Below are 50,604 nucleotides of genomic sequence, written 5' to 3' on the forward strand. Positions count from 1 at the left end.
TTCGGTGGAACCTGCTCCACTTTCTAATTGGACTCCTCCTCTCTGCCGTGCCCTCTAATTACCGCTCCCCGGTATCTGACTGCATCTCTCTCTCTCTCTCTCTCTCACACACACACACACACACACACACACAGAGAGAGAGAGAGAGAGAGAGAGAGAGAGAGAGGGAGAGAGAGAGGGAGGGAGGGAGAGAGTGTAATTGATTGCCTTCCAGTCAGCAATAACTTGTTACTGGTGGTCAATCGCTGCTGCTTTCTGTGCATCACCGTCCACCGGATGGGTTCGGTGCGCGCCTCGTCGTGCGTCACCCTGGACAAGTGGCTCGGAGACGCGGTGGGTCTCTAAGTGGGATTCAGAAGTGTCCCTGCAGCCTGCAGCTCGGCGGCCGACATGCGGCTGCAGAGGCACCTGTAATCCGGACGGCGGATTATTATCTTCCCTCTGCTGTTGTTTCTCTCTCTGTGCAGTTTCCCCTCAGCCTGCCAGCTTTCAATCGCTCTTGTATAAATTACAAAGAGCCAGGAAGTCACCCGCTGTGCCGCCATGACCTCTAAGGACGACTCCAAATGCCCAGCGGTGCTGGAGGAGCGGAGGCGCAGTCCGCTGGATCAGCTCCCGCCGCCGGCCAACTCCAACAAGCCGCTGACGCCGTTCAGCATCGAGGACATCCTCAACAAGCCGTCCGTGAGAAGGAGCTACTCCCTGAGCGGCGGAGCGGCGCAGCTCCTCTCTCCCAGAGAGAAGCTTGCCTCGGCGGGTCACAGCCTGTCCGGCCGGCCGCTGCTCGGTCAGACCTCCCCGCTCTGCGCGCTGGAGGAGCTGGCCAGCAAAACCTTCAAGGGCCTGGAGGTCAGCGTGCTGCAGGCGGCCGAGGGTAAAACACTTCTCACTGCTCCGTCCTGTTGTTATGAGAATTATAAGCAGGAGGCCTGTTTTCTGTTCTGAGAACTGATTTTAAAATAAAATCTAAAGAGAGCGCTGACTTTATGATTGACACGTGCGCGTAAATTTTAATTTAGCCTAGATATAGTTTTTATTATTAATCAGATTTGATTCGGGAAGAATTCTGCTACTTGATTTGTTAAAAAAATAAATAAATTTGGGGTTAAATAAATTTTTTAGGTTTATTAGCTATTCATTTAGTGAAACACTAAATACATTTGTAAGGTTAGCCTGGTACATTATGGTATTTAAATGTGTACAATTAAAATAAAACGACAAAACCATATTTTTATACAAATGAAAACAACCTTTTAATCTAAATCAATTTTCAAATGTAATTTTCAGTTTAGTTTTATGAGGCTAAAAGACAAAATCCACAATTTTAATGGATGTTCACTGATATGTAGTTGTGGAAATGTGTAACAGGATCATGTAATTTAAGGAAGTCCACGTTTTATAGGCTGAATAAAAAATAAATAACAATTATCATGAAGGAAATGGTGAGGAAGTGTATCTGTGGATAAATCAAGAAATGTGTTCACAGAGTTCAGAATATTGACGAGAAATATTTCAGCTGGGCTGAATAAAATCTGATTCTGCTCTGAAGTGTTTTGGTGGCTCATGGTTTCTGGACGCAGGTGTTAAAGGTCTGTTTGTTTTCATCTCATTTTTGCACGTTTTATGACCCACTTCGTTTCCTTCTTTTAGGCCGAGACGGTCTGACGCTCTTCGGTCAGAGGAACACTCCTAAGAAGCGGCGGAAATCCCGCACGGCGTTCACCAACCACCAAATCTACGAGCTGGAGAAGCGCTTTCTGTACCAGAAGTACCTGAGCCCGGCGGACCGGGACCAGATCGCCCAGCAGCTCGGTCTGACCAACGCGCAGGTCATCACCTGGTTTCAGAACCGGCGCGCCAAGCTCAAGCGGGACCTGGAGGAGATGAAAGCGGACGTGGAGTCCGCCAAGGCCGCGGGCACGGTGGCCTATGAGAAGCTCTCCAAGCTGGCCGAGCTGGAGAAGTGTGCGGCGGAGGGTATGGGCGGGGGGCCGGTGTCCAAGCCAGACCGCCACACCGAGCCCGACCCGGTCTCATCCACGACCCCGCACGACACCAACGCAGAGAGCCTCGACTCCAGCAGGCCGCACATGTCGCCTTCTTCCCCCGCGTCCTCGCGGTACACAGACCGGCTGAGCAGCAAATTCTGCTCGGAGGATGAAGATGAGGAGATTGACGTGGATGACTAACGTCAGGTGTGAAGTGCCAAACAACGCGATGTTTGCGGACAAGAAACTGTGGCTTTATACGAGGATGTCAGCCTTCAAACTGTTCACAGACAGAGAGGTGTGACACGTCCACAGAGGAAACACACACAGACACACACGGGTCAGCTGCTCATCTGGTTCAGAAGGCTTCAACAAATCATTTTTATAAACTCGAGCCGAGTGTTTTTGATATTATATTTGTTCTGATGATAATCACACAAGAAATTGTGTCATAGCTTGTAATAAATCACGATTTAATATATTTATAATGCTTTGTACACCCTTTAAGTGCCTTTACTATATACAGAACGCAGACAAGTGTACAAACTGTAGCCTAATGTAAACTAAACCGATGTAAAATAAAAAGATCTTTTCAAATATTCAGTCTTTAGCACATTTTATAAATCAATGAATCCGGTCTCTTCATAAGTCACTTCCTGTGTGGGAGTCTGTGTGTGTTTTAACAGATTCATTACAACAGCGAGTTGCTTTCTGACCTCCTGCGTGTATTTTCATTTTGCTCTGTGAGAAGCACAATCTGGAGCAGGAGTGTGTGTGTGTGTGTGTGTGTGTGTGTGTGTGTGTGTGTGTGTGTGTGTGTGTGTGTGTGTGTGTGTGTGTGTGTTCCCCCCGGGGGCCGCCGCTCTCCAGCAGCGAGTAATACTGAGACAAGTGTGTCTCCCCGCTGCACCGTGCGGCGGCTCGCGGCGCACAAAGGAGCGGCCGGAGGAGCGCGTTTCAGCGGCCATATGGTTTCAGGATTCTCCTCTCAATCACGAGTCACTGCGATGAATTCACTTAACCCGTCTATTCAGCAACGCGGCCTCCTGTTTTGTCACACATAATGCGGACATGTTTGTCGGTCTGCGGGCCCGCTGCGTTAAAACGCGGCCATGAATGTTAATGGAGTTTGGTGTAAGTCTGAGCCTTGGAATAATTGACTAGAAGAAGAAAGAGCTCTCAGTCACACACTTCATCTGTTGTCCGTCAGCTACCTGTGGCAGTCTGCAGCTGTCTGCAGCTGTCTGCACCTGATTCTGCAATAAATAAATAAAAAAAAAAAATGCCTAGTGTAAATAGGCCTGTGCTCAATAGATTTAAATAAAAACAAAAACGAAAATTGCAATTACACTTTGGAATATTTTTCTGACAGACGTTTTGTGGCCATGACCAAAAATCCACACGTTTCTCATTTTTGCAGAACTCTCTCTGTATTCTAAGGTCCATTTTTTTCCGGAGCTCTTAACGGCATCTCATGGTCTTCAACATTCAGCCAGATGGTGAATTCCCACCATGATGTTCTCTTTCTAGTTCTCTTTAATATTTCAATGAAAGATAAGATGAAACTACAGCTTAAACGACAACAATAATAAATGATGATAATGATACTAATTTTGTAATAAATAATTACCAAACCGTATAAACAGGTCTACACACATTCATGTCAGTGGGCATCTTATGTTTTTATTTTCTTTTTTGACAAATATGTGTCACTTATAAAGTCAAGTTGAGCTCATAAATAAAGAGAAGACAGAAAACTATCAGTTCCTCCACAGGAATGTTTCCTCCCTCAGAGGACGTGATCTTCTTTATTTAATCTCCCGCCGTGCTCTCGTGCAGACGACTAGACAAATACAATATGAAGAGATTGTGTGTGATGAGGACGAGGACAGAGTGTTGTAGCTTTTCAATAATAAGTGGGGATCAGACTTCTGGAAAACATGCTTTTCTTTAAGGGGGAGACCTGAGCCAAACACACACACACACACACACACACACGGAGAGAGAGAGAGAGAGAGAGAGAGAGAGAGAGAGAGAGAGAGAGAGAGAGAGAGAGAGAAGGAGAGAAGAATCATTTATTCAATCTGCCGGAAAATTGAAGTTTGATGCATGTCCCCTGCTTAAACAACTGGAGACCTGACCCCCCCCCCCCCCCCCCCCCCCCTCCTGCTGGCCATCTAAACAACTGGCCGCTGCCATCTGTGACCCGCCAAACAATGACAAATGTATTTATACACATTACAGTATTCATTAGCATTATTATATACTGAAATAAAAGCATGCAGCTTTATTATTATTGTTTATTTATTTATTTATTAACAGCAGTAAGAGTATAATAAAGTATTAAATTCAAATAATGTCAATTTTTTTTTTTATTTTATTTTAGCTTTTAACTCAGGTCTATTTTTTATTTTAATCATAAGAGCATCATTGTTTTGTTTGTTTAGAATATAATTTATTACAATAATATAATAATATAGGCCTAGTATGGGACAATTACAATTACATATGTATTGTTTTGTTTTGCAGTGCACACACACACACACACACACACACACACACACACACACACACATATATATATATATATATATGATCTCCTTTGACATTCTCCAATAGAGATCATTATTAAGATAATTGTTTTACAAGTGTATATGTATATATATATATATATATATATATATATATACATATATATTTGTGTGCGTGTGTATGTGTATATGTATAATAAATTGTTGATTATCATTGATATTACAGCCTAATATTATTATTGTAATTATAACACACACTGCTTTGAGCAGTTATATCTAATAATCAGTGAACACAGTCCGTCCAGTCATGGTGACTCTGTCCTCTTCATTCAGGACAGTGGGCTGTCCAGCAGACCGCTCTGCAGTGCAGGGCTGAGCAGTGCTACACATTGTGTTGTGCAGTGCAGTGCTGGTTGTTCTGTTCTGTACCGACTCTGCTGCAGCTCTGCTGGAGGAGCAGTGTGTGTTAAGCAGGCGTCTGTGTTTCTGTGTGTTAGGACAGAGCTGAAGAAATGAGCTGCCTCTGCCGCAGGGCACAGCTTGATTGATCACTAAATGGGGCTGATTTGAAAGTTTTAGTTATAACGTGCCTGTAGAGCCCCTTAACACTTCAAACTTCAATTTTACGGGCTATTGAACTAAGCGTGTCCCTGACAAAATTGATATATGTATTAATTTACTTTAAGCGGTGATTAATTACTATCCACAAAGAGAATTATCCCAGCCTTTCACCCTCCCCCCTCTGAATTTGCATATTAATCAAATTCTAGTTGATAATTCAGATGGAGGAATGGATTTAGCAGTGCTGGAAGGCATAACTCTCTCTCTCTCTGTTTGCACACACACACACAGTCCCTCGCCCTCCCTCCCTGGGGCCTGAGCCCTCTCTCTCCCTGGCTGCTAAGCTGCTTGTCGAGTGTATTAAAATCAGAGATGCAGAACGAGCTCGGCTGGCTATTTGGTGAAAACAGAAATTGCCTGTCCACTTTTATGATGTGTTCATGCTGAGCAGGCTCTTCTTAATGTGGCCTGTCAGAGTGCCCTGGGATTTACAGAGGGCAGGCCGGGAGCTATGTGTGTGTGTGTGTGTGTGTGTGTGTGTGTGTGTGTGTACATGTGTTTGCGTGTGTGTGTTGATTAGGCCTGTGTTTGTACAGTATTGTGCGGTGGTGGTCACTTGTGTGTAAAGCCAAGTGTATTGATGAATGGAAGTGAACATACTGTAGGTTAACAGAATTATATGAATGTGTTGATGCAAGCAGAACGCCTCTCGTGCTGCGGTTTAATGAGAAAAATATAAATGCAAACACATGCAGTGCATTTACAGGGAAGGTGAACCCACTGAAGCCCAATGTTCACGATTGTTGGCTGAACTGTTGAGGAATAATGTAATATCAATATAAAGTTTGTATTTGCATGTCCTGGGGTCATATCACCCATTAGCACATCTTTAATCCACTTAAATGTACTTTAACATAAAAGTGGCTGAGTGTTTAAACATAAGCCAACATAGCCAAGGGTTGTTTGGATGTTTTGTGTTTTTTATTATACTGATTCAGTTTATAACTTAGAGTCTAGGAAGCTGTGTCATGTGTGTCATCAAACCACAATGTAAAGAAAATGAAGAGGAAATCAAGAAATGGTGACAGTGTAAACAAAACCTCCACATCTGTGAATCAAAGATGAAAAACTTGAGATTAATGAAGGTAAATGACGTGACAACGAGAAGATGGACAATCATATTAAAATCCTAGAATAACTTATTTGCCTATGCTCTGCTAGAAGATCAGCTGAGGCAGTGCTACTCTGAAATATAGCTTTACCCAAGAGCCTGTGTCAACCAATCATCAACCAATCATCAACCAATCATCAACCAATCATCAAGCTTCACACAGTCATATGACACGAATTCCAGCTTAAGAAATAACACACACCTAACCAAAACAAAACGGCTGCAGGTCAGGAGATGGTCACATGAATCAATCTCGTCATTTATAACTTTTGGAGGGAAACGACAGATGATATATTTTGTCTTGATACTGAACATTTGTGAACTTGTTGCTTTTTAAAATGTTCTTTTCTCTCAGGAAAATTTGCATTTACAACAAAAATCTTGTGACGTGAGTATTTAGACCTTTAACTCTCAGAAGCAGGCAAGAATTGTTTGACACAGTTGTAGAAGAGTAAAACCTCTGAGGGAGGAGGGTGATCAGGAGCACTCGACTTTAATACCAGAGGCTGCTTTTCACATCAGGCTGGTTCTCATAGGTTGGTTTCATATCAGTAACCCTGTAGTTTTTGTGCCTTGAGCGGAGCTTTTAAGAATGAACTGTCAGTTCAGCTTTTATGTCAACATGGATGAGAAGTCCCTGTTGAGAATAATGGAAAATTTGAACGCAAGTGAGCAAATTTCATCTGTTGATGAAGATTCTATGATACAGCCGAAAGCTCCGGTACAAGCAATCGAACCTGACCAAAAGCTAAAGGACTGGAGTCTTTTCCCATGAGACTGAAGATTTTTTCATATAAATTGTCAATTAAACAAATGTCAGTACAGATATGTGTCAATCACTAGACGTTTAAATATTCAGAAATGTTTTTTTTTTGCCCCTTATTCCAAAAAACAACAATGCTCCTATTAAACTGTTTACATGGCAAATGAAAAGGAATATTCCATTAATATTCCCATTTGCATGCAGCTGTGCAGACTGTGATTAACAGCAATTAAAATCTCTATGTGGTGATGTTTGTGCACATTTAAAAACCTGTTTATATCCAAGTCTTTCAAAATGTGAAATAATAGATGTTTTTCTCCTTCTATCGGTCGTCCTAACTGTTGTCTATTTGGTGTACAATGCTGACTACAAACAGGCAAGAGAGTTTGTGTCCCAAACTGCTGTAAAGACCCAAACTGAGATGCACATACTGAATGTGCTGGATATGAAACCAAAGAAAGCTCCTAAAACCTGAATAATATCGACATATTCCACACGTCTTAATCAGAAAATGTTAAATTCAGGCCTGATTCAGAATACAATAAGCTGTTTACAGCAAAACAGTGTGAGTGGGCATGTAAATGTAGTGAATGAGAGCCAATCAGATCTTCTTATGGATTTCAACACTTCAAATAAAACGTGAAAAAGTGTAAAATATGTGACTTTTAAAAGCATGATTCCAGAAATGCAGCTAAAAAGGCTGCTTTTCTTTGCTCCTGAAAAAGTCGAAATTTTGGAGAGAGTTTTTATCCTAACAATAGTCGCTGTCACAATTACAGACTCCATCACTTCCTTGTGTGTGTGTGTGTGTGTGTGTGTGTGTGTGTGTGTTGTGTGTGTGTGTGTGTATGTGTGAGCGTGTGTGTGTGTGTGTGTGTGTGTGTGTGTGCACTACAGACGTCTTTCATTCTCTGCCTGTGGAGCAGCCACTGAATCATCAGCAGCAGCTGTTGCTGAGCTTACAGAGGGACTGAGGAGTCAGGACTCTCAGTATAGCTCAGGATGGCAGCGTCAGTGTTCAGGGTTAGAGTTTAGACTATTTTCTGGCATTGCTGCCTTTATTTGATCACTGTGTAGAGACAGAGAGGAAACATGTGGAGAGAGAGAGAGAGTACCACAGACCAACCAGCCCATCATCAACAAGGAGCCTGGTGCAGTCGAGGTCACAGCCCCAGTGTTTCATCTCTAAGAGACGCACTGACGTCTCAGTGGAGGAGGGAAGAGAGGCTGTTCCTGAATTCTCCTTGGGGAGGAAGTAATGGGCTGTTTGTGGGGTGAGTTGCTTCAGGCGCCAATAAGACATGAAGAACAGTCCAGTTTGAGTAACACATCTGTGAAATTAAAAACTTATCACATGCAGAAACACAGCAGAGCGGATAGTAATACTCTGAGACAGGGTTTTACAAACTGTGTTACAGTGTTCATGACCAGGAATGTGAGCTCGAACGTATGTGTTTAGCCATCGCAGCGTGTCGCCACAGGATTTCACTGCAAAAGTAGAGCCGGGCCGAGCACTGGCCAGCTGCACTGATGGACGGATCGCAGTGGAATACAAGATCAACAGATGGATCAGCAGTAATGCAAGCATTGAACCAGGCTGTGGTGGTTCAGAGGACGCTCTCAATTTACCGGCCAGTATAAATAGAGCAGAGCTTTGGCAGGTCGTGCTCACCCCTCTAAGGATGAAGACCTCAGACATCCAGAGGGAGCACTGAGTATGACCGTGCATCAAACAGAGCCAGTTGAGGCAACTCAAAGATGGAGACCCTGAGTATAGAAGCAGAAACAAAGCATTGGTGCTTTTTTCACAACTGCTGTTTGATGGCGTTGCAACAGTGCTGCCGCCATTTTGGACTGAAAATGCCGATGGGAACAGCACAGAACCTACAGACAACAAGAGAGCAATGACCGATGGCGTAACTTCATCACTCAGTCAGTCATTCACTCACTCAGTCAGACACATTTGTGCTTATAGTACTGACCTCTCTGTTGCAGTCCGGCCAAGAAAAGTATATATACCACACACACACACACACACACACACACACACACACACCCCGCCTCTCTCGCTCTCTCATCCCACCTCTTGTACTCAGCTGATTTCAGGTGTTTTCGGTAACCAATCAGATCTCGCCACAATCTCAATCAGCCAATCATGTTGTTGCTGTCAAACTTTAAAATCTGTTCTTCCTTCTCTTCTTCGTCACTTCAGTACAGTCTTCATATCCTGCACCAGGTCCAGATCTTCAGAGTCCACATCACATCCAGATCTCCATCCTCCATTCATCCCATCACCACCAGTGTCTAGACCCTGGGGGGGTTTCTGTATTTCTCACAGCCTCACCCCCTCTCACATATGATGACATCACCAGGAGGTCTAATCACCAAAGACTCTCTTGCTTTGCACATGGCAATGAAAGTTTCAGAATGACGTCTCTCCTGATTGAAATATGCTTCAGCACATGAGCGAGGCCATAACTGAGTCAGCTTTACTTCATACACAGTATTTCCATCACTAGTGACTTTGGTCCAGACTGAATATCTCAATAACTATTACATTGACTAAGGTAAAATTAAGAGACATCCCCCACCCTCTGTTGTGACCCATAGGTGAATCAAACACAACCATGGGTAATAATCAGCTCCTACACGTAAGACGACCTGTGGTCTTGTTTTTTTATGGGAGGACGGTCTTGTCATGGAGGTTCTGGAGTATATCAGTAATATATATAAATAAAACGCATATTTTCAGAGGAACACAGACGCTACCTCAGGTTCATCTTCTTCAGCAGAATCTTTGAGTTCTGTGTCCTCCCATTCGACACATTGCTCGCTCCTCACACGCTCACAAGTTGTATTGATGCAGTGCTGGGACCCTTGCGTCAGGAAGGTCTTCCCTTCCTCAGTTACCAAGATGACTGGCAGTTGTGTGTACGTTTGGAGGCGCAGCAGCAATATGACCCAGCTCCTGCAGCACTTAGAGCACCAAGGCCTGAGCAGGCTCCATCCCTCACAGTCCACAGAGTTCCTGGACATGTGTTTGTATGCCAGAGCTTTTAAGACTTGCTTGTCCCAGTCCTGTTTGGGGAGATTTAGTCACTGTTCACATTGCTCCTCTAAACATGCGCCCAGTGCAGCGCTGCCTCCAGAGCCTTGGACTCTGTCGTCAGAGAAACCTGCAAGCCAGAGTGTTGGTGACACACGGACTATGTGTAGCTCTCCCTTGTTGGGAGCAGCCAGCCGGCTAAGCATGGGGCAATGCACTGTGGGGAGTGTTCACTGACAGATGGTGTCATCCGATGCCTCCCTGGCAGGATGGTGAGCTGTTCATGAGGGCCAAAGCATCAGTGATCAGTGGCACGGGCCCTGGTTTCCACAGCACATCAATCTTCTGGAATTACATCCTATCTACTTTGCTCTTCTGACCACCACCTGCTGGTGATAACGGACAGTACAGTAGCAGCAGCATATATGGGCTGCTCTCGCCTTTGCAGATCGGCTTCAACGGCATGGGAGTGGGTACATGCACAGTCCCTGAAGGCAATGCATGTGCCTGGACAGGCGAAGTCTGCTCTCCAGGAGGGGGCCTCACCTGGAGAATGGAGGCTGCATCCTGAGATCTGCTTTGGTACAACCATAGCCTGTCTGTTCGCCTCTTTTTCTAGAGGGGCGCAGATGCAATGGCACACCAGTGGCCACAGGACACCCCTGGGAGCTCCCTGTTTGATTGGACTTCCTGTCTTGGTGTGTTGGGGTCAAAGTTATGGTTTTTATGCATGCATGAGTGTTTTACCTTTGTGCTTTTATTCTTTTAATAAGTTCTTAGAGTGACATTGTTACGGACTTTTGCATGCAGTAGTGTTTTATCACGGACACTGAATCCCCAGGCTGTTTATGAGCAACAGGTGTGGAGTGCAGGTGAGCAAGGTGGAGGCAGCAGAGCAAACAAAAGACTCAGAGAGGAAGCACGACCGGAGAGCAACATCCACCCCAGAGGAGACGACAATCCTGAGACAAACTGGCTGCAACACTTTGTGCCCATCAGGCTCTTTTTTCATGCCTTTCCCCACTGACAGGGCTGAGGCTCTAACATGTGGTTGCCCCAGTCTGTGGTTAGCACTCTGCAGCTAAAGCATCATATTCCTGCTCGTAGGCTTAATCCCTTCCACCCCTGAGATTTGTACAGTAGCCTCTTGGTCGACTGTGTCCAGCTTCATCAGGTTGCACTGCATGGAGGTGTCAGCCAGCATGCTGGGCTCAAGGCAACAGGGCACTGCCTGACATAACATGCCTGTAACATTGTAATGCCAGTAATATTGATTAATGTACGTGGATACGCAAGGGACATTTTCAACCAGGAATAAATTCTAAATTGCTGATATAATACTGTTTAAAATGTGACTAGTGATGCCTCATTGTTACGTCTGTGTCACAAAATCTCAATTGATTCACGGTCATCATACAGTTCATTCCCACACATGCATCCTGGGAAATCTGCATGACAATCTGTTGGTGCCAACTGAAACAAATATGAAAAAAAATTTCTTTCAATTTACATGGTAACAAAAATGAGAAAAAAAAACATCATCAAATGTTCGTGAAATGTTTTAAACAGATTAATTTGAATAAAGAAAAACTGCATAGGAATCAGCTGAAACGTGAATCAGCTGTGGTTGTTTTATTATTGTTATCAGAGTTTGATCATATTTCCTGATGATAAGACTGAACAGAGGCAGATCAAACTGTTAGACCTTCCACATGTGAATACATTACAACACCAACTGGGATGTCGATGCGGTCCGCTGTGCTGCTGCAGATCACAAGGACGAGTATTGAATGTGACTGAAGCTAAACATTGATATTCCTCTCTTCTTCACTGGTTTGTTTTGACCCAGCTGTACAGCACACCGTGAAGATGACATACAGTGTGTATGTTTGTCTGGGTCTACGTTTCAGCCGGACCCCAGAAATCAAACCTCTTGTGCTGCTAATTCAGAGGCTATTCTCAATCCTGACTCAGGAACAGCTGTGTTCAATTATGCTCATGCTATTTCAACAGCTGAAGAGTCAGCCATCATGTGAAGACCTACTCAGGTAAAGACCAGTGAATCTACCTGCACGAGTCCACCGACAAGGTACACTGTCTTACATACCCTGAGCACTTTAGCTCCTTCGTTAATTAGCACTGTGGCTATGTGACTTAACCCCATTCTGTGGTGACCAGCACGTGAGAAGTAACATAACGCTAAAAGGCAAAGATATATGACTAATCTCTGGGTATAGCAATCACTCAGTGATGCCAACCACAGATTGGAGCCTACTACTGTAGCTTGGTTAAACTCACCGGTAAATGGCGATGGTCAGTCAGTGATGAAATGAGCCCAACTGACAAATTCTGACCAAAATACCGCAGCATTTCAGAAAAATAAACTTTAGTCACTGGTTTCTAATATTACTCTCCTTGGGGAGGCTGCAGAGATATTTTGGCTTCCTGACATCAAATGGTTGTGCAGCATTTTCTCTACATTCTTCTGTCTTGCAGCTGCTAGCTCAGTGACAGAATGACTGCTTGGCGTTGTTGTTAAGGAAATTTGAATAAAGATTTTAAAAGTTTGGCTGTGCTGTGCTGTGCTGTGCTGTGCTGTGCTGTGCTGTGCTGTGCTGTGCTGTGCTGTGCTGTGCTGTGCTGTGGGGGATGGGGTGGTGGGGGTGTAGTTCTGTGACTGTGTAGTTCATCACATCTCGGCTCGTTTTAAGCCTCTGTTTCTGAATATGAGCTGTGTGTATTTCTCCATGATTGAGCTCTCCGATACTTTCACAGTATTAATATAGAATTTTATATAGACCTCTTTCTAATCAAACAAGACATGGAAATCTCACTTTCTACTATATGGGACCTTAAGGTTTTAAAGCTTCCATGTATACATGTGACGGATATAAACGCTGGGCAGGAAGGAAAAGGTCAAAGTTTTTGTCAGTGTGGGACAGAGACCGAGGACATGGTTCTGCAGTATGTACCAGTGTAAACTCCATTTTGTGTAAACCTCGCAAAAATACCAGTAGAATATACTCTGTCCTTCATTTTGGACCAGTATGAATTCTCACAAGCTTTCAGTGTTGAATGTACTGTTCCTGCTCAGCTGATGGGAAAGCTCATTTTCACAGTATTTATTTGCTGCCTTCCTCTGCTCATTCTTTCTCATCTCTTCTAGGTCAGCAGGGCAGCAGCCCAGAGAACACCCATGCTTCACCTCTGAGATGACTTTATATGTTGCAGGACTGGCTGAAAGTTTCTGTCTTCTAGTCATTAGAGCTTGATGTCCCACTGGGTGTCTTGCTCAGACTGAGCAGTAAGAATGTATGAAAACTTCAATTCAAAACGTAAATTGGTTTGACTCACAAACTCTCCCATGACTCTCCTGCTTCACCGATAAATGACAGCTGAACCAAGAGGCTCAGCTGCTGTGACTCTACAGGCCTGTGGTGATGGTGACCTGTCTGTTCCTCCACTGACACCTTGTGGTGGATTGATCATATTACACTCACATGGAAAGATCAGATCCAGCAGTTTATTTCTCTTTAGATTTAGTGTCAGCACAGATGTAGAGTTTCCTTCTTTCTTTTTTTTTTTGCCACCTCAAAATATTTTTCCTCAGTAAAGAACATTTGGGATTTGGAGCATTTCAGGAGATGTGATCTGTGTATTTAAAGTAGTCTGCATAACACAAAATGAATCACTGAAGTAGAAAAGAAAAATCATACTCACACAGGTTAAAGTCTTCATACTTCACAGGGGTGGGTGATAAAACAATCTTAATTAGGAAAAACATCAAATAACAATGATAAACTAATGAGTAATTTATGATAAATGTATCTGTTCTGCATCTGAATCAATCCTCATCAGTACAGTCACTCTACCGGTGTACAGTAAAAAAAAAACATAATGAGCGAACGTGAGGAGATTCCAACATTCACACAGGAGGAGGAAGTTGTGTCAGAGCGGTCTCATCCCATCAGTGATCTGGAAATGAATCCATGTTCTAAAGCTGAATAAAGATCTGCTGTAAAACCTAGAGCGACCTGACGAGGGTGACGTTACCTCCCAGCACACAGCCGAAGCCTCTCGTGGTAATGTTAGTCCAAACCCCACCAGCAGTCACTCCTGTTAGACTTCATTACTTATCATCACACCATGCGAGTTCAAAAAAGAACAGGGAATGCAACTCCATATTTCATAGTGACAGACACAGGTTTCTGAAGCTAGTGAGTGTGAGTCCGTCACTACTGACATGATGCGTCTCTGCACCACAGAGCCTTACATCAGCCTAATAAGCTATAACTGTTATACATGCCGGGTGCAGACAGTATCCAATTATTGACTTAGAAAAATGATTGTTTGAATTATAAACGTTTATTTCATTTATGAAGGATTCAGTGATAAACTGAATACGACCCTTAAACTTAAATGTTGACATTATTGTTATCATTCTAACAGAGTGTGATTCCTTGAGGGCCAACATTTTGAATGTTTCCTTATAAACTGTTCTGATAATTGTCAATATGAAAAAAAAGAAATGTGGGCCTATTGTGATATTTTTGGCCACATCGCCCAGCATTGCTTCACTGCATGGACGTTACTCTACAGTACAGCTGTCACAATATCAGATTTCCACTACATAATTATTGTGACCAAAGAAAATTCATGATATAATTATCACAATAACTACAGAAAAGTTGAAAACACTAAATAATAATGCTATCTGTCAAGCTCATCTTTGACTGTGTTTGCTGTGTTTTGTCTCTTATTGAATGTAGGGAGCTGGAGAGAGTCTGTAACCACAACTGTACTAAAGCAAAAAGAACAGTTCCACTTAATGGACAGTGAAAAGGAAACAAGATGAACTGATAAACAAGAGACCCACAAGGCCAAACATCTGCCATCATGATATTATCATATGTGTATAATTAACATGATGCCAATATTTCATTTTTGAATCACATTTATATCACGTGAAATATTACATCTTCTCACATCAGCTTTAAACCAGACACTCGTTCACGCAGCTTTAGGATTGTTCACATCATTTCACTCCATCTCATCATGTGAACTTTATGATGTTTACACCGAATAAACATCCAAACCCAAGAATCCATATATTTTTATGGCCGCACCCTCCCACTAAATTAAAATATTCTAGATATCTACTGCATCGTTCTCTATGCATTTCCTTAGACCTGCAGCTGCGCTGTCAACAATACACAACATTTTGTTAGTTCTAAATGTATTTCATAGATTTTAGTAATACGTAAACACAAATGGAAAACCCAAAAGTAGAGATGCAGAAAGTAAAAAAGTAAACTCATGTGTCGGGGAGTTGAATGCTGTTTTTAGAAAGCCTGGTGGGCAGCAGTCACACCTCTCACTGACATTATGCAGTCCCTAGCCCCTTACCATGACCCTAACCTAAACCCCCTAACAGAGTGGAACAGGATTTTACTAAACGAGTTTTAAACAGTGGACTAAGAAAGTGCAAATGCCTTTTATACTTTCTTACAGGACGGCAGAAATGGCTGCATGTGAGCAGGAGGAGAGAGCCAATCAGGACCTGGATGGTTTCCAGTGCATCTGGGCTCTGTGAGAGAGGAGCAACTGTATTTGTGATGTGAATCTGGAGATTATGTAAAAGAAATGTTTTTGTACGGTTTACATAATAACAAATGAGGGTGTGTTTAAAATTGTCTCCACACCTCTCTGTCTCTGTCTGTGTCTGTACTCACTGTGTAAACTCTGAACTGGTTCACAACATTTATATTTTGTATTGTAGTTGAGAGGATGTGGTTAACCCTCCTGAGCCTGATCCTGGTCGTGTAGTTTCACTGTGCTGAACTGTGTGTCGTTAGTGCTGTACTGCTGTGAACCACAAGGGGGCGTGTCCTCACTATGCATGTTATTCAATGGAAAGACTTCATCATCACTGAAACTGAAGCTGCAGGATGAACTTCAGTCTAACGCTCCTTGTTCTGCTGTAGGCTCGTCCCACCTGATGGAAATAAGTAAGATCCATTCAGAGACACAGAGATCACATGTCTTTAAATTGCATGTGCTTTTTTCTTCTACATCTTCATTAATAATATTTGATATAATATGATAATGATTATAATGATAATCATAATTATATGTAAAAAACATTTCTTTATTAACATATCCTGAAATTATTTTCACTCTGTGAAGAGGAAAAAACCAACAGCATAAAACTTCCCAGTCTGCTGTGGTGGAAGGTGGAGCTGCAGTGAGTGTGTGTTGCTGATAAAACGCTCTAACGCAGCCCAGGTCAGGTGCTGGTCATGTATTGTAAAAGTCATTTTATTGTATCACACACTTCTCCCTCAGGACAAGCTGCTTGGACTTGAAGCCAGGAGATAAAGTCATGGGTCTCCTCCTCTGTCTTTTAATATTATAATAATCCATAATCCAGTACTTTCCTTTCTATACTGGATTATGGCAACATTTTATAAATGCAGATACAACTCTGAATACTGTTTATCCCTCTGCATCAAGATGATTTATGACTGTGATAAATACCCATGATTGTGAATTGTCCCCTCTGTAAGGTGTGATGGACGCTGGGTTTTATTGATGAGACCCTTACTGGTTTCTTACCCCTGTTGTCACCTTGATGTCTTTACTGAACAAATTACTGGATTACACTGCAGGTGTCGGCTGTTTTTACTGACCTGACTGAACAATCCAGTGTTTGTCATTGTGCAGCTGTAACCTTACATCCATACCAATCTAAACTTACATCATTTCTATCCTCAGGTTATTTCAAATCTTTAATTTCTTCTTATTTCACTTCCAGATGTTCTTGTTTTAACTGATTCATATGCTTGAAAATATTTATTTATTCCTTATTTTACTGTTTTACTAATTCGGCTTGTTATGATTTATCTCGTTTTTGCTTCCTGCGTTTCTTGGTCCCTGGATTTTCACTTACTTCTATTGTAAATGAAGTCTCTAACTCAATGTATTTCAAAGTTAGAATAGTGGGTGAAAGAAGTAATGAATGAATGAATGAATGAATGAATGAAGTTCAGCTCCAGTCAGGGTTCCTGTGGGAGATCTAGATTTGGGTTATGAAGCATCAAGGTTAATAATGTGCAGTAAATTATATTCAACAAGGTAATAATCAGACATCTCCACAGTTTTACCACATTTGAACCACAGGGCACAATGCACATTTGCACTGATAACAAAGAAACGGAGACCATTTCATTTCAGATTATTTTGAGGACCAGAAGCTATAGGTCAAAACGAATGTCACTAAATAACAACAGATCATTGTCATGTTGGAAATTCATCCCCTGCTTCTTGAGACCAGGAGCCATCTTTTAATTATCCCTGCCATGTTTGCAGCACAGGTCAGGGACGATCCCTCTCATCTTTGGTGCAGATCTGGTTAAATCTTAACATTGCAACATTTCTGATACTTTTGTCAATTAGTAAGTAAATTAAAAGTCAGACGTGACACTGTACTGTAGTATCTATAGTTTCATTTCAAACTGAATGTGCTGAAGCTCAGAGCCCAAAGAAAAAAAAAGTGTGGCGCTGTCTAAATACTGTATTTCTTTATGAACAACCAATGTTGCACTAAATGTCATCCAGTTTCAGTGAAACTGCCTCCTCCTCCTCCTCCTGCTCCTCCTCCTCGACATACACCTACAGGTTTATTACAACGCCTCATTGAAATGCAAAGGCCTGCAGAGCCACTGCATTTCATTTGCCATGCTGGTAAATTATTTATGTTGATGTATAACCTTTGACAACAAACAGAATATTTCTATGATTATGCTGGTGTGAAATAAAGGCGCGTTACTGTTTTCATTTAATGTGTGTTCTCTGGTGAGAAAGACAAGTGTCACTGTGTGCGTCTGTGAATGAGTCTTATTCTCCAGCAGAGTTAGAGTAAGAAATTACATATATATAAATTACATCATATATATTGTAATTTATATATATGTATATATATATATATTATATATATATATATATATATATATATATATACAATATATAGCAATTATTTACAACACAACATTAGGAATGTAATTCTTTAATAACTACAATAATGTTGTCTGTCCAGTTTCAACTCTTTTGTGTGGAGGTAAATGAATAAGTTAGTGATTAATGGTAGATAAAGAAATTTAAAGATTGCCATAGAGGTGATTTTCCTTTTAGATATTTTTCCTCTATATTTGACATTTGATATGTTTACTGTCTGTTTCAAGGAATGAACTTGTTCAGACAGGAAGGAGTTCAGAAAGGTGAAGATGTCCAGGCAGAGAGCAGCAAGATGCAGCAGAGAGACTTTCAGCACTGGAAGGACAAGACAGGACAGACCCTGAGTTTAAGAGATTTGCTGCTGTCTTGATTAGTTACAGAAAAACCTCTGAATGAGGAACAGAAGCGACAGTTGTGGTAAAATATAGAATGTAACTGAACAACAGCTGCTAGCTGTAGGTCAGTAACACTTGTAATCCATTATCATGTTGCTTTCACCACTGGTAGTCCAGGCTGATAAGACCCAGTCAGGGAGTGACTGTGGCTGTCTACATTCTGAAGGTCTCTGTTACACAACACAACAGCGGTTCTCAAACTAAAACGAGTCCAGCAGCGTTTCTGGGGCTCGAAAACTATGAAAACATGTATTAGTGTGGATGTGGACTCAGTCTGGTCCATTTTTCTCGTTGAGGTGGGTTGGGGGGGGGGGTGTTTGAACTGTAACCATGTATTGTAACCATGACAACAAAGAGTTAATCTTAGGAAGTACTTATTTCAACCCACATCACAATCTAGTTTTTGTGTCTATACCTAACCAAGGCATGACCATTTATAATTGTAACCATGGTGATGAAGAGCCGGTATGCTGCATGTTTATTACTGTTACCATGACAACCAAGGTGCGGTACACCCGTTGACATAGGGACACTATTGCAGGCAACTCTCCTATTGGTCATGTCAAAGGGTTGGAACGACCTGTATGGCTGTTCGGGTGTGAGGATTGGTTGGATGACTGAAATGTCCACAAGTTGATTGAGGGTCAGCAATAGAGTCTGTGGAACCGAGACCGAGCCAGAACGAGGCAGGCCCAAGATGAAGGCCAGAAAACTGAAACCCTGGTGGATCAAAGCACAATGCAATACAATATAACACTGTACAGTACAGTACAAGACAGTGTGATACGCTTAGATCTCTGGGTGACGCCTCTCCTTCCTAATATGTTCCATGAAGGCTCACCAAGATCTCAAAAAACTGAGGGTGGGAACTGGACAGTTTAAACCAAATCTCTTCAAGGTACAGACGAGAGACCAAGCAAGGAGTGGAAACTGATTTCCACTCTCTCAGGACAACCCTTTTAGCTATGACCAAACCAAACATGAGGTCTTATTGTGATGCAGAGGGAAGAGCAGTTGGAGCAACCAAGTCATATCAGAGGGTTGAAAAAGATGACCTGTGTGGTTGTTCAGGTTGGAGGAGTTGATGATGATCTTTATCTTCCATACACTGACCTTTTCACACATTTTCCCAATTTTCTTAAACAGTATTGATCGATACAATCACGTTCAAAGTTGATCCAGTAGAACAGACGTTTGGCTCCTAACAACCAAGCGGGGGCTGAAATCATGCAGAAAATGAAGGTGGACTTCCACAGTAATTAATACCGTCAAGTCATTTACCCTGTGTTTGGATTCATATTATGGCCAGACTTTCCCTTTTAGATTATCTTTTTGGCTCCACCCACAATAGGATGATTCCCTCTATGAAAAGTTCATTAAACTAAACTAAAAATGTCGCAGCACCAAGTCCTGTGTGTCCTGCAGATATACACCAAAGTTGTGATGTTGTCTTTCTTCTTCTCCAATGCTTTTAAAGAACTAGTGGGGTGGCGCTGCGCCATGTTTTTACTGTGCACTCCGCCAGCGCCGAGCTAGATGTATGTACTGCACTTACACTTCAAGTGGTGTTTATATGGAGCACTTGTGCTGTAAACGGAGCTCAGCCTGCAGTCTGATTCACTCCGCTTTAATCCAAACCATCCAGTCTGACTCAGGACGGGTATTTACTCACACTGTGTACTCTGTAACCATGGAAGTGGGAAGACATAGAAGAGGTAAGGCAAGAGGGAGGGGGGGAGACAAGGTGTCTGTGTGTTGGGGGGGGGGTGGGTGCTGAAAACAGAAGAACAGTAAGAGTGTTTTTTTTTGCTTGCATGTGTATATACGTGGCTGCGGTTGAAGCTTAGTGTGTGTGTTGTGTGTGTGTGTGTGTGTGTGTGTGTGTGTGTGTGTGTGTGTGTGCATGTGCGCATATGCAGTGGTACCTGTGCTCTGTCTCAATCTGTCAGCTGCTCTGACACTGAGATCTATCTTGCAGCAGTGGCCAGGAGACAGGGAAACCGAAAGAGAGGACAGTAATTAAACCTCTTGGTGGATGTATGTATGTGTGTGTGTGTGTGTGTGTGTGTGTGTGTGTGTGTGTGTGTGTGTGTGTGTGTGTGTGTGTGTGTGTGTGTGTGTGTGTGTGTGTGTGTGTGAGTGTGTGTGTGTGTGTCTTTCTGTCTATATGAATGCGTATGCATCTTTGTCTTTATTTGTGTGCAGATGTGTGTAGGGGAAACCTCATTCATGCTGTATGCAGAATTGTGTGTGTGTGTGTGTGTGTGTGTGTGTGTGTGTGTGTGTGTGCGTGTGTGTGTGTGTGCGTGTGTGTGTGTGCGAGTGTTTGTGTGTGTGTGCACGCATTTTTGTATTTGTACATATTTGCAACCACGTCTGCGTGTGTGTTCATGAATGTGTACATCCCAACATGTCTGTGTCTATACATGTCACAGTGAGTGTTCCAGCATGTGTTTGTGCAGGTGTGTGTGTGTGTGTGTGTGTGTGTTGTGTGTGTGTGTGTGTGTGACACTTTTATTGCCAGTGGATGGAAGCAATATCTCGTCTACAAGGCCAGACACGGTGACAAAATGGCGTCTTAATTTCCTTCAGGGAGCAGCGACTCTCTCCATCAACTCCACATCAGCACTAAACTCAATCACCCAGCAGGCCGAGCGACAGGCCTAATGTTTATTTACGGCTGCAAACCCTGAGCAGCACAGATCTCATTTCATCCCGTATGACTCTAATGAAGTCAGCGGTGGGTTAAGTTGAGGAGAGGAGCAGTGTTTGGCGTAAGCCGTGTCAGGAGACTGAGTGTTGGAATTTGTTTAGGTTTCATTAAGGATTAAGACGAGTCGCTTCACGCTCCAGATGGAGGATCAGGACTGCAGTGCAGACCTGCAACAAATATGTGTAACGTGTTAACTGTTAATGTGGAAGTCCAGGTTTTTCTGAAGTGAATCTATTTGATGTTTTAATGTAAATTAACCAGAAATCAGCCACAGATTCATCCAGATGTTGCTCAGTTGTTTGTGTTTTCAATAACTAATGGTATGTGGATGGTAAACTGTTGTCATCAAGACTGCAACCTTTAATGAGATAATAGATAATATGGCACATTTATGTTCTTTTGGTTAACTAGTTTGTTGTGTTTTTCCATAAGAGCATGTTCTATACATAAACTTATCTCCACCCATCTCAAAATGTAAAGCCTTTCTTTCCACATTGCAAATTGCAAAATAGAGGTGGATTGAAAAATATGGAGTTAAAAAATATAGTAGTTTTCAGTAGTTAATAGTACAATTGTCTCTCACTTGTATGTTGATTTGGATATAAGCATCTAACAAATGAATAACTGTTGATGGGTGTGTGATCTGTGATCGTTGATGTGTACTTTAGTTGTGGAAAAACCACTGTTACTTTAATTATAGAGTGACATGAACGTACAGAGAATACATATGAGCTGCTGTGTAAAGTTTGATGGTGTGACTGTGTGACAGCTGCCAGTTGCTGATGATCCAGGTCTGATAGAAAACGCAAAAAGACGTAAGACGGTCATGATTCAGCGGCCGAGCGATTGATAGTTGAACAGGATGAGGATGAGTTCCACTACATTTCCCAAGATCCTTGAATGAGTCTGGTCAGTTACATGAACATGGACCTTTTTCACAGCAGACAGAAAAGACAGAATGCACAGGTGAAACTAATAACATTAATGATGAACTGTGTATCCCAAACAGTGCAGCACTACAGGACACCTTCACCATACACACCCTCCAGCTCAACCCATTACAGCAGCAACTCACAGCACACTGCGTTACAGCTTCATTTAAAGGGGACTTGATCATGTTTCTTTGCTTGTGGGGGCACTGCCACATTTTCCTCCACTAAAGGGGCACCAGTGAGAGCACTTCCTTCAACACTGTCCCATGTAGAGGCGCTCTATCTATAGGGCACTTCATCCTGATTTACCCATAACTAAGACAGCTGCAGACATTCGGTGTGTTTCCACTTCCTGGATTCTAATCATGTTTCGTCCACTGAAGAAGCTTTAGCCTTTAGCCCCCACATTTTATCTGAAGTCTGTAATAAGACACAAATCCAGTCTCCGGACGTAAAACGTGGGGTGCAGAATGTAAGTCCTGGGTCATGTAAGTGTGCAGTTCAATTTCACTTCTAAGGGAAGTCATTGTATTCCTGTTCTGATCATTGTGTATTTCTAAATGCTGAAATCTCAGCTGATCAGTTATCATGATATATGTGTGTGATTTCTCTACACTCACTGTGAATGCATCCTTTTTGTACAGGGTTAGAATTAGCAGAAACAATATGGCTATAAAAAGAGATAAAACACAATGTTAATGTGCTGATGTATATATGATTTAGATGCAACACTATAGTTTCTTCAGGCTCAGGTCATCTCATGGTTCACATCAGTTCCACAATAAATTTATAATCAATCAAACTGCGTTAAATCAAAAGAGGACGACACTGAGTTCATCACATCTGATCTTCAATAGAAAGAAAATATCCGCTTTATTCACACCTCATCTCCCACCCCTGTCTTCCCTCCACCTGGCTCATCAGTGTGTGTGTGTGTGTGTGTGTGTGTGTGTGTGTGTGTGTGTGTGTGTCTATGTGTGTGTGTGTGTGTGTGTGTGTGTGTGTGTGCTGGCTGTAGGTGGGTGGCTGTGCGTCCAGCTTTGAGAGGGTAATCCATCTCCATCACTTAAATGATTATCCCCATTAATCTGCTGTAAACTAATAAAGTAAACACCACCATAACCCCCCCCTCTCCCTCCCTCCCTCTCCTCCCCCCTTCCCCGCCTCTGCTCTGGATGGAGGTTCATTAAGTCTTTAGTACATTAATACGTCTTCATGTCCCCCCAATGTTTCTATCACCTGGTGCTTGGGGCCCCCAGAGGCCCTGGTAGAGATTCTTTCTCTTTCTCTCTGTCTGTGTGTATAAAAAGGGCAGAAGAGAATGAAGCTGCTGGTGTGTGTGTGTGTGTGTGTGTGTGTGTGTGTGTGTGTGTGTGTGTGTGTGTGTGTGTGTGTGTGTGTGTGTGTGTGTGTGTGTGTCTTTGTAAGAGCATCACTGAGTCGAGGTGATGAGCTCAGTGGATTTAATTTTGCGGTGCGGGACTCAGATGGCCCCGGCGGTCGCCACGGTAATTTGCCTGATCAGGTTAGAGAGTCGTTGCTGTTGGTGATCAATCATCCAGGTTGTCACGGCGACTAGGGGCCCGGTCGGCATGGAGCCGCTTGTAATTGGCACTAGATTGATGTGGCCATGTTTCCCTAGTATGTCGAACAAAAGTTTGGTCAATTAAAGGTTGTTAAAATTACAACCTTTTCTACACACACACACACACACACACACAGGTATGAGCTACTGGTGTGTGTGTGTGTGTGTGTGTGTGTGTGTGTGCGCGCGCGCTGTACTTATGAGGAACACACACGCACTCAGCTGGTAGTGTTTGGCTGTGCTGTCCCTGGGAGGGAGATTGACAGTGACAAGACAAGTGTGTATGTGTGTGTGTGTATGTGTGAGAGAGAGAGAGAGAGAGAGAGAGATGGGACAGTGAAGCAGCAGGAGGTCTGGTCTATTTTAAACTGTGACACTGTTTATGTTGTTGAGTGATGCCACGCTGCCTCTACTTATTACTGACTCAAACATATCATAATTCTATCACACACACACACACACACACACACACACACACACACACACACACACACACACACACACACAGATAGTGGGACAGCTGGAGGTTTATGCCTCCCGTTAATCATGTTGTGTAATTACAAAGTTTTCAGACCCTTTTGATCTGACTGTTGAAGTGTATTTTTCTTTTCAAATTTGAGAGAACAGAGAGGGGATCTACAGAGGCAGCTTTTGCGGAAGAGCTGTATAAATGAAAATGACAGAATGTAGTTCAATTCTTTTTCATATTTTACACAGTGAAAACTGTGATATTTATGTCTTTCAATGAAAAACGAAGCACAATAACAAACTGCATCAAGCTGTTTTAAGGTGACTGTACAATAATCCAGTCCTTAACACACAAACATGATGTATTCTGATATAAGAATCTCATTCTGATCTTTAGTCTCTGAGCCATTTGCTCCACGTACTGTTTAAAACTCCAAATTCCCAGGTATTCATGCCGCATTCCATTAGTATTCATTGTGAAGATGGTTACAGGTAGATGTGAACTGGAATTATGGTTCTTGACAATAAAAGTAATTTTGTCTTGTTTTGTGTCTGAAAAACAAATGACAGATTATAATCTTGAAATAGTCTTGATAAAGCCAAACGCACATCAGTCTGTCATCTGCATAACAACAGATATATATCTGTGTTGGGGTGGTTATATTGTTTATAAGGAGTCAAAATACCCAGCACAGAGCCACAAACATATCAGCTCAGCGACCTGTCTTCTCCAGTGAATATATATCATTCTGTATAGCTGTAGGTTGTATTGTACTATGATGTGGTCTAAAACCTGACTGCTGTGGCTAGAGAACACACTTACAGATAGATACGTTTCAAGGATCTTTAGAAGGAGAAAGTTTTTCTCATTTTCACAGTAGTTGCTGATGTTACCAGTGGATCTACCTTTGTGCAGGGGGTGCAACCTGAGCTGCCTCCATACTGCTGGAATCTTACAGGAATGAATGTTACATTAAATATATGGGTAATGCAAGTAGAGATAAAATGAGCCCTAAGACTCAGGAGATGATAATCCGTATTGTCTTTACCTGCTGACTGAATTCTGCATGACTGAAGGGCCTATAGGAAAAAGTGCTGTCTGTGGTAAAGGACAGGCAGGTATGGTTCTTCCTGCTGGGGGAACATGCTGTGGTCATACCTACAGGATACAGGAGAGAGACACGCATCAACTTCTGAGGCTGAAAAATGAAGCCAACAAGTACCAAAACCTGCAGCTCCTCTAATGACCACTAGAGTCTGGCTCCAACAGTGAGTCAGTCGCCACAGACTCCCATGTTAAAATGTCCAACTTTACAGCAGAAATAAACATGTTTACACCCTGGTACAAAAACAGTTTTGGTCTCTAGAGCTAATTTCCTCCTTCATGACAGCTGTTTATATAACTCAAAAAGCTTAAAGTTATGTATGATTGAGGGCGTGGCCTCTTTGAGTGAAGGTGAGTGATTGTATGCTTCCCTCAAACCAGCATGCACCGAGGTCTCTGCTCCACCCATGATGGTGACCTGGAGCAGCTCACTCTGAGCTTCAAAACTGCTCTTCAGAAACCTGTGGGTGACGTCACAGAGGCTACGTCCACCTTTATTTACAGTCTGTGGATACAGGTTGAGGATCAGTAGGATCAGTGACATGATGTTAATCCAAGTGTGACAAGGTCGAGATGAAGCAGCCGCATGTTATGGAGGCAGCAAGGCCTAAGTTGGTGGGGTTACAGAATTCAAGCTACAGGCTAAAAGTTTATTGCTTCTACTGAGATGGAGATGGTCACAGGTGAAGGCCCTCTCTGAACAGAGCCACAATGATCCACAAAGTGGGATGGCTAACGTGCGGCAGGATCTGGTGGGGACAGCAAGGGGAGGAAATGCTCATCAAGGACATATTCATGTTACAGTTTCTAAACCAATTAGCTCATCTTCATGTGTAAACATTAAAAACTGTAAACTGTGTAAAAATTCCCAAACTATTTCATTATAGGTTCCCAAACTTGTCCACAAAGTATTTCAACACTGCACTTGTCTATTGAACAAAAGCTTTTAAACTGATGTTTGTATCCTGGGAAACTGCTGGAACTGCTCTCAAGGAGCCCTGGCAGTTTGTGCCTGTAACTATGGGAATGCCTGTCACAGCGGCCATGATGTTGGAGTGAACTTTCCAGGTCGAGGTCGAGGGGTTAGAAGCCATCATAACTCCTTGGTGAGTATGTTTCTCCAGCTTCCTGGAGCCGGTCGGAAGCGCTTCACTACATGCCTCTCAGGCCTGTCGCACTCAGAGATATTTATGAGCTGGAAAGCCCAGAGTTCACACACTCTGTCAGACAAACTGATGCTGCTCCATAAATACATGGTAGGCCAACATGGGATGTGGTTCCTAACTCTGCTTCTTAGGGCCCAAACTGAAGTTTTCACCTGGACTAAATCAGTGAAAACCAGTAGTAAAGTATTGTTACTGCTAGCACTAATAGTAGCAGTACATTTACTGTGCTGTTACAGTAAGTAAACAAAAGCTATACATTTTTTTCTGTTAGCATCAATGGTAACGTTGCTAGCAGGAGATCACTATATTTCAGGAACTTAAAGAATGTTAATGTAGCTGCATCTGCTTGTTGATATTTCATTTGGTGAATATCAGTCATATATGAATATCAGTTTGTTATCGCATAGTTCAACAACATAAGGAGGTGAATATGTTTTTCATACCTACCTCATTCCAAGCAGTGGTCAACAGTGATTTGCAGCGCGCACAAAGGTCACAGCAGCTCAGGGTCAAAGTTCAACAAAACTAAACTTTTGATGCACCACCACTACACTGCAGACATCCACTGCAATGCACCACAGAATACTATGATACTACAATACTGTGAACATGCATTTAAACACCAGAAGAAGTTTCAGGTAAAAAAAAAAAATTAAGGGATTTAAGTTCTGCTCTATAGAAATCATTCACACCAGTGATTCATTAGTCAAGTCAACACTCAACATCATCAGTGAAATGATCGCTGACTTTAATGAAAAATCAAAGTGGTCAAACTGTCAACAACTCATGTTGGTTTTTAGGATTTAGACCATAGACCCCCTATTAGTGACCTCTGGCCTGGGGAATGCATTATGTCAACGAGGGTCCTCACAGCTAGAGTAAGACAAGAATGTGTCTGTGTGTGAAGATGACGTGATAATGTTTGTGAAAGGTGTGTTTTAGTGGAACGGGCAGTTGCTAACTTGAGTTTTATTTTGTGTATTCACGACGGAGAAAAAGAGAAATGTCAGAAACAACAGTTTGTGCTTTTAGAGGGAGTTGGTGCTGGACGTATTTTCTTGACAAACCACAGTGTATCCATATTTTCAGTACTTGTTTTGATGACAAAGACGTGTGTCTGAGTCCACACAGGGAGCTGCTCAGTAACTCTATCTGGCTGCTGGATGGCAGTGTTGTGTCTAACACCATCTGTTTACTGGTTACTTGCTCCACGTTGGCCTCTGATCTGGACTGACCCGAGATCTGCTTGTTTTAGGTCCGGACAGTCCATTAAGCCAATTAGAGTTCACCTCTGACCTCTGAGACAGAGACACACACACACACACACTGATAGACAGACACACACACACACACACACACTCTCACCTTCTAATCTGTTTGTGTGTTTCCTCTGTCTGCCAGTGCCCTTTAAACCCTTCCCACTCCCCACACGCACACACACACACACACAACACACACACACACAAAAGCACACACACACACACACACACATAAATATTTTATAAAACTGAAAAATGTTAAAGTGGGTTTCAGTTGAACTGTTTCCCTGAAAACCATAGAAACCACAACGGTGCACACACAAGACAATGGAAAAACAAGAGTGACTGCTGCACTTGAGTTTGTCAGTGTGATTGCAACATAATGAAGTGACAGAGTGAGTCTTGGCTGGACTCAGACAGATCTGTTAAAATGGTTTAAAGAGGAGGAGGAGGAGGAGGAGGAGGAGTAGGAGAGGAGAGGAGAGGAGAGGAGAGGAGAGGAGAGGAGAGGAGAGGAGAGGAGTAGTTGCAGCCGCAGGAGGAGGAGGAGGAGGAGGAGGAGAAGGAGAGGAGAGGAGAGGAGAGGAGAGGAGAGGAGAGGAGAGGAGAGGAGAGGAGTAGTTGCAGCCGCAGGAGGAGGAGGAGAGGAGGAGAAGGAGAAGGAGAGGAGAGAGAGGAGAGGAGAGGAGAGGAGAGGAGTAGTTGCAGCCGCAGGAGGAGGAGGAGGAGGAGGAGGAGGAGAAGGAGAGGAGAGGAGAGGAGAGGAGTAGTTGCAGCCGCAGGAGGAGGAGGAGGAGGAGGAGAAGGAGAGGAGAGGAGAGGAGAGGAGAGGAGTAGTTGCAGCCTCAGGAGGAGGAGGAGGAGTAGGAGAGGAGAGGAGAGGAGAGGAGAGGAGAGGAGTAGTTGCAGCCTCAGGAGGAGGAGGAGGAGTAGGAGAGGAGAGGAGAGGAGAGGAGAGGAGAGGAGAGGAGAGGAGAGGAGTAGTTGCAGCCGCAGGAGGAGGAGGAGGAGGAGGCCTTGGATCAGTTGCTGCAGCTCCTCTCTGCTCCCTGAGTGAGGCTGAAGAGAAGCTGCAGCTTGATCTGGATCTGAGCATGTCATTAAGGCAGCAACACACACCCCTGGGGCTACACAGGCACCAGCCAGTCTGTTTTTGAAGTGTGTGTGTGTGTGTGTGTGTGTGTGTGTGTGTGTGTGTGTGTGTGTGTGTGTGTGTGTGTGTGTGTGTGTGTGTTGTTTGAAATTGGTTTTTGATGATTGTGTGTTTAAATTCTTTTCGTGTTTCCTTTATTTGTAAATTACAAGCATTAAAACACAGACTAAAGGTTTGCTCCAGGTTTGTTCATGTGTCTGTTGCTGTGACTGGACATCATGACGATGCTTATACTTTAAAAAGTTGGAATGAGGAAAATATTTTCCTTTTTATTGCACTACATTTATCTGACAGCTGCAGTCACTGGTTATTTTACAAATCAAGACTTTTGCATACAAAACATATGAAGAGTATAAAATCTGATGCACACATCACCTAACAATATAAACCAGAACAGGTAAAAGATCATTTGATTGACAGAAAATGAATCAGACATTACTTTGATAATAATTAAAAAAAGTTTTCATGCCAAAATATCAAAACATTTCATGCTTCCAGCTTCTCAAACGTGATGGTTTATATTGCAAATATTGTGAAGGTGTCACTGTTCTACAAACCAAACAATCAATCACATCAATTCATGGAGAAAATGACCATAATTAACATTAGTTAATCCATAAGCCAAAGGCTTAGTGACAGTCCTATATAAAATAATTCAATTTGAGCTCCATGTAAACCAGGTGCATCAGTAATAATCTAATGATTTAAAATGTAATTGTAAAGAAAAGCTATCGTTAGGCTAAGCTATTTCAATTCAGGACTTTTACTAACTTTTACACTGTGGTATTAATACTCGTAATCTGAATGCCTCCTCCACCACTGCTCTGTTCACATTACAGTTTATCTGAAGGACTGTGTCTTGGTTTTAGTTTCCCAACAACTTCAACTTTATTATCATCCCAGAGGACATTTGGTTTTACATGCAGGTTTAAACACACCAACAAGTCCTCCAACACCACCCACAGAAGCGTTTCCTGAATTACCACACGGAGGGTGGCAGGAGACACACCACAAATAAACTGTTAAAAATTCAATATATTAATATATTAATAAATTAAAACACATTCTATCTCTTTGATGACGTGACAGTGCCGTACTAAAGGTTTGGTCAGGTTTAGGCAACTGGATACAACCTGGTGTGGGGAAAGATCATGCTTAAGATAAGTAGTTTGTTGAGGTTTGAAGACCTTTGTTGTCATGGTTACAACAATGAACACGCGGCTGAGGTTATAGAATGATTGTTAACTATCGGTTTCAAACAGGAGATGAATAATGGTCTCGCATGTTAAAGCCCAATGTTTGGTTGACCTGTCGATCCGACAAACAGCGTTCTGCGGTCGTTAGATGTTGCTGAATAACAACATGTAACTGTGGCTCGTGCTACACAAGCTGCTACACAGACAGTGGAAGGACGGTGTGTAACACACGGGTCATACACTGATGACATGATGGCATTGATGTTGTTTCTTTCACCTTTAGAAGAAGAAGCTTCTAAGAAACACCAAACACAAGAGAAAACACATCCGTAGGTTTCATGTAAAACGGATGCTGTCGGATGAAGACTAAGACGGGACGTCCGGGGGCTCAGACCGCCAGCAGGACCTGAGCGCTCCTGTATGAGTGCAGTGAAACCAGAGAGAGGAGTCTGAGTCCAGCAGGATGATCCCATCATCTCCCAGCTGCCTGCACTGGATGGATGGATGAGAACTGGAAACCAGAATAGTCACCACTCATCCCACCCAGTCTGACACGGACGGCAGGAAGCACACACTCGACCCGCACAGCCTCCAACAGGACGGAGGCACCCGTGATGCACTGGGAGGATAGTAGGGGTTGTTGGGGCCTCAGGGTGCTGACAGGGGGCTACCGTTCCACCGGACGCAGCCCACCTGTTAGCTCCGTCTGTGTGTGTGTGTGTGTGTGTGTGCGTGTTCCCGTGTGCGTGTGTGTGTGTGTGTTTTCTTGAGTGGAGCTTCATAAACCCTGAGTGAAACCAGTTTGTGCTGACAAAATACAAAGCAAGAAAAACTGCAAAACTCAGTGTCTCTGTGTTAAAGCTGAAAAAGAGATTAACGTCCAAAATATTTTAAAGGAGTGAAATGATAAGTTCTTTATAGCCACGACTATCAGGGATGTCTAGCTCACAACAACATGGGTATTATTCTGTAGTTTCCTCAGTCCCACTAACACAGATAACTAAATCACACACTGTCGCTTTATATAAAATATAATCTTTATTTATTGAGCCCATTTCTAAATCCAGGTTACAAAGTGCTTCACACAAAGCAGCAGAAGAAGACACGCAGGTCATATAAGGCAACAGAGCTGAAACAAGCAAATCAGAAATACACTTAAAGCGTTTCAGTATTATACTGTAGTACAAATAAACCAAAGGCAGTGTCACCGGCAAGAGGATGATCAGTAAAAATAAAGAGCTGAGGCATCGGGACAATAAAAACACAATCAAATGCAATTTCACCAGTAAAATTGCTGGTGAAATTGGGAAACCCATAAAAAGCTAAAGAGAGACACATTAGTACCTTAGGTAGGTTTTAAGAAGAGATATAAAACTGATTCTGTGGAGCTGGTTTCCTCAGGCAGCTCCTTCCGAAACAGTTTACCTTCACTAATCCTGAGGCGGCGGTGAACACGACAAACCACATCTTTACACTCACACCGGCGCTGAGCGTCTCCTCACTAACAAGAACTATCTAAACCTAAACTGATACGTGTCACCCGTCTGAGCCGGAGCGATGCATTGTTGTTGAAAACTACATCAGTGACAGCGACATGTTCCTTCATCACCTTGAACACACACTGTAGTTTATTTTGGATCAGTCACACACACATCCTCCTGCTGCACCAACTTTTCCTCCTGTTGGTTTGATTAAAAAAAACTAGTCAGAAGCTGTTTTAGGAGATTTCTGAGTGTGTTTTAAAAAATGAAAATATATATTTGTGCAACCCTGTCTCCTAGAAGTGTTTCAGTAACTCATTTGCAACAGCAAGTAAGTTTTTATAAGATAATTATGACTATATTATTTTCTATGAACATAATGAGGATATGTTGTTATTGTGTTTAGTGAGAATATATCAGTAAGATTTTCACAGACAACATGTTTGTTTTCCATCCCAGCATTATTCAACTGCTCATGGTGTAGACTCTCACTGGTTTAATACACTAAACGTTCACAGTGACTTCAGACACAACCTGTTTGTTATCATGTGACCAACACCACCATCTTTTTCTAACCTTTGTAGTGTAAACCACAGACAGGACTGTGGATGTGAACTCGGTTTCTCTGGTCTCTCGTCCCTCCTCCACCACGACAACCTCCTGGCGACTCTGCTGCTCTTCATACATGTTGTGCTTCATTTATGCCAGAAGAGGTTTTGCAGTATATGAGCGTGATTTCTAAGAGACAGGGCTGATTTGTGAGGAACCGATGGACCTGGGGCCAAAGCCAGAGGAAGGAAATCAGAAAACACTGAGACAGGCACTAACACATTGTTGGTTTGGGTTTTTATGTGGGATTTGTTGACAATAAGAACATAAAATTACCCCAGCCTTTTACTTGGAGTAAAACTGATTCTCTGGCACGCAGAGGAGCTACAATAGCAAACTCAGGCACAAAGTTCATCTGTTATGGGATGTAAACAGGCAAAAATCTCTGGCACACAAAATCAATCTTTGACTCTTTTCTTCTTTTTTCTTTGAATCAATAGAAAATATAACAAAAAGGTAGTTAGCAGTTAGCAGACGGTGTCAGCTGTTAGCTAGGTAGCGAGTTGTTGTAACTGAACAGGTAAAGAAAAGAGTTCAAACCACAGCAAGTAACACTGACACAAACATCCCAGTATCTGTCTGACACACTATTAAAACAGCGCTGTGACTTTTATGATGTTTTCCTCTCGGACAAAAACTCACGACGAAGTTCACTCACTGTTAAAATAAATAATATGTTAAGCTTAGAGGACCTTTGTTGTTATGGTTACAGCATGTTCCAGAGAGTCAGCTCAGCCACGATCACATTCACCACCATGTGTGTGCTGTCAGTGTCCCACTCTGGGACGTGGTGTCAACGCGCTGGCAGACACACAGACAGGTGATTACTGTTGTGCTTAATGAACCTTTGATTCTCCACATGATCACACATATAAAAACACTTGCCGTTCCTCCAGCGTTCAGGCTGCTGTAATTATCACAGTGACATTCACACACAGTCACATGAGACTGATGCTTGTCACGGTGTGTCTGTGTGATGGATCGTGTTTGGTCTAAAGAGGACGTTTCACACCGGCCCCGCTGATGGACTTCAGCATCACAGCTCTGTTGTTGTGTCTATGACTTCAGGCTCTAATGACACATGTTGCCCTCAGTTGTGACCACAGAGCCAGGAGCCGACTGAGTGCTGATAATAATGGTGTAAATATTATTATCAGTTGCTGAATATGTCACCATTTATAATGCACTTTAAATCTCCATTGATACCCGTCCAGCAGAGATGGTTTTAGGTTTGGAGGCTCAGGATCAGTTCATGTGACCTCGTCATACTGACTGTGTTTTCTGCAGGTTATTCGTGTCTAATGTCTAATAATGGAATAAACATGGAACATAAATCATCACACAGCCCAGTAACCTTTACACAACACACTCTGACGTAACAATGTGAAAATGTGTGTGTGCACTTTACGCAGGGAAACCACCATAATAGATCACAGTTTGCAGTTTAGTGAGGGACTGTGATGTCACAATGTTCACAGTGTTAATTAAACTGTGAGGTCTACACAAAACAGTCAAACAGGCGGATCAGAAATACAATTAAAGCATTTTAGTATTATGCTGTAGTACAAATAAACCAAAGGCAGTGTCACCGGCAAGAGGATGATCAGTAAGAATAAAGAGTTGAGTCATCGGAACAATAAAAACACAATCAAATGCAATTTCACCAGTAAAAGGGAAACCCATAAAAAGCTAAAGAGAGACACATTAGCCTTGAGTAGTCTTTAAAATTAAGTCAAATTAAGTCAAATCGAGAAAAGCTCTATGATGAAAGCAGGTTTTTAAGAAGAGATATAAAATTAATTCTGTCAGGCAGCTTGTCTCGTCTGTCTGGCACCGTCCCTGTCTCACCCTGTCTCACCCTGTCTTACTCTGTCTCACCCTGTCTCACACTGTCTCACCCTGTCTCACTCTGCCTCACCCTGTCTCACTCTGTCTCACCCTGTCTCACTCTGTCTCACCCTGTCTCACTCTGTCTCACCCTGTCTCACCCTGTCTCACTCTGCCTCACCCTGTCTCACTCTGTCTCACTCTGTCTCACTCTGTCTCACCCTGTCTCACACTGTCTCACCCTGTCTCACTCTGTCTCACTCTGCTTCACCCTGTCTCACCCTGGCTCACCCTGGCTCACCCTGTCTCACTCTGTCTCACTCTGTCTCACCCTGTCTCACTCTGTCTCACCCTGTCTCACCCTGTCTCACCCTGTCTCACACTGTCTCACTCTGTCTCACCCTGTCTCACCCTGTCTCACCCTGTCTCACTATGTGTCATATTGAGTTACCAATGAGACAGCCTCACTATTACACAATAAGTTACATGTCCCACTTGGTTTATTCCACAACAGACCTGTTGTGTCAGGACACAATGAGACAAATGAGTGAAATATTTAAAAATGCTTGAGCCAGCTCCGTGTTACATTTCTCATCACTGTCCGTCTCTGTGTCTCTAATCATGTGAACACTAAATACTGGTCCTCAGTGTCACATTTTGACAAGAATGGGACCAGAACCACAGTTGATAAATCAATCTACTGTAAATTCTCATGGAGATGCTGGTGATTAATAATACTATCAATAAATTAAAATAAATGAAGGCTGGTGGCTAATATAGGGAGAGGGGGAAATTACTGCAACAACACCTCACCTGCTCACCTGATTACTTCAGTGTCAGTTTCCACAGCACAGTCCTGTCACACTCACCACTCTGCTGCTTCTTCAGCAGAAACACCTGTTTCACTCACCTGTTAATTCCAGCTTGTCCTGTCAGTGTCATTGAAACATTTCCTGTCGATTTTTCATATTAAAAGGCTAGAAACAAGAGGAAGGATGGAGTCACAATCACAGTGGTCTTTCACTGATGGAGAAAAGCAGGAAAGTGAAAAGACTGGAGCTGAGGGAAAACAGTGTTTCTGTCAGAGAAGTGAGCATGACGTACATCACACAGGTGAACATGGAGGATGGAGCTAACACTCACTGGGGAGCAGGTGAAATTAGGAATAAAATTGTGTTTCTCTATAAACCTGTTGTAAATAAAGACCTGCCTCTCTCTGCAGCTGAGGTGCATTAAGTAGATAAACTATTTGAATATTTTACTCTCTGATGAAAACCTTGCTCATGTTACATGTGGACGTATCGGAGGAGCACTGTGTCTCCTGTCTCCAAGCTCATGGTGGAGTATATCCACATTTAGTGTTCAGTCACTCTGATTGATCGATGCCAACATGGATCTTCCTCTGTGGAGGTTCACACAGCAGCCATGTGAGAGTGAGAGTCAGAGATCACAGTCAGAAGAGGTTTCCTCATCAACATCTACAAGCTTCATCTTCCGCTCCGAGAGCTCAGGCCAAACATCAAGCATTCCCAGCTTCCTCCCCGTTCCTTCTACAGAGAGCCAACAGTTCCTCCCGTCAGCTGCTCAGTCTGTCCTCCCCGAGAGGTCAACAACACTGGGCTTGACCGACACCAGGCCTTATATGGGAAAAGTATGGAGAGTTGTGGGTCAGTGGATCTATTACTGAGAGCCCTGGTTTGGATTCTGTTTGATGGTACAGATCGATTGATGGTTTCTCTGGGTGTCCTGGGACAGGTAGGGATTCATGTCATTGACCACGACAGTGGTTCGGGCCTGTCCATCTTACATCACTTCCTGTCAGCTCTCCACTGTCTAATAAAGACAAGATGTCCAACCAGTCCTCCAACCTGAACAACAATACAGGATTCGTTCCAACCCTCTGATACGACCCATAACAGTGTCTCGTAAAATGGCAGCCCCATGGTACGAGGTGTACCTGCCTTCATCGCCATGGTTATTATAATAACAGTCATGGCTTGGTTAGGTTTAGTCACAAAAACTACTTGGTTAGGTTTAGGAAAAGATTGTGGTTTGGGTTAGAATAACTACTTCCTTAACATTATTAAGTTATCATATTTTATTATTATTATTGTTATTATTATTATCAACAATGAGCTAATGGACACATGAATATCCTCTAGGGGATAAAAAAAAGTTTCTATCTATTCATCTATCTATTAGACGATGTTTGTTGTCATGGTTACAATAATAACACTGTGGTTAACTTTCGTCATGGATAAAAGAAACAACACAAACTGCTACTTTCACATGGGAATTCGTTTTGGGAAACAGTTTTGTCGACCCATCCATCCACCACAACCTCCTTCTGATGTGGACTTTGTTTCTCTTTATACTACCGCACTTTCCCCTTTGCTCCTGTCATCATTACTACGACCACTAGATGTCGCCTAGCAACAAAACCGAACTATGGGTCATAATAACCTGCTGCACAGACGACCTGTGGGCCTGTTTTTACGGGACAGTCTCAAAATGCCCAAAGACAGGTGTGCTGGTCATCTATCACATTACCACATTACACATTCTAACGTATGACTGCATGTCACGTTAAACATTAAACTCTTTTGATATTTTTGATATTGTCCTCTTTGAGCCACTCCTCTTTCTCTTTCTCCTTCTCTTTCCCTTTCTCTTCTCTTTTTCTCTCCACTCCCTCTGCCTCTTCATGTGCTGACTGGTTTCCATTAATCACCTGAAAATGGGATTTCTGGAAGTCCTTGAGGTTCAGATGATAAGTGCTGTGATAGGGAGCTGTCAGTCTCACAGGAGGAAGGAAAACAGCAGCCCTCGGCCTCAGAGAGGCCCAGAGAAGTAATGAAGACCATTACAGTAGCTGTGTTTTCCACGTGAGTCAGAGGACAACAAATTAGCAGATTACTTTTCTCTGAGGTTTATAAGAGACAGAGAAAAGTTTTTTATGTGCTGACGAAGAGGATGAGGTCATTGTAACTTTCATGATTCCACCAATGATCTGGACTGTCTCAGGGCCGCGGTAAGATCAGCTGTTGGTCCTCTATTGACACACCACCCCTTCCTGCCGCCCTGTGTGTATTGTGCATGAACATACAGCAGACCATCCGACCAGCATCGTGGGCTGAAATATCCATAACTGAACCCAGTTTTTGTGAATAGTTGTTTCAGGTTTCTCGCTGACATGGCAGAGCTAAACTCACGCAGCACACCTCATCATGTGTGATGAAATATGATCTGTGAGCTCCGGTTTTAAAAGATGTAACAGATTATGGGTTCTACTTTCCTGAAATAGGGCACAGACGTGAAGGCAAGAAAACATAAATGGGCACGAGCAAAACAATTTGGTCGACCACAGCAGCCGTCGACCAGAGAGAGAGAGAGAGAGAGAGTAGCACAGAATAGGCAGGTGGAGTCAGTGATGACCAATCACATGAGCTCCTCTCATCCCCTTTAAAAGCACCAATGGAGGGAGAGAAAACATTCGTCTGGACAATTTAAAGTTCCAAAAAAACCACACAATGCCCTGAATATCATAATACACTGACCCAAATCTGCCGTCAGTGCTGGAGTTAACAGGCAGCCGATTGTGCTGGTGCGGCAGGGCCGGTTGTAGTTGTGTAACTGGTCACCGGAAAATGTATTTAACCTCCGTGGTTCTTCTCCTCCTCTGCATATTTAAAATCACTCATTTATGTCTTTAAAGTACAACAAATATGAAAAATATTGAAGTATGAAATATATCAGTCCGGACATCGGACATCAATTACATTACATCAATCTGCAGTAGATGACAAAAGAAGTGGGGCAAAACCTAAAGAGCTCACACTTGATATAACTGAGAGGTGCTTGTTTCGTGCATCTCTGCAAAGTAAAGCCACGAAAACTGCCATGTGTCTGCATTTGTGATAAGAGGTGGTTATAGTAACGCAAACACAGAAATGCCAAAATAAGCACCAAACACCAGCAGCAACTATTTTATCTTGAGGTAAACAGTTAAAATACACACCCTGCACCCCACCACCAAAGCAGGGTGAAGTCTGACAAACACACTGTGTGTGTGTGTGTGTGTGTGTGTGTGTGTGTGTGTGTGTGTGTGTGTGTGTGTGTGTGTGTGTGTGTTTCCTCCTGGGGGGGCAGAGTCCATGCAGTGCAGGTTCCCTTCGGCGTCTCACCGTTTCCCTGTGTTACTAAACAGGATGATCAGTCCCTTGTCTCAGCGTCTCTGTAGCTCGGCGTGTTATTTCAGAGCTGACAGAGAGAGGCTCTTTTTAACTTCTGTCAGTCTCACAAAAGAATCCAGCAGCTCAGAGTTCACTTCCTGTTCAGCCAGGACCCAACAATCTGCAAAGGTGCACACCAATCAGGACGCATGCTGAGTTCAAGTTCTCATCCCAGCGCTCATGCAGTTGCAGCTGTCCTAGCTAAGCTTCAAAAGTGTTTACCTGTTCTTACAATGGTCACACCTGTGATCACAGCTAATTTTAACATTTACACTTTCTAGAGAGAATTTAAAGCTGAACCAAAAAACTGGGGACAAGGTGACAACCAGGGCAAGGTGCTTGGCTATGGGCATTAGAAGGCCACCACATTGGGTGGGACTGTGACCTTCACCAGGTGAAGGTCACAGTGACCTTCTGACAAGGTGCAACGGGCCATGGTCCAGTGGCTCTGAGAGCTCAAGGCACTGCACACAGACAAAACACAAGAAAATTCAGATAATATTAAACAGGCACAGGTGACAACAGAGACGTTACCAGGGGACATAAAAAAGTGATGAAACTGCTAGAACGCACTTGTTGTTTAATGCTTTGTGAAATTCTAAGTTAAAAGCACTGACAAGTTCATCCCAGCAGGTTCATCACTTTTTCATGTCCCCTGGAAACACTTACTTACTTGCAGACGACAAGTGAGTATTTGCAGCATGTGTTGTCAAATTGATTTCTGAAGTTGCATGTGTTTTAAGTTGCAGAGCTGCTGCGGCATGGCCTCTTGCTGCCAACACGGGGTTTGTGTAACTAACTTCATCACTGAGATCTGCTCACAGCAGGTTGAAAGCAAATCTACAAACTGGCCTCTTTTTCCAGTTACACGTGTTTATACTGTGCTGGAGAGTAAACGTTGCTCATTACTGCAGATCACTGCACGTAATCCATGATGGAAACAGCTCTCAGCGTGTACTACTCCACCAAGTTCCCCACACCCCTCTGACCGGCGGATAGGGAGAGCCCGTCTTGCATTGAGAGGGAAAGCTGATGGAGCTGACGACAGAGAGATGGAGGTCAAGGGTCAAGGACTCAGCAGGTAGACCCCCTCCCCCGAACACACATCTCACTCCTTCAAGAAGGGAGAAAAAGACAAAGCAGGAGCCACAGGTTGAAACAGGGAGTTAGATGGCTCAGGAGACGTCAGCGTGTCCATACACACAGTTCAGCACATCCAAATATACGTATCAGTATGTATTTACTGCCAACTTGTTATTGTGTGAACAGAGTCTAATATTAGAGTAACATCAAAAACAGTGTCCATGGTTATTCATTTCAAAGATGGTAATGTCTGTTCATTGGTCTTTATACATGCACTGTTCACTACAGGTGCTGTGCTGATGGAGTGTTATCTGCCCACCCTCCCTTTTTTTACTTCCTACTTGTTTTCACACAGACATTTTTGTTGTCTCTGTCTCCTCCGTCTCTATAAACAGCTGAACACGGCGTCGAAATGGAGATAGTTGCTGTTCGTGTGAAACAGTTGGAGCCTTGTATGACTTGAATGTTGATGTTGACGTTTCTTGATGGTTCCTTGCTCTCCACACTCTGCTTTAGGCCCACAGGGCTAAAACTGCCGCTCTGCAGTAAATCCATTAAGAGACTGTCTTTCCAAAAACAACGACAGCAGGTTGAAGAGAGATTCATTTTGACACACAAGACTGTGGTCAAAGACATGACTGGTTATTATGGCCATGATCATTACTTAACCCTGAGTCTGACTCAGAGCAGTGACAGATCAGACAATGTGTCTGTGAATCATTTTTGTAATTGATTGATTAGGAACAGTTTGGGAAGGCACTGATAAATGATCAGACCAGAACACACACATGAGCAATTATGGAAGGTGCATTTACAAAAGACTCATGTTATAATATGTTATGTTGGATGACATGTTGTTCATGAAAGTTCTAATGATTTATTTTTCTTTTTGTTAAAACAGTTTTTAAGTGTTGATCTTTAAGATAATTTTGGCTGTACGAGTGCTACTGAGAGAAGTTTCTAATATTTTGTCCATTTTAAATACATGAGTAAATATGGAAGAGGAATAGATACATGACAAAAATTTAATTGGAAAAAAAATGAATTCTGACTTAAATCTGAGAAAGAAAAAAAATCAGAATTGAGTTTGAAGTCTGATTTATTAGGGGTTTTTAAAAAATCTGTGAAATAAATAAGAATTATGAATTTAAAGTCAGAATTCCGAGATTAAAGTCCGATTTTTATTTACTTTAAAGAAATACATTTTTCATATGTAGCCTTATTCTGCTGTAAAGAAGGGCAGACATGCTGTAATATTAGATACACTTCATCACAACAAAGTTTAACAGCAGCACTAAACAGCCATCAGTGACCATAAAGGTGCAACAACTCTAACTGAACCTTCATGCAGAGGTTTTATTCCATCAGGCAGAGTCAGTCTGAGCTGAAGGTCAAACCGATAGAGCTTTACACTTTAATGTGAAGCCATGAGAGTCAGCAACAAACACCCACTGACCTGGACCTGCAGCCTGTGTCGCTTTGTGAATGTGGAGTTGTGAATTGTTTTGTGTGTGTTCTTTAGACATTTCCAATGTCTGTTTTTCTTTTTCTTTTTTTTCTTTTTTTTTTTTTTGGAATTATCCTTTGAAATGTTGTTAACATTATGAAGATCCCGTTCCTGCCCCTACAATATGAGCATGGGCTCATCCTACAGTTTCCTGTGTGAGAGAGTTTCTTATGACTGACAGAAGAGTGAGCGGTGAGGTGTTCACTCACAGGCCCGCGGCTCTGACAGAGACCGCGCTCCGGTCCATCCTGTGGCTGCAGAGTTTAGTCTGACTTTCTGATGCACCGTGGCAGCTTCAGCCACCGGGATTACTTCGCCATGCGGAGCTTCTGCTGCTTAAATCAATACGCGTCTCCATTTAAAGCGAGGACATAAGTTTGTTTTAATCCCATAAGGACGCTGGAGCCGCTGAAATGAAAATGCTCGCTCGATAATTGAGTTTGAAAAGATGCCACAGCCAGTGTCACCGTCAGGCATATTAGTCCTCTGACCACCCCGCATCCTAATACACACATACACGGCTTCCTGTCTCCGAAACCCGACACTGGAACCATGTTCATAACAAATCAATTATCAGTTAATGATCGCTCAGTTATTATGGTTATGTCATAGTGTAGCCAATAGAATCAGCTCCAGATTAGATTAAAATCCACCTTAATTAATTATAATAATTATTATTATTATTATTGTTATTAATTTACATGTTACCTTCATTTTGCCCTTTTTGGGGAAAAAAACTAATAATTAATTTGCCATGTGATGATAATAAAACAAAAGACCTATGTGTTCCATAAGAAGCTGTTGTTGGTGAGTCACCTGGTGAACCTGTCTTTAACCACAGCTCAGTGTTCGCAGCCACGTTTCTCCACCATTGCATTTCATCTCAGTCATTTTTCGCCGCTCTTCCCGCTCCTTAATGCTCTTTGCTCATTATTGGTCCACATTTAAACGAATAGGTGCAGCTCGGTGCGGATAGGCTGCTGCGTGCATTAAAATTTAATGTCGGGTCAAGTGACCAATGGGAAGCGTTGAAAGCATATCAAATATTAATACTTTAATGCCCCGTGTTAAGTAATTACGTCCCAGTGGCTTTTAGAGGGAGAGAAAATCAATGAGCTACATGGTTGAATATTTCATTTAACTGCTGTGCAGCCGGTGTGTTTGTGTGTTTGTGTGTTTGCAGCAGCGGCGGCAGATTAGCTTGTCGTTAATGGGAAAAACGCGCTGCAGAATAACGCAGCTCGTTATTTATGATCTACGATTAAACATAGTTGCATCCATTTGTTCTGCTGGCCTACAATAAATACCCCTCTCATTTAAATCCGCTGCACAGCCATTGATCATTTCCGGATTCATTAATATTTTTAATGAATGTAGCCTAAAGTCAAATAATGACTTATTACTTATTTGCATTATTAAAATGTCACTTAAACTCTGCGGCGGGTTTTTTCAGTCCTGCAGAAACACTGGAGAAATGTGCAGCTCTGCCCTGGTCTCACACAAACAAATGAAAACGCATCAGTGTTTTTTTGCAGCAGTGTCATCACTCTAAACATGAATTAATAATGACTCCAGCTCACAACAATATACGAGTAGCGCACATTAAACATCAGTCATTTTTTCACTGATTTATATCGGAACATTTCAAGCCATTAGGCCAATTTATTAGATTCCAAATTTCTGCAGCGCGGATGAACACAGACCAAGTTGCAGCCTAATAAATTATATTAATTATCCCCTTTGAGGTGTGTTGTGGTGGTTTCATTGACTTAATGCTGTTTATTTGCTTCAGCTGAATAATGTCAATAACGTTAGCAGCTTTACAGTGAGCTCAGTTCATGGACAGATGGTCAGTCCATAACCCTTCCTGCCTATTGGAACAGCATGCATGCAAATGCTGAGTTATTTTAACAAACCAACTGCTCCATGCTGCTGGGTTATAGGTTATAGGTTTGACCTATAGTGACCCAGCATGATGCGTTGAAGATGCAGCCAGAAATCGTGGGCTGCATCATTTTTCGCAAGTCGCCATTTTTATGCATTTTAGGCTATACCAAAAAAAGACAATGAGAAACATGAAATGGAAATCAATTTTATACATTTTTGTGCAACTTTAAACATTTCAAATGGCTAACATGATATGTTTTGGCTGTAGCAATAAAATAGTGGCTTGAACATTATGCGCTTGTTTCATCGTTTCATCATTTTATATGAATTTTAATTGAATTTTAACATTAACAGCAGAAGTTGACTGACATTAAATAGCCTAAATTCAAATCCCAGTGACAGTGATAACCCAGAATTTTGTTGTTTTTTTCAACCCACTTTTTGGTAGCTTTAATTCATCCACATTGTCATTTTTGTCCATTTTTTGGGGGGGTAACAGACTGGGTCGGTCTCTTTTTGACCCAGCACTGGGTTACCACAGTAACCTAAACTGGGTTACTTTTAGTCTTGCAGTTTATAGAGTGTGTAAATGTGGATTACATGTTAAAGAGATAATCTGCTAATTCTGGTTTTAATCTAGCCTGTTATATATGTCTAAACAATATAATCTAAGGTTTACAGCCTTAGTTGGTACAACAATAATAATTTATACATCACATACTCAATAGTAGGCTAAATGTTAGGAGACAAAAATAAAGACCCCGGTCCTCTAATCCATACATGGTTAAAATGATTTATTGATATTTGATGGTAATAACGCTCATAGAAAGATCGTTGGAGAAAAACCTCGGTCGATCATTTAGGAGCGAATTTTTACATTGACACTGTTTGTTGAAATTCATCTGTCCGGACTGGACGTGTCAGAAACCTTCAACAAAAAAATGGAACAAAATAACATGTCAGAAATTGTCCTCCTATAATAACCCAGATATTCTGGACGGAGTAACGAGCTCTGATCGCAGAGAAACCATTGTCAACAGAGAACCGACCGAGTGACCGAGGATCAGCGGAGACGCTTGTTGGAGGTGTTAAACTAAAGCTGAGCAATGGTGTGTGTGTGTGTGTGTGTGTGTGTGTGTGTGTGTGTGTGTGTGTCTGTGTCTGTGTGTGTCATTGATCTTGTCCACCTGTTAATCAGTGTTTTATGAAGTGCACCAGAGCTCGCGCAGCGAGTCTTTAGGCCTAAAATCGGGTCTTAGTCTCGCGCTGTCTATTTGGCACTTTGATTGATATCCTCCCATTGGGGGTGGGAGGACGAGGGGGAAGGATGGGGGAGGATTGGGGGTGGGGGGTGGGGTGGAGAGGGGGTGCAGTCCAGCCTTGCTCTTCTCTATGTGCACACACACCTCTGCGCCCACTAGATAACGACCGGAGCTCGCGCAGAAGAAGAGTCCAGGGAGCGGCGCGTGGAGCAGACAGTGTTCCTCGCGCCGGAGCCGGGGGGAGCTTGCGGAGGCCATGGACCACATCGGGATACTGGGGGCGCATTTGCAGCAGCACGCGCACGTGGAGCCCATCAGCTTCGGCATCGATCAGATCCTCAGTAACGTGGAGCAGAGCTGCATGCTGGGAGCGAGGATGCACGAGCCGGACTACGGACACCCAGCTTACAGCGGCGGCGCGAGCGGCTGCGGGAACGGCGGCGGCTTCGCGTGCGGTAACACCGGATATAGCGGCACCGGCAGCAGCTCGTGCGGGATGGCTTCCCTTGGCGGGGCTTATCACATGAACATGGGCGTGAATGTGAACGGAACTAATGTGAACGCCGCCGGGGTCATCCGCGTCCCCGCACACCGGCCTCTGAACGGCGGGAACTCCTCCATGCCGCCGATGAGCGGGACCATGAACAACCTGACCGCGCTCACCTTCCCCTGGATGGAGAGCAACCGACGCTACACCAAAGACCGCTTCACAGGTAGGCTGTGTAAAATGAAAAAAAAAAATCCTCCTATAAGACTATTTTTAAAAGGCCAAATTTATTGTCTAGAAGAAGAAAAAAATACAATAGAGGCCTCAGCTTTTTGTCCTAAATCATTTCATTAGGTTCAAAGCAAAAACACACAGAGAATTTCACTTCACAATTAAATAAGTGATCAATGACTCATAAATGATGACGTCTAGGCTATTATTCAGTCCGTGTTAGGTCCCCGTGTAAAGATGCTTTCAGTCTGGCAACGTCTTTACAATTTCTCATTTATGGCAGTTTTACTTCTTGATCTTTGCCTTTCATCCTTTCAAAATTGTCTGTTTTGAAATATTAACGTGAAAAAAAAGTTTATTGTAAGTTTTTGTGTCAACAGTTTTTTATTACAGAGAAAATGACTAAATTTAAAATTTAGAAAGCTATTGGAGACTGAAGCACATTATTATCATTAGGGCCTATTATGATGATTATAATTATGATTAATATTATTATCATTGCTGTTATTCTGTAAGTATTTTTTTCTGACATTTTACAGTTTATTTTGTGTGTCATAAAGAATGTGAGCTGTGTAACTGTAACTCTTCTTCTTCTGTTTCTTTAGCTGCTGCATTACATTCACCCTGAACCCCATTCAATTTAAACTTCAGCATATTTACAACTGAAGACTTGACTGACTTGTTTTGTCCCAACATTGTTGGCTGCAAAAATATTGTGATATATTATTTTATCAAAATTTCACTCAGGCAGGAAACAAGTTCTCCAACAGTGTTTGAATATGGATTCAACATATATACCCACAGGTTCTCCAAGGGTTCTTTGGTTATGGCATAAATACGAAAAGAAAGTATTTTAATATTTACATATTTACATGCATATATTAAACTTCAAAACAGATCAAGTTCTCCAAAAGTTCACCAAGGAGTCTATTGTTATGGTATAAAAATAAATAAATGGAAAACACACAAAGTTTTCCAAAGGTGTCATGGTGTAAAATGATTATAAATATTACAGTGTGACTCTTGCATAAACTGTTGTTTAAAGGACAATAAGGGTATAGACATGTTGTTTATTTTGCAGCTCTGTTAATTTTAAGATTAAATATGAACTGTGTCATTCTTTAAGAGCTGTATCTTGTATAATGTTCATGCTCTGCTGCTGCTGCTCCATCAGTGCTCTCTGCTTATTTTCAGTCTATCTGCCCTGCACACCCTGCTTTAACCTGTCCTGTACTTCTCTGCCCTTTGACCTGTCCTGTCCTATTCTGTCCTGTCCTGTCCTGTCCTATCCTGTCTTGTTCTGTCCTGTCCAGTGTCCCTCTCACCCCTCACTGTAACACGTCGTGTAGGTCATCCCTACCAGAACCGGACGCCTCCTAAGAAGAAGAAGCCACGGACGTCCTTCACCCGCCTGCAGATCTGTGAGCTGGAGAAACGGTTCCACCGGCAGAAGTACCTGGCGTCAGCTGAGCGGGCAGCTCTGGCCAAAGCCCTGAAGATGACTGATGCTCAGGTCAAAACCTGGTTCCAAAACAGACGCACCAAATGGAGGTGAAACCATGCTTCATTTGACAAGACATTGTTTGTTTTCCTTGTTTCATCACTCACAGCAGACGGTGAGCTAAGAGTATTTTTGAAGCCTGAACAACGTTTTTTCATGGAGGCTGGAGGTCCTCTTGGTCCTAAGGGAGGTTAGAGGTCCTCCGGTGGATGTTAAAGGGTCAGGAGGTCCCATTAGACTAAACTTGAAAAACTGCTAAAGACTGTTTAAATTGACTGGTATTGCTAGGAGCGCAGTATGAAGGTTTTATACTTACTGTATAAGTAATGGCGTTTTTATCATTAGCTTCCCTCCCACCACAGTAGCCATCTTCTTATGTAGTCTTATCTGCAGTTCAATACACTTTCACTATAAATCATAATAAAAGATAAGTAATAAGCGCTCAGTGTCCAGGTTATTTGGTCAAACTAATGCAGTCTAATACAGCAGTCCAGCAGTACTCAGTACTAATGTTCAGCTGTGTTAAAACTCTGTCAGAGAGCTGTTGGTTCAGCTGTGCTCAATCTGCAGGCTGGAGTTCATGGTGCTGTGCATTATACATAGAAGTGTGTCTGTTGTTTAGCAGGGATATTAATGGGCGGGACAAAATAATAGAAACGCCATGAAAGGAGGATTTACTGCAGGGCTGTTGTATTGAAGTGCATCAATCTGAGCCTGGTAAACTGAAGAAAACTGAGTATGTAAAAAAGCCAAAACTCTTCAAATGCACTCTGTGTGAATGGGTCTTCTTATAAAGAGACTCTGCTCCTTTAAATTTAACCAGGTTATTGTACAACTTTTTTTTTTTTTTTTTTAATTTCACAGTAAAAAAGCTTCAAATTGGAAGAACATCCACGATTCTGTGAGAAAAGAAAGAAAATAAACATCATCGTTGTTTAAAAAAAAAAAAGAAGATATATTCTTATTTGTTTGCTTAACACTATTATTTTTCTGGCAAATCATTTATTAAAAAGTCACGGTGAAAGAAATGTTAAAATAGACGACGATTAAAAGAAAGAACCCCAGCATTTTATTTAAAGAAGTAGACGTATAGACCTGCTGTATGTGGGTGTGTTGTACAAATAGGCCCATATTTAAAATGATCAGTGATCATTATCAGCACCTTTCATAAATAAAACATCAAGTTTTGATGTAAATCTCAGTAGGCCAGCAGGCCTAAAGAAAACATTTACATCGATAAAAAGCACTAAACATATCGCGTCATCATTTTTATTTTGTTGAGATTCTTCGTTGTTTCAGAGTTATTTATAAACTGGAAGAGTTCAGACCTCCTCCCCGGCCAATGTCAAATTCACTGTATGAATAGTATTCGTGTCTGGTCCATGAAGCATCTCTACAGCAAGGTCGGTGTGTAATCCTGCTGAGTCCTGCTGGGTGAAAACATCTCCTCCTCCTCGGTAATAACAGGCAATGAAAACAAAATGTGGACATAAACAAATCAAGGCAAAAACACCGGACAGTAAATAATAATCCTTCGGACCGCAAAAAGGATTTTAGGCCTAAATTAATATTATTTAGTCTATTTCTGTGTTATGCAGAAATAATAATTGTTAATGTGACAGTAAAGAAAGGCAGAAAATGCTTTTAACAATGAGAGAAATCTTTGAAAAATAAAGGGGGGGGGGGGGGGGCTTGCAGGAGATTTCGGTCTTTTTTAGTGTCGTCCCCCCTGAAATGATATCCACTTACTGGACTGTGCACCTAAAGCTAATCCTAAAGCTGCTTGTTTTATTATGCGATTGCTGTTTTTATATAAGGCTGCCAATTTTATTTTTCAGTGACAATAATAAAGCTTTCGATTTTGTAATAAATAATAGGCTAGTTGGCTGGATTAAAAAGTGACGGACGCACAACTTGAGGCAAGATGAGGACACATCTATATATAGAGAGAGGTTATATATCATATATAACCTGTTGGTGTCTATATAGACTATACGGTAAATTCGGTGTGTAATATAAAGCTCTGGTTGTAATCTTCTGAGTGATTTGCTTTATAGTAATAAGTAATTTATAATGACTCCGCCGGTTGTGATGAAGCTGTAGACAGCGTGTGTTTGCTGCATGTGTGAGTCCGCGGTGTTTCCTTGTCGCTGTTGCAGGCGGCAGACGGCGGAGGAGCGGGAGGCGGAGCGGCAGCAGGCCAATCGGATCCTCATGCAGCTGCAGCAGGAGGCCTTCCAGAAGACCATCAACCAGCCGGTGACCCCGGACCCGCTGTGCCTGCAGAACAGCTCTCTGTTCGCCCTGCAGAACCTGCAGCCCTGGACCGAGAACACCGCCAAGATCAGCAGCGTGTCGGCCTGCGAGTAGAGCCAACACACGGCCTGCAGCTGGTACCTGCGCCGGTACCGAGCTGCTGCTGGAGGGCAGAGGCAGCGGCGGCAGCCCGCTGCGGGGCACCGTGCAGAGGTGGCCCCCGGTGCAGGACACGGTTTGATAGATGCTGGTTATCAGGTCACCTCCCTGCTCTTATTATCACCCACTCTCTGTCAGACACACTCTGCTGCGGCTAACAGCTAACATGCTTCTCATGGGCTCACTCAGCACTACCCCATCTAACGAGGGTGTCCACAGTCTGATGTGGACCCTGCAGAGCCCAGGACTGAAACCTTGCTTCAGCCCTGCACAGAGCGGACTGCTGGACTGATACTCTGGGATGAACAGTGCTCCTCAAAGGACCAGGACTGAGTTGTTGTATTATAGTTTCCCTATAAGAGACTTGATGTTTCATAAACAGCATATTTTCATATTTGATGTCTGCATCAGTGTCTGTATTTATCTGCCATGTTAATGGACCTTTAACTGCAAAATTACAGCACTTGTCTTTGCACCTTTGTACGAATTTGAACATATTATCCACCACATGAGAATGAAGAGGACATATGTGTGTTTGACCATTTTATAATTTAGGGATAAAGCCTCTGATCAGAGGAGAATTTAATGGCACTTTGCAGCTACATTTAACTTTTGACCACAGCTTAGCACATTTCACATTTCCTCAACTCTGATTTTTTTACCAATGTCTTACAAACTGAATCTCTCTCCTGTCTCTCTCTCTCTCTCTCTCTCTCTCTCTCTCTCTCTCTCTCTCTCTCTCTCTCTCTCTCTGCTGAATGTGAGGCTGAGATCAAACAAACTGACCAACCACAAACAGAGACCAGTCATCAGTCCACAGGGCTTTTATTATCTTATCTGACCTTTGTGTGTGTGTGTGTGTGTGTGTGTGTGTGTGTGTACGTGTGTGTGCGTGTGCATCATGCTAGACTGCACAAGCTAAGTAAATGAGTATAGAAACATAACATCTGTTTCTACCTGTACTGATGACGATAATATATTCTGAGTTAATGTTTCTTTCTGCAGAGTTGATAATAAGTAAATGAAAATGTCTTTAGTAAACAGCTGTAACAATTAGTCGATTAATTGAATAGGAAAGTTTATAAGCAAATATTTTGATAACTGCTTCATCAATTTCGTCATTTGTAAACGAAAATGTCAAATATTTGCTGCTTCCAGCTTCTCAAGTTTGAGAATTTGATGCTTTTCTTTGTCATATGTCACATATCACATATATTCAGGGTGTGTACTGTTTGTCAGACAAAACAAAACATTTGAACGCATCACCTTGGACATGCCACAGGTTTTCTTCAGTATTTATTGCCATTTTATGAACAAAATGATTTATTGCATAACTGAAAATCAGTTGGCTGATTCATGGATAATGAAAATCCTTACTTTCAGTCCTTATTTACTGTATCTTCTCAATTTTGCAGCCAAATTCAATTTTCATTCGTCTCAGTGGAAACACATTTGTAACTCGTGTTCATTTTCATGCAACTATATATTTTGTCACTTAAAGTAAAACAGTAGAATCAGTCCACTGCTTCTTGTTCCCGTCACAATTATTTTTTTCTCTGATGCTGTGCAGTCGTGGATCTTCATCAACCACACACCTGGTTAGAAACATTGTACACGTCAAGAAATAATGACAATGAGCAACATGTGTCCATAACATAACTATAGATTAATATTCAACCACGGGTGAAAGTAAACCAGTATGACAGTTGTTTATTTCCACATCGAGCAGTTACAGATGTGCAGGACCATCAGTGTGGAGTTGATGAATCTCCGTCCAGTGTCCCCTCTCTTTTAGCTCCGTGTTTGGTCTCCACCAGCTCCTCTTTAGCTGCTGAACGATCCAGTATGTTCACCAGCTGTTCTCTGACTGTCTGTCTGCTGCAGGTAGTGGACAGAGACAGTTATGAAAACAGCTGCTGCAGCTGAAAATGAGGCGAGAGCGGTGAGGGCGAACCACAGCAGTAAACTTGTGTCTGGATAAACAATGAGCTGGAACTCACTATGAAGCTCCATAAAAGAGAGGAGAGCTGCAGATTC

At 42.5% G+C, this 50,604-nt stretch overlaps 2 protein-coding genes across 2 annotated transcripts; both read left to right on the plus strand.

Moving 5' to 3' along the window:
- Positions 1 to 230: 230 nt before the first annotated feature.
- lbx1a (ladybird homeobox 1a) lies at positions 231 to 2,544 on the plus strand. The gene is made up of 2 exons (XM_056395945.1): positions 231 to 874; positions 1,651 to 2,544. Exons 1-2 carry the CDS (start codon positions 544 to 546, stop codon positions 2,187 to 2,189), a joined length of 870 nt encoding a protein of 289 aa, XP_056251920.1. The 5' UTR covers positions 231 to 543; the 3' UTR covers positions 2,190 to 2,544.
- Positions 2,545 to 44,145: 41,601 nt separating this feature from the next.
- On the plus strand, positions 44,146 to 49,040 carry tlx1 (T cell leukemia homeobox 1). Its single transcript, XM_056395867.1, has 3 exons — positions 44,146 to 44,646; positions 45,965 to 46,202; positions 48,312 to 49,040. The coding sequence occupies exons 1-3, from the start codon at positions 44,190 to 44,192 to the stop codon at positions 48,520 to 48,522; spliced, it is 906 nt and encodes a 301-aa protein (XP_056251842.1). The 5' UTR covers positions 44,146 to 44,189; the 3' UTR covers positions 48,523 to 49,040.
- The last annotated feature ends 1,564 nt before the right edge of the window (positions 49,041 to 50,604 follow it).

Source organism: Seriola aureovittata, chromosome 14, assembly GCF_021018895.1.
Source record: "Seriola aureovittata isolate HTS-2021-v1 ecotype China chromosome 14, ASM2101889v1, whole genome shotgun sequence".
Classification (NCBI taxonomy): Eukaryota; Metazoa; Chordata; class Actinopteri; order Carangiformes; family Carangidae; genus Seriola; species Seriola aureovittata.

Bases quoted from the DNA above. Each gene is read 5' to 3' on its own strand.
- tlx1 (XM_056395867.1), top strand. From the start codon at position 44,190: ATGGACCACATCGGGATACTGGGGGCGCATTTGCAGCAGCACGCGCAC. The intron at 44,647-45,964 runs GTAGGCTGTGTA...TGTCCTGTCCAG, and splicing joins CACCAAAGACCGCTTCACAG to TGTCCCTCTCACCCCTCACT. The intron at 46,203-48,311 runs GTGAAACCATGC...TCGCTGTTGCAG, and splicing joins AACAGACGCACCAAATGGAG to GCGGCAGACGGCGGAGGAGC.
- lbx1a (XM_056395945.1), top strand. From the start codon at position 544: ATGACCTCTAAGGACGACTCCAAATGCCCAGCGGTGCTGGAGGAGCGG. The intron at 875-1,650 runs GTAAAACACTTC...TCCTTCTTTTAG, and splicing joins CGTGCTGCAGGCGGCCGAGG to GCCGAGACGGTCTGACGCTC.